At 44.8% G+C, this 72,089-nt stretch overlaps 1 protein-coding gene, 1 long non-coding RNA gene and 2 pseudogenes across 9 annotated transcripts; 2 read left to right on the forward strand and 2 right to left on the reverse strand.

The window, feature by feature from the left end:
• Positions 1-12,679: 12,679 nt before the first annotated feature.
• LOC123160820 (uncharacterized) lies at positions 12,680-20,289 on the forward strand. 2 transcript variants are annotated; one of them, XM_044578654.1, is made up of 5 exons: positions 12,680-12,935; positions 13,015-13,171; positions 16,679-16,869; positions 19,197-19,437; positions 19,691-20,289. In XM_044578654.1, exons 3-5 carry the CDS (start codon positions 16,701-16,703, stop codon positions 20,058-20,060), a joined length of 780 nt encoding a protein of 259 aa, XP_044434589.1. In that variant the 5' UTR covers positions 12,680-12,935; positions 13,015-13,171; positions 16,679-16,700; the 3' UTR covers positions 20,061-20,289. The 2 variants fall into 2 exon arrangements, with proteins under 2 accessions (XP_044434589.1, XP_044434590.1); XM_044578655.1 differs by having other exon boundaries at positions 12,681-12,935; positions 13,018-13,171.
• Positions 14,034-26,214, reverse strand: LOC123160821 (uncharacterized). Of its 7 annotated transcripts, none has more exons than XR_006480387.1 (6): positions 25,768-26,214; positions 24,480-25,671; positions 23,578-24,403; positions 14,677-14,769; positions 14,417-14,522; positions 14,034-14,230 (listed from the first exon to the last, which is right to left on the reverse strand). It is a non-coding gene; the product is annotated as an uncharacterized lncRNA (long non-coding RNA). The 7 variants fall into 7 exon arrangements; XR_006480389.1 differs by having other exon boundaries at positions 14,417-14,530; XR_006480384.1 differs by lacking the exons at positions 14,034-14,230; positions 14,417-14,522; positions 14,677-14,769 and adding an exon at positions 20,435-21,205 and having other exon boundaries at positions 22,852-24,403.
• A 14,018-nt stretch (positions 26,215-40,232) lies between these two features.
• Positions 40,233-41,091, forward strand: LOC123161989 ((-)-isopiperitenone reductase-like; annotated as a pseudogene).
• A 9,120-nt stretch (positions 41,092-50,211) lies between these two features.
• LOC123156350 (uncharacterized) lies at positions 50,212-56,760 on the reverse strand (annotated as a pseudogene).
• Positions 56,761-72,089: the final 15,329 nt, after the last annotated feature.

Below are 72,089 nucleotides of genomic sequence, written 5' to 3' on the forward strand. Positions count from 1 at the left end.
ATGGTTTGAGGGTGTTGCAGCACCTCCGCGAGGTAGGGGTTGATGACCTTATCGAAAAACTTGTCCTTGGGGGCGCTTGAAGATGTCATGGTGATCTAGATCTGTCAGAAAAACCGCTCGAAACAAAAGCAGCGGATTTTGTCGTGGTATGGTGGTCAAAACCTTCGGGAGATTATATAATGAATTTTTACCGACCAAAAGAAGTATCATGCAAGAAAGCGGAGTCCGGAGGGCACACGAGGTGTCCACGAGGCAGGGGGTGCGCCCAGGGGGTAGGGCGCACCCTCCACCCTCGTGGATGCCTCGTGTCCTTTTAGGACTACTTCTTATTTTCCTATTTTCTTAAATATTCCAAAAAGGAAAAAAATTGCTATTAGAACTGTTCTGGAGTCGGTTTACTTACCGTACCACATACCTATTCCTTTTTGGAGTCTGAAACATTCTGGAATGTGTCCCTTATGTACTCCTCCGGGGTTATGGTGTCAATAACATTGGTTTCAACATTTATGGGATTACCTGAGATATAACGTTTGATTCTTTGACCATTCACCGCCTTCGAATTTATGCCTTTGAAGTTGTTGATTTTTATGGCACTGGAATGATAGACCTCCTCGATAATGTAAGGACCTTCCCATTTAGAGAGAAGTTTTCCTGCAAAAAATCTTAAACGAGAGTTGTATAGCAAAACATAATCACCTACATTAAACTCACGCTTTGCTATCCTTTTGTCATGCCATCTTTTTACTTTTTCTTTAAACAGTTTGGCATTCTCATAGGCCTGGGTTCTCCATTCATGAAGTGAGCTAATATCAAATAGCCTCTTCTCATTGGCAAGTTTGAAATCATAATTGAGCTCTTTAATGGCCCAATATGCCTTATGTTCTAGTTCGAGAGGTAAGTGACATGCTTTTCCATAAACCATTTTATACGGAGACATACCCATAGGATTATTATATGCAGTTCTATAGGCCCATAATGCATCATCAAGTTTCTTGGACCAATTATTTCTAGATCTATTAACAGTCTTTCGCAAAATTAATTTAAATTAATAGATCTAGAATTGGTCCAAGAAACTTGATGATGCATTATGGGCCTATAGAACTGCATATAATAATCCTATGGGTATGTCTCCGTATAAAATGGTTTATGGAAAAGCATGTCACTTACCTCTTGAACTAGAACATAGGGCATATTGGGCCATTAAAGAGATCAATTATGATTTCAAACTTGCCGGTGAGACGAGGCTATTTGACATTAGCTCACTTGATGAATGGAGAACCCAGGCCTATGAGAACGCCAAACTGTTTAAAGAAAAAGTTAAAAGATGGCATGACAAAAGGATACAAAAGCGTGAGTTTAATGTAGGTGATTATGTTTTGCTATACAACTCTCGTTTAAAAAATTTTGCAGGAAAACTTCTCTCTAAATGGGAAGGTCCTTCCGTTATCGAGGAGGTCTATCATTCCAGTGCCATAAAAATCAACAATGTCGAAGGCACAAATCCAAAGGTGGTGAACGGTCAAAGAATCAAACATTATATCTCAGGTAATCCCATAAATATTGACACCATAACCCCGGAGGAGTACATTCGGGACACTTTCCAAAACGTTTCAGACTCCAAAAAGGAATAGGTATGTGGTACGGTAAGTGAACCGACTCCAAAACAGTTATAATGGTAATTTTTCTCCGTTTTGGAATATTTCAAAAATTAGGAAAATAAGAAGTAGTCTGAAAGGGACACGAGGCATCCACGAGGGTGGAGGGCGCGCCCTACCCCCCTAGGCACGCCACCCTGCCTCGTGGACACCTCGTGTGCCCTACGGACTCCGTTTTCTTGCATGGTACTTCTTTTGGTCAGTAAAAAATCATTATATAATCTCCCGAAGGTTTTGACCACCGTACCACGACGAAATCCTCTGTTTTTGTCTTGAGTTGTTTCTGCCGCAGATTAGAGCAAGATGTCTTCTCAAGAGTCAGTCGAGGAGAGTTGGATATCTCACCGGACGCCGTGGCCAAGAGCAAACAGTGACGCTGATCACTTTGGGCCACCAACGGAGGAAGAGATGGAGGCCGACTTGAAAAGGATAGATGCCATGGAGGAGGATCAAGAAGTTACCTCTCGTCTCCAAGCCAGATTTATGATGGAGGAACTCCAGAGCTCAGCAATTCCAAATTCGGTCATCCCTCCCAATGCTAGATTTCTTTCTTATGAAAATATGAAAAAGAGCGTTACTTGTTCTTCCGCAGCTATGCAACATCCATGGGTGAAATAAGCTTTAACCGTCGCGGGTAAACTCCGCAAGGAAACAATGGATCTTAAGCAGCAAGTCAATAAGCTCAAGGAAGAGAAACGTATTCTAAGGGGCATCATCGCCAAAAATATCACACGACCGCCTCCGAAGAAGGAGACATAAACACATGGGTATGGGCACTCACCTTGGCAACTGCCAAGCTTGGGGTAGGTGCCCCGGTATCATATCACCATCACACTTCTATCTTTACCTTTTTCTTAGTTCCTTTGGTTATATCTTGATCTAGTAGAATGAAGTTTAGTATGATCTAGCTTTGAGTTTTGTGTTGATCCCTATCTATGTAATCGAGTCCGTGGGCTATATATAATAAAGATTAGTTTTGAGTCGAGGGCTTTGCTATCTTGCTATGATCTTGAGGGAATAAAAGAAAAAGAAGGAATAAAAAGATCATATTGATCTTATGGAGAGTAATGACTTCACATATAAAGAGTATGATGAATAAAAGTTGTTGAGAGTTGACAAACATAGTTTTGGTCATCATTGCAACTAATAGGAAGTAATAAATAAAGAGAGGTTTTCACATATAAATATACTATCTTGGACATCTTTTATGATTGTGAGCACTCATTAAAATATGACATGCTAAAAGGTTGATGTTGGACAAGGAAGACAATGTAATGGGTTATGTTATCTTATATCCGAAATAAATTATATTGTCATGGATCATCCAACATGTTGAGCTTCCCTTTCCCCCTCATGCTAGCCAAATTCTTTGCACCAAGTAGAGATACTACTTGTGCTTCCAAACATCCTTAAACCCAGTTTTGCCATGAGAGTCCACCATATCTGCCTATGGATTGAGTAAGATCCTTCAAGTAAGTTGTCATTGTTGCAAGCAATAAAAATTGCTCTCTAAATATGTATGATCTATTAATGTGGAGAAAATAAGCTTTATACGAGTTTGTGATATGGAAGAAATAAAAGCGACGGACTGCATAATAAAGGTCCCTATCACAAGTGGCAATATAAAGTGATGTTCTTTTGCATTAAGATTTTGTGCACCCAACCATAAAAGGACATGACAACCTCTTCTTCCCTCTGCGAAGGGCCTATCTTTTATTTTTGTCTTCTACCTTATACAAGAGTCATGGTTATCTTCACCTTTCATTTTTACACTTTATCCTTTAGCAAGCACCATGTGTGTGTGTATATATATATATATATATATATATATATATATATCAAATTGGATGTGGGTTTTTATAAAGCATTATTGTTGACATGACCCTTGAGGTAAAAGGTTGGTGAAACTATAAGCCCCTATCTTTTTCTGTGTCCGATTAAAACTTCATACCCATAAGTATTGTGTGAGTGTTAGCAATTGTGAAAGACTAAATGATAGTTGAGTACGTGGAATTGTTGAAAAGCTCTTATATTGACTCTTTTTGATGTTATGATAAATTGCAATTGCTTGAATGACTGAGATTATAGTTTGCTAGTTCTCAATGAAGTTTCTGATTCATACTTTACATCGTAAATAGATTGTTACTTAAGCATAAGAAATCATATGACAATATATATGTTGTTGTTCTAAGAATGATCATGATGCCCTCATGTCCATATTTTATTTTATCGACACCTCTTTCTCTAAACATGTGGACATATTTTTCGTTATCGGCTTCCGCTTGAGGACAAGCGAGGTCTAAGCTTGGGGGAGTTGATACGTCCATTTTGCATCATGCTTTTATATCAATATTTATTGCATTATGGGCTGTTATTATACATTATGTCACAATACTTATGCCTTTTCTCTCTTATTTTACAAGGTTTACATGAAGAGGGAGAATGCCGGCAGCTGGAATTCTGGGCTGGAAAAGTTGCAAATATTAGAGACCTATTCTGCACAACTCCAAAAGTCCTGAAACTCCACGAAAGTCAGTTTTGGAATATATTAAAAATATTGGGTGAAGAAAGCACCACAGGGGGCCCACCCATAGTCCACGAGGGTGGAGGGCGCGCCCTACCCCCTGGGCGCGCCCCCTGCCTCGTGGGCCACCTAGCAGCCCCCCCGATGCCCATCTTCTGGTATATGGTGTGTTTTGCCTTGAAAAAAATAATAAGGAAGCTTTTGGGACGAAGCACTACCGTTTCGAGGCGGAACCTTGGCGGAACAAATCTAGGGCTCTGGAGGAGCTGTTCTGCCGAGGAAACATCCCTCCGGGAGGGGGAAATCGTCACCATCGTCATCACCATCGATCCTCTCATCGAAAGGGGGTCAATATCCACCAACATCTTCACCAGCACCATCTCCTCTCAAACCCTCGTTCATCTTTTGTATTCGATCTTTATCTCAAAACCTCAGATTGGTACCTGTGGGTTGCTAGTAGTGTTGATTACTCCTTGTAGTTGATGCTAGTTGGTTTATTCGGTGGATGATCTTATGTTCAGATCCCTTATGCGTATTAATACCCCTCTGATTATGAACATGAATATGAGTTGTGAGTAGTTACGTTTGTTCCTGAGGACATGGGAGAAGTCTTGTTATAAGTAGTCATGTGAATTTGGTATTCGTTCGATATTTTTATGATATGTATGTTGTGTTTCCTCTAGTGGTATTATGTGAACGTCGACTAAAAGACACTTCAGCATTATTTGGGCCTAGGGGAAGGCATTGGGAAGTAATAAGTAGATGATGGGTTGCTAGAGTGACAGAACCTTAAATCCTAGTTTATGAGTTGCTTCGTAAGGGGCTGATTTGGATCCATATGTTTCATGCGATGGTTAGGTTTACCTTAATTCTTCTTTCGTAGTTGTGGATGCTTGCGAGAGGGGTTAATCATAAGTGGGATGCTTGTCCAAGGAAGGGAAGTACCCAAGCACTGGTCCACCCACATATCAAATTATCAAAGTAACGAGCGCGAATCATATGAGCATGATTAAAACTAGCTTGACGATAATTCCCATGTGTCCTCGGGAGCGCTTTCCTTTATATAAGAGTTTGCCCAGGCTTGTCCTTTGCTACAAAAAGGATTGGGCCACCTTGCTACACCTTGTTACTTTTGTTACTTGCTACCCATTACGAATTAACTTATCACATAACTATCTGTTAGCGATAATTTCAGTGCTTGTAGAGAATACCTTACTGAAAACCGCTTGTCATTTCCTTCTGCTCCTTGTTGGGTTTGACACTCTTACTTATCGAAAGGACTACGATAGATCCCCTATACTTGTGGGTCATCACCATCCAACGGCCGTCATGCTTCTTCAACCTCTGGTCTTCTTGCTCCAGCCGCCCAAAGCAGCGCAGGTCGTGTCACCCGCTCCTGCCTCCCGTGGCTGGATGTGCTGCCATGGAGGCCTCACCGTCCCCTACTACTCCCACCGCTGGCCAGGCCATCCCTCCACTCACCCGCACCCCCTATTATTCTGTGACGATGACAGCCTCACACCGAAGCCGAACCAGTGAACCCTCGTACTCCTCTCCATGTGGGCATCCACTGCCATGTCATCACTAGCTCCGTGTAGTCCCCTTCCTAGGCCTCGCCGTCATCCACCACCCTGGTGCTCTCGACGCGGCGTGAACATGGTCAAGGAACGACTTCCATCGGACGTGGACTGTACGTGGAGAGGCTGACAGCTGGGTCCACGACCACACACAAGGAAATGCCTCCTTATTATGCGCAAAATAATGATTCCTCCACCTGACATCTGGGACCCGCCGGAAGGGCCTTTGTATTTCACAAAAAAATGTTCCCCCCGCTGACAGGTCGGACCCACCAGCTATATCTTCGCACGCAAGGAAGTGCCTCCTTATTACGCACAAAAAAATGAATACTCCCCCTGCTAGCTGGGACCCATCATAGTGGGAGGCTGACTTGTGGGCCTACTAAGTTGACGGGGACGGAGGGCTTTGTCAACTTAGTCAATATGAACGATTCTAGCTCCAGTGACCGTACGATGTCCATCCAACGGCCGTAGTGCTTCTTCAACCTCTGCTCTTCTTGCTCTAGCCGCCCAAAGCAGCGCCGGTCGTGCCGCCTGCTCCTGCCTCCCATGGCCGGCTGTGCTACCGTAGAGGCCTCACCGCCCCCTACTACTCCCACTGCTGGCCAGGCCATCCCTCCACTTACCCACACCCCCTGTTATTCTGCGACGACAACAGCCTCAATCGCAACCGAACCAGTGAACCCTCATACTCCTCTCCGCGTGGGCATCCACTGTCGCATCTTCCCCGGCTCCGCATCGTCCCCTTCCTAGGCCTCGCCGTCATCCACCGCCATGGTGCTCTCGACGCGGCGTGCTCAACATGGTCAAGGAATGACTTCCATCGAAAGAGTACTGTACGTGGAGAGGCTGACAGTTGAGTCCACGGCCGCAGCAAGGAAGTGCCTCCTTATTACGTGCAAAATAATGATTCCTCACCTGACAGCAGGGACCCACCGGACGGGCCACCGTATTTTGCAAAAAAAATGTTTCCCCCTGACTGCTGGGACCCACCAGCTACATCTTCGCACGCAAGGAAGTGCGTCCATATTACAGGTAAAAAACGATTTGCCCCCCTGACTGCTGGGACCCACCAGCTACATCTTCGCACGCAAGGAAGTTCCTAATAGTCGGGACCCACCCAGTCGAAGCGTACGTAGCGTTGTGATTCTAGTCGCGAACGTGTACATGTCGATCGGTCTGTCTGCAGGCTGCAGCGATGAACCGTGGCGTTGCAAGGAAGGAAGGGCACATGTCATAGTAGAGGCGCGCACGTGTCGTAGTAGAGGCGCGCACGTAGCATGTACACGTACGTACAACGGCCAGGGTGCAAGAAAGTAAATACGGTCACGTACGTACATACGGGCGGGGTCTCGAACGCCTACTCATGCATACGTACGGCCAGGGCTCGTGTACATGGCTGGGTCGAAACAGAGAACTACGTCGTCGTCGTGTTCATGGGGAGGCAACCAAATGCGTCGTGTTCATCGGGAGGCAACATAACGCGTGCTATTCAGCGGGAGCCAACCGGCTTGGACAGAACAGTCGATGGAAACGAGGCCTGGCGTACCGCAGAACGGAGGAAACAGCCTTGTGTTTGACCGGCCATGGTTGAAACGGGGTCCTGTTCATCGTGAGGGGTCTGGCGTATTGCAAAACAGAGGAAACAGACTTCGGTTTGACCTCCTACGGTCAAAACGGGGTCCTGTCGATCGGGAGGGGTGTGGCGTACTGAAAAATGGAGGAAACGGACTTGTGTTGGAGCGCTATGGTCGAAACGGGGGTCCTGTTCATCGGGAGGGGTGTGGCGTACCGCAAAACGGGACTCCACGGGATACTGTTCATCTCCACCGTCGACCTCCTCCAGCCTCCACCTGCGACTGTTCATCCACAGGCTTCTGTTCATCCAGCCTCCACCAAGCGCTCCTCCACCGGCTACTGTTCAACGAGCCCTCTCCACGGGGTCCTGTTCAACCACCCCTCCACGAGTTGCTGCTCATCCAACCCTCCACCGGCAACTGTTCAACCAGCCCTCCACCGGCTACTGTTCAACCAGCACTCCACGGGGTCCTGTTCATCCAGCCCTCCATGGGGTCCTGTTCATCCACCCCCAACCGGCTCGATCGATCAGGGTCTTGTTCATCTAGCAGCAACACCACGGGGTCCTGTTCATCCAACCCCCACTGGGAACTGTTCATCCAACCCCCCCCCCCAACAATGCTCACTGCTTATCAAGGGAAGGAGGCAGCAGGTACGATCGGCTTCAGTTAGCAGCAGTAGCGAACGAAGGAATCGCTCGATCGGGTTCAGTTAACAGCCATCGATCGATCGCTCGGGTTCAGTAACGCGTAGCCTGCAGTGCAATCGCTCGGGTTCAGTTAGGCGAACGCCTCGCTCGGGTTCAATTAGAGCACAACGCCTCGCACCCATGCGCGTATGTGTATGAGAGAAACACGCATCGCTCGGCCCTCGACCACCCACCGTAACCAGGAACTCCCTGATATTTTCCTCGCCCTCGCTTCTACCACGGTTTTTTCCGTTATGGACGGCCCAAAGAATGTCATGCAGCTGCATATCCGGCCCGCCCAGGACGAAAAGCCCATTTTCTGTCATGATTTTTTGTCATAGAAATAGGAGCCCACCACATCTATGATGATACCAGGTTTTGTCACAATTATCGTCATAGAAGTATCATAAGCATGACAGGAAAAAAATTTGTTCAGCCCAAAATGTCACAGATGTGTCTTTTTTTGTAGTGCCTCAGCCATGAGGGTGAACTAGTCCCTCCTCATCATGGAGAGCGTCGGAATGACGAAGATGGCCATCGGTGATGGTTCCCCCCCTCCGACAGGGTGCCGGAACAGGGCCCCGATTGGTTTTTGGTGGCTACAGAGGCTTGCGACGGCGGAACTCCCGATCTAGGTTTCTTTTCAGGGGTTTCTGTATTTATAGGAATTTTTGGCATCGATTTCACGTCAGGGGGGGTCTCACAGGGATTCCACGAGGTAGGGGGCGTGCCCTAGGGGGTGGGGCACCCTCCACCCTCGTGGTGGCCGTGTGACTCCCCTCCGGTAACTCTTCGTTCCAGTATTTTTTATATTTTCCAAAAAAAAATCTCCGTTCAATTTCAGGTCAATTGGACTCCGTTTGATAATCCTTTTCTGCGATACTCAAAAACAAGGAAAAAAATAGAAACTGGCACTGGGCTCTAGGGTAATAGGTTAGTCCCAAAAAACATATGAAATAACATATAAATGCATATAAAACATCCAAGATACGTTAATATAATAGCATAGAACAATCAAAAATTATAGATACGTTGGAGACGTATCAACATGCTAGACCAGGTTGGAGCGCATGCGATCACATGCCTCCCTCCCGCCTGCTCAATGTGGGGGAACTGCCACCCGACGTCCTGAACCTTCCTGCGTGACTGTCCGTTTTGTGAGGGAGGTGCCACATCAATGTTGTGCACTGGGTATTTAAACATCACACCACCCTTTCATTGATATTTTCAGGCCTCACCTAGGCCGGTGCAGTCTCTGGGCCCTCGCTTGGGCGGTTTTCAATGCGGCGTCCATCTGTGGGCCCGCGCGGTCTACGACATTGACTGGATGCCAGAGGGTTTTGACCGGGGGATATTTCTCTTGTTCTGTGCCATGGCAGGTTATCCCGACATGCCAGACCAGGTTGGAGCACATGCGATCACACGACTCCCTCCCGCCTGCTCGATGTGGGGGGGGCCAACCACCCGACATCCTGAACCCTCCCGCGTGACTGTCCAATTTGTGAGGGAGGTGCCACATCAATGTTGTGCACTGGGTATTTAATCATCAGGCTGCCCTTTTTCGTTGATATATCCCGACCCCATGTGAGCTGGTGCGGTCTCCAGGCCCTCCCTGGGGTGGTTTTCCACGTCGCAGCCATCCGTGGGCCCGCGCGGTCTATGATGTTGACTGGATGCCAGAGAGGTTTGACCGGGGTTTATTTCCATTGTTTTGTGTCACGATAGGTCATGCCGACATGCCAGACCAGATTGGAGCGCATGCGATCACACGACTCCCTCCCGCTTGTTCGATGTGGGGGGACTAGCACCATATGTCTTGAACGTTCCTGCGTGATTGTCCGGTTTGTGAGGGAGGTGCCACATTAATGTTGTGCACTGGGTATTTAAACATCGAGTCACCCTTTCGTTGATATATCTCGGCCCCGCGCAGGCCGGTGCGGTCTCCGGGCCATCCCTAGGCCAGTTTTCGATGCCGCGACCATCCGTGGGCCTTGGCAGTCTATGACGTTGACCAGATGCTAGAGGGGTTTGACCGAGGGGTATTTCTCTTGTTCTATGTCACGGTAGGTCATGCCAGACCAGGTTGGCGCGCATGCGATCACATGACTCCCCCCTGCTGGTTGTGGGGGGACTACCACCCTACGTCCTGAACCTTCTTGCGAAGGTTTTTGACGCCGCGAGCATCCTTGGACCCGAGCGGTTTCCAACACTTGTACCATAGTCCTCTTAGATATATGTGGGGGTAAACACACGATGTAACCTATGCCAACATAATAGCAAAGGAACGCAGGGGGAGCCGACAAATGTGTTCCGGCGCCCTGTCGGATGATGTGCGTTATTGTGACGGTGTCACGGGGAGGAGCGCCCGTAGTCAGGCCCCGGGGATGTATCTGAATCGGTGAATCTCGTTAACAAATCTCGGTGTCGTTTTCGTGTGATTGCTTTTAGTCCTTGTTAGATCGAGCGCGCGTCACAGATTTTTCTAACATTGATGAAATGGGATCGAAAGTGCGATGAAAACTAGCCTAGACAGAATGTGTGAGAAACAGGGGGAAGGAAAAGAAATGCAACAAGTAATTATAAGTCCAACTCACCACTCTAATCATTTTTTGCACTGCATATATTTTGTGCATGGTAAGCCGAGTGCATTTTTTTGGGTACTCGGCTTACGGCCACCGCCGTCACGGAGCCGTTAGCAGACAGCGCGCGGGCCACGTGGCAGTTACATTGCCGTGTCTCTCTTGTAAGCCGAGTACTTTTTTGCTGCACCTACGGCTTATCAGTAAGTAAGCCGTGAATATTGTCTAAGCCGAGTATCGTCATACTGGTTCCACGACGTACGGAGCGGTAAGCCGTGTATTGTTTTTTCGTCGTGTGGCTTATTGTGCATACTCGACTTACGTGGAAACAAGCCGTGAGTGATATGCCTATTTTGCATCATGATTTTATATCAATATTCATTGCATTATGGGTTGTTATTACACGCTATACCACATACTTATGCCTTTCCTCTCTTATTTTATAAGGTTTACATGAAGAGGGAGAATGCTGGCAGCTGGAATTCTGGACTGGAAAAAGAGCAAATATTAGAGACCTATTCTGCACAACTCCAAAAATCCTGAAACTCCACGGAAATCAGTTTTGGAATATATTAAAAATATTTGACAAAGAAAGCACCAGAGGGGCGCCACCAGCCAGCCACAAGGGTGGAGGGCGCACCCTACCCCCCTGGGCGTGCCCCCTGGCAGGCTCCCGACGTCCATATTCTGCTATATGGTGTCTTTTTCCCTGGAAAAAAAATCCAAAGGAAGCTTTCAGGCGAAGCGCCGTCGTCTCGAGGCGGAACCTGGGCAGGACCAATCTAGGGCTCCGGCGGAGCTGTTCTGCCGGGGAAACAAGCCTCCGGGAGGGGGAAATCATCGCCATAGTCATCACGAGGGGGTCAATCTCCATCAACATTTTCACCAACACCATCTCCTCTCAAACCCTAGTTCATCTGTTGTATCTGATCTTTGTCTCAAAACCTCAGATTGGTACCTGTGGGTTGCTAGTAGTGTTGATTACTCCTTGTAGTTGATGCTAGTTGGTTTATTCGGTGGAAGATCATATGTTCAGATCCTTAATGCTTATTAATACCCCTCTGATTATGAACATGAATATGCTTTGTCAGTAGTTACGTTTGTTCCTGAGGACATGGGAGAAGTCTTGTTATAAGTAATCATGTGAATTTGGTATTCGTTCGATATTTTTATGAGATGTATGTTGTCTCTCCTCTAGTGGTGTTATGTGACCATCGACTACATGACACTTCATCATGATTTGGACCTAGGGAAAGGCATTGGGAAGTAATAAGTAGATGATGGGTTGCTAGAGTGACAGAAGCTTAAACTCTAGTTTATGCATTGCTTCGTAAGGGGCTGATTTGGATCCATAAGTTTCATGCTATGGTTAGGTTTACCTTAATTCTTCTTTCATAATTGCGGATGCTTGCGAGGAGGGTTAATCATAAGTGGAGGCTTGTCCAAGGAAGGACAACACCCAAGCACCGGTTCACCCACATATCAAATTATCAAAGTAACGAACGTGAATCATATGAGCATGATGAAAACTAGCTTGACGATAATTCCCATGTATCCTCGGGAGCGCTTTGCTTTATATAAGAGTTCATCCAGGCTTGTCCTTTGCTACAAAAAGGATTGGGCCACCTTGGTGCACCTTGTTTACTTTTGTTATTTAATACCCGTTACGAATTACCTTATCACAAAACTATCTGTTACCGATAATTTCAGTGCTTGCAGAGAATACCTTACGGATTTGTTTCTGCAGGAAGTTTCCCAGGGACCTTGCTGTATTTTTTGATTTCGCTTGGGTGTTTTCTGCTTTAGGGGACAGCTGTCCCATATCTGGTTGTTTCCACAATGTTGCTTTTGCAATCCTTGCTTAATTAATCAGATATATGATTTTTCAAAAAAAATAAAGAAAAAGCAATTTGTAGGCATACCGCAGTATGCAGTACACTCGGACAATGTTTTTCAGCATTTCTATTTTCCTCTTATATGATGAAAAAAAAAGAACATTTTAGCCGAGATCAGTGGCGAATGTCACAGAATTGAACTTGGGATTTCATTTTCGAATTCCAGCGAACAGGTCCCAGGTAGAACGAAATCCCTCCCCAGACCCTATCAGTTGGGTGGATTTGACGGACCCTCCCGATCCCGTCCCCTCTCCTCCTCCTCCCCCTCCACCCGCCGCCACCCTCTCCTCCGGCCAGATCGCCCTGTCGCTCCGTCTCGATTCCTTTCGTCTGCCAAGGCAGACCCGCCTCGGTCCCTCTCCTCCGCCCAGATCTTCCCATCCCGCTCCATCTCCTTCGCCGAGGACGACATCCCTCTCCTCCGGCAAGGTCGCCGCCGGTAAGGCTTCTCCTCCGACTCTCCTTCCCACTACCTTCTATCGCGTCTCGCAACCCTAACCAGTTCACTCGATCGACAGCAGCTCCTCGCCCTCGTCAATCCCTTCTCATCCACTGCAATCTTTTGCCGGATCCGTCCACCCTTTGCCGCCTCTACTGCAGATCGATCCTGTGGCACCGCCCTGCAGATCCCGACCTCCAAGCCAAGACCTAGTTCCACCTTCGGCACCTTGCAAGGTATAAGCTCCGTCCATGGCTTGGCTTCTTAATTAAAGAAGATCTTGGATACATTAACAACTAGTACTAGCTGCTGATGCACTTGATTGAAAAGTGGCTCCATTGGCTGCTTAATTTCTGCATATGCATGATTCACACCATTATACCATAATAAGGCTGTCATAATTCTAAGGATTATCTCAAGTTTCAGTACTAGTAGAAACTTGAACCTGAGCATACAGCTTCGTGCCAGCTAGACTCATGTTTTCACAGTAATCATCCAGGCAGGTAATTCCTTGGTAAGTACTACCGGTCATTAGATTCCACCTGTGGTCTAAAACCAAATGAATACGCCAGCCAGAACCACCAGCATGACTTTCAGGATTTTTCAAGTTAAGCCGCTAGCCAACTGAACCATATTTTGAATGGTTATTTTTTGACAGTAAACTGTAGGGGAGGCCCCCAAAAGTGTATAATTTTTGCAAAGGGTAACTATGGCCAGATTGTCATAAAGAATTAAGCAAATGCTGACGTTTTGTCTGCATCTTCATCAGCCATTCAGCCCACAAGAATGGCAGGCTGCTCAAAGATTGTAACAAAATTCTAAACTTAGAATAGAAGAGTAAATTTGTAATGGCGACAACACAGAGTGCGCATTCAACACATACAACATTAAGTACATACAAATTTGGGAAATAGCCTCCAGATTTGTACTTAGGTATGGATCAGAACCGCCAAACCTAATCGTAGTCTATGCAGCACCTTGTCTCCTTCATGATCAACAAAAGAATCTGCATATGTATCATCACTAGTGATACAAAGGTGTTTTGTATTATGAGAGTCCAGGAAGATTAAGATTGGCCCCCCTTGTCATAGCTTTTTGTTCTTCTTGTTGTTGCTTAATTCCTCTTCAATTTATGTTCTTACTTCTTTTATTTTTCAAAAATCCTGAAAGCATTCTGCAAAGTCTGTAAACTAGATTTCTACCAATCTTCTTAAATCATTCTCATTTCCTAAATCTCCTTGAAAAGATGCTATGGTCTCAGAAAGCGCTTGACGAACGGCTCTAACGATAAAATCCTGCACACAAATAAAACGAAGCAATTAAAACACGGCAGCTAGCTAATAGTATGCATGTCAGAACCAATAATTCAATGCTCTTAAAAATCGTTATATAATGAGAAATATATCCATTTTCTAGCATTATTAGTAAGAAATTGCAATAAATAGTAGGATGTAATAACTAGAATACTCATCGATATTTACCTGGGTATGATCTGAGGAGTACTGCCTTTTAGTATGGCAACTCCTGGTGGGAATTGCATCAGCAAAATAAGATTTATCTCTGTCTAGATTCAGGTTCTCCCACCCCCTGCATTCCTTAAGTTAAGAATTGTAAGAAGAAATTGCGCAATTTCATACTCCTTTTAACAAGGAATCCTTAATTGCTCCTGAAATAGAGGTGCATGCATCGGATAATAATATATAATGATAAGTGAAACCCTAAACTTCGTAGGAGTCTTTACCTGTCAAAACTAGCCTGAGACCAGATCCGTCATTAGCAAATATAGGAGATAGAACACCAGGAGTGTCTAACACATATTTGGATGACTAGCAACCTGAAAACTAGAAACTTCCTATTGTTAAGATTTAAATGACACATTACAATCATATAAATAGTTCCCGAGCCATGGGATATTGATGGTAGCAGACACAAGAAGGTTATAGGTCACCAATCTTATTTGTGCTAGTAGGCTAAAAAGGACAAACTATGCTTGCCAAAGATACTACACAACAATGCATCAAACCTTAGATATAGTGTGTATGTCAGATCATGACACCATTGTAAAACAAATCAACATGTTTATTTGTCCAAAATATACCCCCACGACCACCAAGCCCGTCGAATAAAACAATAATCTCATTGAAACAAAATTTTGTAACTATGTACTTTGTGGTATGTACAATCGTCTTGAAGCAATGAACTTATTTTTCGCTTAATTCTTGAAGCATAATTGACAAATGATAATGTTAGCTCCTCAATTAACCATCGATTTCGAGTCGCGCGACTCGTCGTCGACTAGTCGATGAGTCGCAAAAAAATGTTGACTCAACTTAGTGTCGACTCATGACTCGAGTCATGACTAGTCGCAACGGCAGGCTCGACTTTTTCCGAGTGGCTACCCCAGAACGACTCATCCAAGTCGCGACTCGAAAACCATGCAATTAACCCATTGCCTCATGTTTTCCGCAAAACAAAACAAAAAACTATTGCCTTATGTTATTAGGTAGTTCTGCAGTAATATACAAATGAATTTGACATATGCAGTTGATCCAACAAACAACACTAACATGGAGTTTGTGTAAATTCAACCGTAATACAACATATGAGTCAGACTTAGGTTTATGTGACTGTGTGAGCCATGAGGCGTCTGTACTTTTCGCCTCTCACGCTTCATGTTGTGTGCTCATTAAGGCCCTAATTGGAATAAATAAATTTGTAGAACGGGCTCATTATCTTATGGGACCGTTTGGTGCAACAGTTAAGAATCGCAACTCCGTTTATTTGTTCAAGAGAGCCCACATCCGAGCATCACCTACACCTTGTCGACTCGAAGGGACCAGATCCATGCTGCTTGCCCTGTTGCATCTTTGCCTGCACTGACTGGCATGCACTGCTCCGCTGTCTTGAATCATGCAGCTTGCTTCTGATCGAACATATACTATGGCGTAAATGTGGGCCAAACTGTTCATTGTGTTCACAAGAATTTAAAATTTCTTCATAACTATAGGCAGGTTAGTAATCCAGCCAAACAAATGGTAAAATTTGAAGTGAAAACCCCAGTTTTGTTCATAATTTATACTCCCTCCGTTTTTGTATACAAGGCCACTATCTCATTTTTCAGATGCCAAGAAAACAAAGCCAACTAATAAATAGCACCATTAATTGTGTGGAAAACCGAAAATCTCTCATGTTCCGGGCTAATTATTTTTTTTGCATGTGGTGCCTCTTTCTCTATTGCTGCATGCAACATATTCATTAATAACCACCATCGTGCGAGGCAAAAATCTAATCAATTCTTCTTGGGAAGGGATAGTAGCCTTGTATAGATGCAAATTGTATTTTTGATAGTGGCATTGTATTTAAAAACGGAGGAAGTAGTATTTTTTTTATCAAACATGAAATATGGTGTGAAAATTGGATTTTTGTTGTAAAGTTCAGTTTGTAGAACCTTGGTGTCATACTTGTGATTGAAAAGGGGCGTACACAGTGCTGAAAGCTCCCACACAAGGTGTGGTCTGGGGAAGGCAATTTCTGGACGCCTTACTCCTGCATAATAATTCTGCAAGGAGGCTGGTTCGAACCCAGGACCTCCAGGCCACAAGTGGAGAGACTACCCACTGCGCCATGCCCACCCTTCTGTCATACTTGTGATTTAACTGCTAATAAATTGTTCTTTTGATGCTGCTTTAGATCAGAGTTTAATATTGTTTAATGTACTAAATATTTCATTTCTGTCTTCATAGTTGCTGAAGTTCAAATTAGGCAATGGATCTGGACACAGAGAATCGTCTAGCTTCATTACTCCTTGAAGAAGCACGGAGATTACAGTCAGAGGCTGACAGGGAAGGTGTTCATGCATATCTGCGAAAGCCCAATGTTAGGCATCGTCCAAACTCCCGGTTCCTCACAGCCACAGTTCGTGGAGTTCAACAAGGTTAGCATCATGTTTCTTTTACATTATCCTTGCCTCCTTGTGTTGATTACCTGATCAAAGCAGCTGTAATCATGCTTTTTACTGAAGAAATGTTTTTTTATGTCCTTGAAACCTTCTCATTAGGAGAATTCACCCAAAACTAATCACAACAATTGAAGGCAGTTACAAATTTGCAATCATGTAGGCACCACTTTAAATTGCTTCCTCTAACTCGGGGTGGTTAACTAAATAAGCACTAATGACTACTCCCTCCGTCCGGAAATACTTGTCCTTGAAATGGTTGTATCTAGACTTATTTTAGTTATAGATACATCCATTTTCTCCATTTTGAAGACAAGTATTTCCGGACGGAGGGAGTACTTTATAAGTATTTTTGAACCAAAAGTGTAAATCTGTGCGCGAGCACAGATGCTCGGCTTATCTCGCACGTTGTTTCTCTCCTAGATTCGTGAAGGTTCTGGTACTGTACCTTGTATAAAGATCGGTATTTATTTCCTCCTTCACTGTTGATCTGGCCCACACTGGTCGCTGAGTTATTGTGCCGGATACCCACAGATGTCTTCTGGCCCAGACGTCGTTTCACGGTGGGCCATCTGCACCTTTCTCCACCATCCTGAGCAGTCCCATTAACTCGTCCTCAGCTACCAACAAAATCCTCCTGCTGATTTCTTGCCGGGACAAGTTCATCAACTTCGTCTCTCACACCCGGATCTACAAGTGCGTCAAGAAAGATCCTTTGCCACAAATCTATATGTAATGACTTGATTATAGCCTAAATCTTGTCCCTGCTAACCTTATCAGTACATGCACTCCACCTATGTTTTTAAGGCGGTAAGGCGAGGCGAGGCGCTGGGGGGGCGCCTCACTGCCTAAGCGCTGAGGCATAAGGCGAGGCGACGCCTTAGAGACTTGTAAGCAACAGAATTAAGTAGAATTTGGTAGGCATTAAGCAACTAGGCATACAGCCATACACACCTTGCAACTGATTGTTGTAGAGCCCCCATCCTCTTTGCACTTGCTTTTCTCCCCAACAGAATTCTGCATCAACATGAAGTCATGAACAAATATGTTAGAATAATGTATCACTTACCAGTGCACATTCCACAAAAAATAGAAATAAAAGTGAGGCAGCGAACAAAAGTGGAAAGAAAGATAGCAAGTATGAGTGCAACTGCAATCTGCAATGCATGGCATATTACATAACCATTAACCAATTCAAATGACACAAGTCCAGTAGTCCACATAAGACAAACAGAATAATAGATAACTCCAGCATAGCAAAAGGGATAAAGGTGGCCAGCTCAGCTCTCTCATGTCTCTCCACTCTCAAAGTCTCAATCAAAAGTCATCATCATCAAACTCATTGGCATTGGTGTTGTCTTCACCATCTTGGGCAACATTAGTTGGCTCTTGATCGTCATTGCTCACATCATCATCATCCTCAACGTAGTCTGAATCCTCCCCCTCCGCATTGGGCATACTGTTGCTCTTGCTTGTTGTTGCTGTACTGCAGAGGAGGAGGAGCTGCTGGACAGGAGGATGAGGAGGAGCTGCTGGACAGGAGGAAGAGGAGGAGGAGCTGCTGGACAGGAGGAAGAGGAGGAGCTGCTGGAGAGGAGGAACCGTTGGAGAGGAGGGGGAGGAGCTGCTGGAGAGGAGGAGGAACCAGATCTGCTGGAGAGGAGCCACTGAAGAGAAGGAGGGGGAGGAGTGTGTGGATTGGGGGCTGTTTCTCTCTCTCTCTTTCTCCCCTCTTACCTGTTGGCGCCAACATGATTCCAGTTTCCCGCCAAAACTCTGTTTCCCGCCTAAAACAGCTCCCCTGCCTGCCTGGCAAGCTAAGGCGTCCAAAATGGACTAAGGCAACGCCTCGGACGCCTAGGCAGACGCCTCGGACGCCTTATAGCTTAAGGCGGACGCCTTAGACACCCACCTAAGGCGAGGTGGACGCCTTGCCCTCGCAGGGCGCCCTGACGCCTAAGCGTCGCCTAGGCGACGCCTTAGGGACGCCCAGCAGTCTCCAACGGAAGTAACAATGACTCGCACGCCCCACCGGACGTCTGCCGTTTTCCTGCCCCACAGAACATGACACCAGCATATGTATGCCAAACAAAAGCACATTTAATACCGCTTAGTATTTCCCAGGTAAAAGAACTGGAGCAGATCACGAGACAACAGTCAGCAGCGCAGATATAGTGACCATATGTGCTCGGAGTAGAAACCCCACGTCCCTTTTTGAACTCATATTGCTCATTATATCGTGAAATCGAATCATTTAACTTTCTCATGCGATTTTATTATTAAATTGACGATTGTCCCTCCTGCAGCAAACCGTGTTGTGGAGGTTGATGAAATGTGGCGTGCCAGGGAGAAGGAACTTGAACTTGAGTGTAAGCTGAAAAGAAGAAATAAAGAGCGTGGTGACTCCAGAGGGGAGAAACGCAAAGGTGACTCGAGAAATATGAGTTCCAGCTCAAAGATTGAGGAAGGAACTGCTTATAATAGTTCTTACTCAGACCAGGATGATGGTCTAGGGGATGATGAAGTTGAAAAGTTTCTGCATTCAAGGTTAGTTTAAATGTCTACTAGTTTCTTCATAGAACAAGCGGGCAATATATTGATTGACACCTGCCAGATAACTAAGAATTTCTCTGCTTATGTCAAACTATTGATGCAAATTATCTACGTTATTCTGTTGAGATTGCCATATCCTATTAGGTGATGTTTTTCAAGGGGGGTGTTATGTTTAACATGCGCACATTTGCATCCATTGCATATTTTCAGCTTTGTTAACAAAATATGAAATCTGGTGCCATGTTAGGGTAAAGCGAGGAAGAGGTGCGGTTGGCTCTAGGATGGACGAACCTGGTCCATACCTAAAGGCTTCATCGCATTGTCGAGACAAAGAACCTAGCCCGGATATACGTTTGGAAGAGAAATGGGAACGCCGAGTGCAAGGTCCGGAGAGGCCACTGTTTCTGAGATCCAAGTCTCCCGATGATTGTTGGCATAAGGAAACATTGGATGATAAGCCATCCAGCTCTTGTGAGCCAGAACCACACAGGAAGAAGGAAAATAAAAAGGGGAGGAGATCGTCGGAGAAAAAAGAGAGAAAGGAGAGAAAAGACAAGAAGAAAGCCAAGCATCGGCACTGCCACCACCACCATCACAAAAGCCGAAGAAGGGAGTGATGTGCCCCATTGCTGAACTACAATTTGTACTACATAAGAAAGGGTTCTGTGTTACTGAAAGATGCTGCTATTGCTTGTTCGCTGGGAACCTGTGTTGTAACTAAAACTCCGCCAGTGCGCACTGTGCCCCGTGTTTAGACATGTTATGTGTTGCTCAGAGTTGAACTTTCTTTGCCTATAACATGATTGGCATCTGATGAGATGAGAGTGATCGTTTTCGCTTCTGTGACATGATCCAAGGTCCACATCTGCAGCGAGCTAGTACTGAACCATGAATATCTGTTGGTTATAGTCCATTGCCCCTAGAGACCGAGGCTTGAACCGCTCATGTAGTGGTGACACTATACTTTTCTTGGGTCAAATTAAATTATAAAATGATATTTGGAGTTTGGACCAAGGCCTTTTTTTCTCTCTCTATATGATGTTTATTTAGGGCCTGGAAGAATCGGTTTCCAGTAAACCTTGGAAATCTCAGATCTGTTTCGATTAATTTCCATGCAAAATCATTTGAACAAATTTTGAATTCTTTAACATTTGAACCAAATTTGTTGAATTCAAGGGAATTTTCTCAACACCAGCCAATTCCGGCCAGTATATATTCTCCACCGGAGGGGCCGGTAAACCGGTAACTGGTCGGTTACGAATTTTCTTTTTACTGGAATTGAGAACCTTATTTTTTTACTACTTAGAGGTTAATTAGTAATCTAGACCTGTTATCGAAACCCTACTGCGACATGTGCTCGGCAATGCTATTTGTTTACGGAAGGCAATGCCACATTTTTAAAACAAACAGAAAAATCAACTTTTTTCTAAGAAATAGAATCCTCCAATGCATTTTTCTAGATGTTTATTTTGAAAGAGGAAATCAAGCAATGGGTGTTTGCAAAATAGGAAAAAAAAAAGAGGGACCAAAAGACTTGTGAACGTCTTTGAACATTTGCAGGTTGCTCCAACAGGCAAACGAGCACACAACCAGCATAAAGCAAACCAAAAGACTTGTGAAAAGAACAGTACTACAGCGCACCCCAGGAACAGCATTGGCCACTGCCCTTCCTATTCCAGCCGATGGTTCTGAAAACCTCACTTGAAATGCACTTGCAATTTGGCTCCCCAACTGACCGCAGCTTGGTTTTGGCCCTTTACCTCTATAAAATAGACCAGGGAGATATTATCCACCAGCAGGTTAGTTATATAGACTCGGTTGTGAGAATAAATTGCAAAAAAACCATCACAATTGTGTCGAAGTTTATCAAAAACCATCAAAACTCTAAAGTTTGAGAAAACACCGACTTTTGAAAAAACAGGAACACTAACTGCTTGGTTGACTGCGTTTTGATGCAAAACTGACAGGCAGGCTCCGCTGTCAGAGCCGACATGGCAGGGGGTCACGGGCCGCATGAACAGCCATTAGACGGCACGGCTTGATCTAGCCATTCATTCGTGCCACGGGGGCCAGGGACGACATGTTATCTCCCTATTAGAGTCCATATATTAATAGCATTGCATATTAATATCAGATAAGTTTCTATTTTCGAAGTACTATGAGACAATATGTTAATTGCTTGCTGATATTGGATAGTTCATAATTGCATTTTTCAGGATATTGATAATTTAATTGTTGCCAGTTTCAAGAGAACCATTGCTATTTTGACACTTCCAACAAAAAAAAGGAACACGATTTACGACACGCATGCATGCAGCCATATGATTGCGCTAAGATCTGAAAAGTGGTTTTATGATTAGAGCTTAGTTAGAGCATGAATGCAATTTTTGACAGAGTGCATGCCCCACCAACCGTAGCTCTCATGCTTTTTGTTTTGACTTGCAAGTTTAAATATATTACTAGGAAAATTGCCCGTGCGTTGCAACGGGAAAACAAATAGCACACGCCCTAAGCATGGCTCCAGATCCGCCCCTCCCCCAACTACAAACCGCTTAACGTTCGTCATGTCCTCTCTCTCTCTATCCCTGTGTATGTAACCTCAATGTAAGTTACTGCAATAATATTTTTATTACTACGAACAAAAATATCCCATCGTTCACATAGCTTCAGTTCACGATCAGTTTATTTAAATGCCATAGGTTTGAGGGCTTGTTCAGCATCATTGTCATACTCTTGGGCGAAGGCTTTGCATTGTGTACACTCAATTCAGTTAAAGAAGGCCCTTCATTTGTGGAATATCTGGGTTTTTTTATGCTAATACTTCTATCCATATGACCATCTGGCCATGCAAATTTAACAAATCAATTTTCAATATAGCATATTGCAGGAATCTGAACAAATATAGAGGCATATATTTGATTGTGACAAATAAACTTATAAAATAAAGTCTTTAAGGATAAACATTTTTCAACTTCCAATGTTTTTGTAATTATCAAGCATGTCTCAAAGAGCGACATAGCTTGGAAAACCATGCTAAGGATTGTCTTATTTTGGTTTATAACCTAGGTCGACATCAGTGGTAATTGAACAATATATGGACATTGGGAGTGCAATGCTTGACGATGAGTGAAAACATATGTGTGACGATGAGTGTATCTTCCATCCTATGCAAGGCCATAGTTAGTAAGTAGCATATTGCAAGTTTTAGATACATGGTTAGAAAATATTCTAAAGCGAGAAAAACAAAATTGACCCTGGAGAGAGAAAACAGTGACTCTGCCTTAGGTTTCAAACCCCCTGATAACAGTGGAATTCGTGTTTCATAGTAAAAATAACCTAGTGTAATTCCTATATGAAAAAGAAAGGAAACACGGTATCAAGACAATCAAATATATTAAGGTATCATACCATAAGTCTTTGCTGCCATTCTTCTTCTTCACGTAATTGAGGGAACTACACAGCGCATCATGTACTTCATAGCACGCTTTACATTCAAAGTCATTACTAACCGAGCAATGTCCTACAAAAACATTGGAAGTAGAACCACCAGCACCCAACAAAGAAAATTTGTTCGTGGCGGACGATTGGACAAAATAGATGCCACAGGCTACCGATCTACACAAATGGGCATTACCAAGTAAGTTCATGTTCAGGCCCTTCCCTGTGTGACATTTGACATTCAAAATCATGATCAATTCAGTTCCTCTATTAAACCAGGATCATGAGTGACACTGGATTCTACCCAATATCCCTAAGCATCAGAACAAAGAGTGAAGCATTCAGAGCTTTCAACAATTGCCACGGATGTGTGTGTGGCAACGGGAGATTTTTTTTTGACATGTATTCAAATTTAAGCAAATATGTACAAGCTTTAGTAGTAGACAAACAACCAGCCAGATTGGACATCCATAACTTTCGTTGTAATTATCAAGTGGTGCAAACAATCGATGCAAAATTAATTCCATCAATAATATGATGAACAATTGAACACATAATTTGGAAAAAGAAGAAGATAGGCACATGTCAAGTAACTAATTCAGGTTAAACATGGTATTTGACGAATTCTAGCATGATTTAAGTTTGCATGTCGAGTGTCTCTTAGCAGGAAATTCTTGGATTTTTATATGTTGGTACCTATAATTGTACGGGGGCCTTCGTGACATTTCCAATCCTGAAGACATCTCAGTTTAGGGATAATGATGACATCTTCCGGTCTTGACCTGTCTGCAAATAATCCTTAACAACTACTCCCTCCGTCCGGAAATACTTGTCATCAGAATGGATGAAAATAGATGTATCTAGAACTAAAATACATCTAGATACATCTATTTCAATGACAAGTATTTCCGGACGGAGGGAGTATAATTTAGTTTCAGTACATACCCATAAGCTTTTCAGCATGCAGACAACAATGGTACGGTTACCTAGTAAAACTCAACCAGATCACCTTGTGTGCATGCTGAATTTCTACTATACGGCTAGCTTGGTTGAGACAAATCTATATTCATTAATTAAAACAAAAAATACCAGGTGAAGGTATCCTAATTAAAGAAACAAAAGTAAGTCCCCGTAAAAGAAATAAGAAAGAACAAGAAATAAGAAAGAACCATCTCTAGGAAGGAGAGATTAGACCTATACCAAGGCATTCGTTAGCTAAACCAAAAGAAAATTTATCTCGGGAGCTTGCTTCGAATTGCTTACCTTTCCTGCTCAAATTTCCCTTTTACTTAAGAGCAAATTGATGTCTTGCACTTAAGGGTAACAAGATTGAGAACAACAACACTGAAACTATCTTGTGATTTTCTAATAGAGAAGTACACAATTAATATGGCAATGACATATACTTATAATTTATTTATAGGAAAGGCCGCAAAGGACATACATAGAGGTCTGGTCACAGAAGCATCACCCATGAGTAGTCTTTACGCTCAGACGTTTAGAGGAACACTTGTTGCACACACTGCAATCTCACAATAGGAGAGAAAAAAATGTTACATATCGGAGTGGAGTTAGGGAGAGATGTTACTGCTATATACCTGGAGATGGTATGCGCATTCTCTCAAGCTGAGATGGCTCTCGCATCCTCGAAAGCGATGGTGCCTACGTGCGCTCACGTACTCGCTGGCTATGGCAGCTCCCATGTCCTCCGAAGCGGCAACAATCCTCGTGAGCTTGTGTCCTCGCTGGCTGCGGCGGTGCCACTGCGAATCCTGGCATGCAGCAGCATCGCGGAAGAAGGATGGTACTGAAAACATTAGTGCAGAAAGCAAATCCAAGAAAAATCTGAAGGCTAATGTAGTGGAAAAAATATACGCTAGTTCTCAAGATATTAAGAATCACAATTTTTTACATAATTCTTTATATGAATCTTTATCCTCAAACTTGTTCTTATACATCTCTAGATGCACACCATTTATTAAAAATAGTGTTCATATAGCAGGTGAATTCACCAATCAAGTAGCCACCCATAAACTGATATATCCACAAATCTAATTCCATCCAGCAAACAAACACCAACTAAAGTCCATCAATTCTAGATAATTCTGACATGCTTTCCCAGTACAAAGCTCCTGCCATGATTATAGCGTCAGAAAAATTCAGTGCAGGACATATGTCATTTGGCAGGAACACAACATCAGGAATCGCACAAAAGCTTGAACTCACAAAATCATCTTTCAGACCAAAATTCAGAAAACACACCATATGCCCAATAGCAAGTTGAACCACACTAATACGGAAATATAAATACTTCAATTAACCCCCAGGGGAAGGGAACGGGGAGGGAGAAGGGGTGGAGTAAGTCCTGTTGTGAGGGCGCTCGAACTTCCAATCGAGGATAACATCGTCAAGATGGAGCTGACGGCGGACACGGCGAGCGCCGGCGCCATCACTCCCATCACGGCGGATGGAGATGCAGCGTCTACTCCTCCACCCCTCCTCTTCCCCATGCAGCTACAACTGAGGCAATGCCGCCGTCTGCCTTCTGGAGTTCCCCGCCTTCGATCTCGAGCACGCCATCCAGGACGGCGTTGGTATCGACCGCCAACCTCAATCTGGATCCGGTTGTGGCTAATGTACAGACTAATTCCCACACAAAACATTCATTAAGTTAGCATTGTCTCTTTTTGGTCTATAGTTCAGGGACAAGCACAATTGCTAGCAAGCCCCAAATTGGCGCAACCAGCAAGCAGTTGCTGGGTAGCCACCCATTTCCTCCCACCAGCTCTTCTGCACGCAACAAATATTCTCCCAATTGATCAACAAATCCCCAAACCGAGCAAGCATACACGAAATTAAGGAAACAAGCAATTGAAGGAAGCTGACCTTGTTGTCGGGGTGGGCGAGGAGGTGCCCCACGGCTCCAGCAGCAAGCACGGCATGCGCGCCATCGTCTACGCCGCAAGCAAAGTACTCCGCCGCGGCCGCTCATGGACGAGCATGGCTGGTGACGCGCCGTGACGACCGCTAACACGGCACCCAGGCGGAGGTAGAGGAGCTTCTTGGTCTGGTTCCCGAAGGTCTGGTTCTTGATCTCGCGGAGCGCGACCACCCGCTCGTGCTGCCCCTCCCCGCATCCTCCTCCTGCTGGTCCGCCGACGCCGCCGGGGCCCCCGGCCGCCAACCTGGCAGCGAGCTCCTCCGAACGCGTCCCCATGCAGAAAGGCGCAGAGGAAGACTCCGAAGGCGCGGACGCTCGCCGGCACCGGCCGGCGGCCCGCGGCCGGCGCGGCACCGGATCGACCGCCGCTCCTGGCGGCTGAGGCGAGGGAGAGAGAGATCCCGATGGGTTTCTTTTTTTTCTCACTTTAAGGACCGCGGATTTAATACCATATACTGTAGGGATTTATTTGCAAAATTCCTGATCGAAACGTTTTCTCACTTACAAAAGGACTGCGGGTTGAATACTGAAAAATACGGGGACTTTTTTGCAAACCTGCCGCGACGTACGACCAGAAGCAATCGGTGGTTTATTAGTAGGGAGAGATATCTTTTGAATTGGTAGTCCAATTTATATTTTGTTTACATATTCGTGCTCCTTGTGATGAGGGCTTTGAAATAAGAACAATTCTAAATATGTTTTGAATTTATTTAAAATTCTAAATAAGATTCAAATTTTAAGAAAAAAAAGAGAAATACAACTATACCAAAAGCTAGCATGCATGGACTCCAGTGCACCAACTAAGGATTAATACCATTAGTGCATCAATCTTAAAGCAAATGGGTGGGTAGAGTTTAGGGTTAGGTGTGCGTGTGTGTTCATAGAGGTGAGTGTATGTGTGTATGTATGAGCACCTGCGTCTGTACTGTGTTAAAAAAAATGCAATTTGTAAACTATCTAGACACTGAAAATCGGAATATTTTCACCAGAAAGAAAAACCGGAACATTAGCGGCCTTTTGGGCCATGGCCAAACTTTGCGTTCCTCTTCCGTTATGGGAAGTGGGAACAGACCTCGTCCACAGTAAGATGGATACGAAGAAGAGGAAAAGCGAAACCCTAACCTACGCGACCGCCCCTTCGTCTTCGCGCCGCCGCGAGGCGGACCATGTTGCCTCGCCGGAGGAGTGGAGGGATTGGGCGTCGCTGCCCCACGACGTCCTATACATTATCCTCAGCCGACTCCGGCAGACCGACATCCTCAGCGGCGCAGGGCTCGCGTGCCCGCCCTGGCGGCGGGTAGCCAAGGTCGAGCCCCTGCTGTGGCGGCACATCGATCTGTCTCCTAACCCTCTTTGGCTTTCGCCGCCCCCGACAGGATGGAAGGCGATGGCGCGCGCCGCCGTGGAGCGCAGCGCCGGCCGGTGCGAATCATTCAGCGGCCACGTCGACGCCGATGTCCTGGTCCACCTCGCCGACAGGCACGTAGTCCTGAGTCCTGACCTACTCCCATCTCGCGCGCTTCATCGAGTCTAATTCATTGACATAATGACATGCATGCATATATCTGTTGAAGCGGCCACGTTTCTGTAAATCTATCTGTCCTGACAACCTCTCCTAAATCCTAATTGATCGCCTGCAGCGCGCCATTGCTGAGGAACCTCTATGTCACAGGCTGGCCTTACATCCGTGACGGAAAACTCGTCACGGAGATCATCAGGAAGCTCCCTCTGCTGGAGCGCCTGGTGCTGTCGAGCGGCTGTTTCCAGAAAGAGCTACTCGAGGCCCTCTTCGACCACTGCCCACGTCTTGAGCTGCTGGATGCCCGTGAATGTCGTCCCATGTTTTGTGAGTGGGTAGAGCCTATAAAAACGAGGATACGGAGCTGCACCATCAAGGACCTCCGGATGCCGTACCTTGAGTTGCATTAGTGCACTGCTCTGTACGCTGCATTCTTTTCTAGCATTATTAAATTATAAACTCTGAATTCCGCAAATATACTCGTTACCAAAAAGGCAAAAACCCTGCTGCGCATATGCTTGGCGATTGTTACTATTTTCTGAAATCCAAGCTCCAAATTAAGGTCTGCTACTCTATCATGTTTAATCGGTTCATTTCTATTTTTATTTCATGTTTCTATGACTCGTTTTTCTCAAGCTATATTTGTCACCTTCAGTGGAAAAACTTATATCACATTCAGGGAGTACCACGGTTTTCCTGATTTAGAAAAATGAGGATCCATACAAGCAGGTTTTGAATTAACAACGTCATCAACTAGTCAGGATTACAATGACCAACAACATACAATGCACTTAATGAGATAACAGAGCTGTTGGCTATATACTAGTGTCACATCATCTAGAGCCATCACAAAAAATTACTCATACAATGGACTGGCTGTACACTAGCTATAGTATTTAATGTTTATAGGAGAGAGAGGCAAAGAAAGAGAACGGCAATAGAGCGGACGAGCTCGTTTGATCCCGCCTACGTGGACCAATGGAACACACTACTAGTTGTGCGTGTATTTAGTGCGGGCGCTACAGCCGATGATTGCAGCTTGAAACAGTACTGTACGGTGATGTATACCTGTGATGGAGCGACGACGCGGTCACGGCAGCCCATGCATAAGTCTTCCCGGTACAGGACCTGGCCCACGGTACATCACGTGTCCAGGCTAACGGCGTTCTTGCTGTTAATTCGCAGAAACTTGGGCGTGGTGTTATTTCTCATAATTACTTCTGTGGTGTCTTCTGTTTGTCTGACTTAAAACACCTGCCTTGTTTGTGTGTGGTGTTATTTCTCATAATTACTAACTGTGAAACTTGGGTGTTGTCTGCAACAACTAGCTTCCATCCACGAAAAAACACTTCTGCTGGATATCGAACTAGTTACTTGCCAGACGATTTGATCTACTAGCGTTTCCATCCAAGTTTGTGTTGATTTATCAGAAAACTATACTTTTCGTTTCTCAACTCTTGGCGGAGTCTAGACTTGGTAACTTCCTAGAACTCGGTTTTGACCACTGTTGGTCCTGACTTATCACAGTTTTGACCGTGTTGACTCAAATTCGCATAATTATTTCAAATCCGCGAATGTGTTTAAAATTCACTTATTCATTTCAAATCCGCTTACTTTTTCCATGTTCATGTAATTTTTTAAATTCATGTACTTTTATCAAATCTCTGATTGTATTCTGAAATTCATGTTTTTTTTCAAATCCGTGTACTTTTCCAAGTTCACGTAATTTGTCTAGTTCACATACTTTATTCAAATTCATGAACTTTTTGAAGTTTCAGGTAATTTCTCAAAATTCGCGTACTTTTTCCAAATCCATGTTTTTTTTGAATTCAGGTACTTTTTTCAAATCAACGTATTTTAAATTCACGTAATTTATTCTAATTCGTTTTTTTCAAATTCATGAACTTTTTAAAGTTTCGCATAATTTTTTTCAAATCCTTGATCATTTCCATATGTGCATATTTTTTTTGAAATTCATGTACTTTTTTAGTATTCACGTACTTTATTGAAAAAAATCATGAATTTGAAAAATATACAAACTTAGAAAGAGTAGGAGGATTCAGAAAAGTGCAAGCATGAAAAAAGTACGCGGATCTGAAAAATGTACGCAAATTTGAAGAAAGTGCGTGAGTTTGAATTACACGAACTTGAGAAAAGTACTTGAATTTGAAAAACATGAATTTCTACACAAATTTCAAAAAGTTCACGGATTTGGAAAAATACGTGGATTTGAAAATATATGCGAATTTGAAAGGAAATCACGGCTCTGGGAAAAAGCACACGGCCTTGACGAAAGTACATGGATTTGAGCTAGCATCGGTCGAGCCATCACTAAAGCCGATCAAAACCCAAGACTAGGGACAATTCTTTTTCAGTAGTATTTGAGAGTGCAAATTATCCGGTTTTAAAGTTGAACGATTAAATTAGACTTCACCAAAAATTGAGAGACGAGAAATATACTTTTATTGATTTTTCTGCCCCCTGTATAGAATAGTCATTTGGATGAGGGTCCGTCTACTGGTGTGACCGTGATGGAAGTCGAATATAGTCAATCAATGTGGTGTCGCCACAATCCTGTTGTACTCGATGGACGGGAATCCGCACCTAGTTTGACTAGGAGTGCGGTGTGTGCGGCCTGGTTTGCTGTTTAGTCACAGATGTGGCACGGGTTAGTACAGAACCAAGACGCCGTCGGGGGACAGCCGGGCAGACGTCCGTCCGCTGTGATCGGGTACAAACGTCACCGCTTTGGACAGATTTAAACCACCATGCATGTACGCCAGTGAGTACCGCATGCAGACCACATCCCAATACGAGGCAAGGGGTGTAGATTCCGTGACCATGCGAGCCCGTCCACGCCTATGGATATTCGGGCAAAGAAATCGCAATATGATTGGTAGGTACTCCTAGAAGTAAACGCCTGCTTTTAGCCCATGCGTTGGCTGCATGCCGGCTCTATTGCTTCCTAGGCTGCGCTATCGCCCGGCGACTCACCAAGCGCCTGCTCTCTTCTCTCTCGTGTTCTCTTTCCTCCAACTAGGATTTTAGTGACGTGGAACATCTTATAGCCAGAGCAAGTATAATAGAGATGAGTCAGCAGGTTATATGGAATAAACTAGTATATTTTTGCTTAGTTGGAGGAAAAAAGAGAGGAGAGAGAAGGTAAGCGGGCTCTTCGTGAAGAGCCAGCTCTAGCACGTGCTCCTAGGCACTTTGTGGGAATGAAAGGTGGGCCACATAATGAAAAAGTAGTACATTCTTTTGATCTACTATTATACATGTTGGCTATAAGATGGGTTGTACATGACATGACACTGGCTTATAGCCAGCAGCTGGCTATACTATTAACCATGCTCTTAAGGAACCATTGACTACAGTGACGCAGGGGGTGCCTGAGCATCCGGGATCTAAAAATCCCGCGAGGGAGCAATACGGCGTACGTCGCACCGAATTTGCCTCCCCTGCCATATCAACAGTCATCATCGTACTTACTAGTGATAACCAGTGGTTGGCGCCCCGGTATTCACACGCACGCGCGTGCGCGCACAAACACACCCACCGAGCAGGGCCTCTGCCCCAAGCCACTACGGGAGGACAACCCGTCCGTGTCCGCGCACCCCTTCTTGTAGGTTCTTCCACGCCTCATCTCTCGACCTCTAGTAAGCTAAAGCCTACCCTGTTCATTCTTCAAGATTTTTTTTTTCCGATTTTAGGTCTTTCCCCAAATAGATGATTATTCTCCTCGGACGATTCGAGAGCATTGACTGGAATCTTGAAGGTGAATGGTACTCATTTTTTCAATAGATTCCCTGTGTGATATCAGTTCAATGTCAAATTTGTGAAACCATGTTTCGATTCGTGAATGGTTTTGGAGATATGTGCGATTTTGTGAAATATGAAAGAGATGCATGTTCATTTTTTTCATAAACATGCGATTTTGGTTTATATTTTAATATCTTAAATATGTCTGTGAAACAAGTGAAAAATAATGATATAAGACATCAAATTATGAGATATGGTACTGGTTTTGTATGAAGTTGTAACTACGTGAACAAATGGAAAATAATTGAAATTCTTAATGAAATAGTCATATTTGGATGTGACTTGAAATTGATAGTCATATATGGAGAGATGATTTCTGAAATTGTGAATTGTCTTTTATGGAACTAAAATTTTGCTTGTAAAATAATTATTTAGAAAATAATTGAAATAGGTTTTTTGTTAATAATTGAAATAACTTTTTGGAATCAACTGTAAACAATTTCATGAAATTGAAATGCAATTCTTTATGCGTGTTTCACTTTAATGTGATATGAGAAAATAGATGTTCTACCATTACATTTTTTATAATAATTTAAGTAAGTGAAATCGATTTCAAATATGTTAAACTTATTTCAGTGTGTTTTCATGAAATATGCGAAATGGTTATTTCATATAGGTGAAATTGGTTGTTTTAGCGTGTGAAATTGAATATTTCAAATGTATGGACAAGAGGGAAATTAGCCTTTTGAAATAATTGAGATTTATTTTTCGAAAGACCTAATATTAATTAATTGAAAACAACTAAATTGAAATTTAAAATAATTGAACCAACTTTACGAAATGGATGAAATATGTGAAAATATATTTCAATAAGTGAAACTGATCATTTCAGCTCGTGAAATTGAATATTTCAAATATATGGAAAAGAGTGAAATTAACTATTTATAAATTATTGAGACAACTTTCTGAAATGGATGAAATCATTTTCTAAAAATAATTGGAATGTGTATTTAAAATCTGTTTTCCGAAAGATTTGAGATTACTTTTTAAAATTATTGAAATCTGCTTGAAATTAGATTTTTACAATAATATTATTTCTACTTAGTCAATGAAACCACTATTTTGAATTCTGATATCTTTAAATTATTTTAATAAAATAAAAAGTTATTGAATTGAACTAAATTAGCTGGTAAAAGTATATAATTAATTAGCTAAGGGCACCGGTTTAAATTGGAAACGCTGTAGGTGCGGGATGTTGTTAGTACTCAGGGTCAGAACAAGTCACGTTGCAGGGCCTATCACATTGCAGGGCCTGATGAGGAATACGAAGGTGGAAATTTCAGACGGAACTGAAAATACCTAAGAAGTTCATCCCCACTACTCTATTTATCTTAATATGCAACAACTCCAACTCAGCCACGCAGCCGCGTCATGTTTGTTCCTGCTACTCACGCATTCCTGAAGCTACGTCATCTTTGGTTACTTTCCTCATTGGGTGGGGTGTTACAAAATTCCGAGTATGTCACAAGTTATGTTAGATGCCGTAAAATGCCGTAATACGTGAGTAGCAGTAACTTGTGACATACTTGTGACATAATAGCATTGTTGGTGGGCGTGTGGAGGTCTGTCTCCGGCAGATCTATCTTTGGTGGATTTGCTCGGATCTCGTCGTTGTCCGTCTACGTTCGTGTGTCTTCGGTTTGGATCTTTTCTATCTACGCTATTTTTCATCGACGGCGATTGCTAATCTGGGGTGCTGGTCCTATGGGGTCTTATCACGACGACTTCCCGACTGCCTACTACAACAAGTTGTGCCTGACTCCGGCGATGGAGGGGCGATGATGGCACGCCTTTGGCTCGTTTCAGTGCTTGTAGTCGTCGCTAAGTGGTCTACAAATCTGGATGTAGTTTTTATTTCTAGTGTTTATTGTACTGTTATGATTGAAGATGAACAGATTGAAAGTTTTCTAAAAAACATTACACAAAGAAGTAAATTATTAGCTTCCTGACCCACTCAAGGAAACAAACCAAATACACAGAGAAGTAGTTGATGGTTCGATTGAGTTTTTTATTCGTGTATGGGTCTCTTTTTTTTTCCAAGCTGCGAACATGTATTAGAGCAACTCCAGCAGACCCCGCAAAACGCCCGATCCGCAAAAATTCCGGCGTGTGCGGGCTAGGCCCAACTTTCCGGCCAGAATAGAGCCCGCATACTCGCCCGGCCCGCAATTTTTTTTGCCGCATTACGCAAACCGCACGCACCGAGCAGTATAACTGCGGTTCGGCGACCCTTTTGCGGGTCCAAACCCTATCCCCCCGCCGCCGCGAGCCACCCGATTCCCCTTTCCCCTATCGCAATTTCTCGCCGCCGGGCGACCAGCCGCCCCGCCTCCAGCCGCCATGTGGGGGCGACGTGGAGCTCGTGGCGCGGTTCCGGCAGCAGATCCGGATGTGAGCGCGACCCGAAGCGCGAGCGGCTCGTCCGGGCGGACGACGCGAGGAAGTGCGGCGCCCGGAGGTGGAACAACAGCGGGATGTCGCCGCCGCCGAGCTTCAACCGCCGCGAGACGGAGGAGTACGACCACCATAGCGCGTCATTCTCCTCCGCGAGATCTTCCTACATCGGATCCTCCTCGTCCTCCGGCGCGGGCTTCCTCCCCGTGAAGAGGGAGTGGTCGGGCGACGAGGAGGAGACGGAGCCGCCGGCGCCGTTCGCCTTCATCCCGGTGAAGGAGGAGCCTGAGGAGCCCGCTCCGCTCGGCCGCCGCGGAGTCGTCGGGCCCGAGGACTACGCCGCGGACTTCGCCGCCGCCATTGCCGAGCGGAGCGTGCGCGAGGAGGCGAAGCGTCGGCGCCACGCCGAGAAGCTCGAAGCCCTCCAGTGGCAGCAGGCAGTCGCCGCCAACGTCGCCGCTAACGACAAGGTTGAGGAGTGGCGCCGCATCCTCGCGGAGCAGGCGGCGAAGTACATCGACCTGTGCAGCTCGGGCGAGAAGGATTGAGCGTCGCTAGGCCTCCACGGCGTCGTCCATTTTGCCGCGACCTCGCCGCCGTCAGATCCGACCCCCTCTAGTACTAGTTAATGTAGCATGTTGTATGATCTATGCTTAGTTTGTTGATCATGTAGTATGTATGAACTGTGTAGTATGTGATGTGATGAACTAGGTTTGTGAAACTTCTCCTGCGAAATTGTTTTTTCAAATTATAGAGGTTTAGATGCGGTATCTGATCGGCGGCGCATGTTTTCGACCCGCAAACGCGATCTTCGTGAAACCGCAAACGTGTTTTGCGGGTCGAATTTTTGCGGGGTCTGCTAGAATTGCTCTTATACCCTCCGCTCCACCATATAGTGCGTATAATTCTTTTGAGAAGTTAAACTTTATAGACTTTGACTAAGTTTGTATAGAAAAACATATACATCTAGAATACTACCTCCGTCCTGGTTTATTGGTCTCCTTTCGTCCTTCATATTTTGTGCTAAATTTTGACAATAGATTTAACAATAAAATATTAATGCGTGTCATAAAAAATTATACACTAGTGCAGAATCGGGCTATAGTCCTGGTTCGTAATGACCTTTAGTCCCGGTTCTAGAACCGGTTCTAGAACCGACACTAAAGGGTGGGGACAAAGGTCCCCCCTTTAGTCCCGGTTCAACACGACCCGGGACCAAAGGCCCACCATGTGGCACGGGACTAAAAGGATTTTTTTATTTTCAAATTTCTGAATTATTTGACGATTTAATCTCTAATCACCCCTCATCACTACTCAAGTGTGGATTACTCATTCAAATCGTCTAACTTCCTGATTGGTCACCCATCCTCTCACTACTCTTGCCTGCGCACGCTTAACTTTCAAGTCTGCACTTGTTGTTTTCCTAAAATAGTAAGCTCTCAATCCTATTAACCCTCAGGAGTTTAGCTTGAGCATGAAGTCACACGTTTCACCGTTTGATTTTGAAACTATTATTCTAAAAAACAATAATTATTTAGTAACACTAATATTTCTTGAATATGTAGTTTGACCATAGTTTTACCAGATTTGACCATAGTTTGACCGAAATTCAAAATAATAATAATAATTATTTAGTAACACTAATATTTCTTGAATAAGTAGTTTGACCATAGTTTGACCAGATTTAATAAAAATTCAAAAAAATTTGAAATTTGAGCATAACCTTTTTCCTTTCAAAATTTGAGGATTCTAAAAATTTGCAAAACGGCCTACGGCGGTCGAAATCGAATGCGGATTTTCATGCTACTTTTTGATATATTATACATTTTTATCGACATCGTATGCAAAAGATATGATCATTTTACTTTTTCATAACACTTTTTTGCAAAACATGTCGAAATTTATGTTTTTAAATTTCCCAAACTAGTAATGTAGTAACATAACTACATCTCGAAGGATTTTAATTTTTGAAGTTTTTATCATTTTTTTTTCAAAACTGAAAAAGCGATGGGGGGTAGAGTTTGAAAATCACCCCTTTAGTCCGCGTTGGAGCCATCAACCGGGACTAAAAGGGAGCCACCAACCGGTACTAAAGGGGTACCCCTTTTATCCCGGTTGGTGGCTCCAACCTGGACTAAAGGTCTAACCTATAGTCCCGGTTTGTGTCACAAACTGGGACTAAAGGGGCTTGTCAGGCCCCAGCCTAACGCCAGCCCGCCATCACCCCTTTAGTCCCGGTTTGTGACACAAACCGGGACTATAGGTCACAAATGAACCGGGACTAATGCATAGCCATTCGAAACGGGACTAATGGTACCATTAGTACCGAGCCGTAATTGAATCGGGACTAATAAGGTGAACATAAGTTTGTTTTCTACTAGTGATATCATGTGATTTTATTTGAACATAGTTTCTGATGATATTATTTTTTGCTATGTATAACTTATATTTTATTAGTTAAAATCATGGTCAAAATATGACCCAAGTACAAAGGGGACTAATAAATCAGGACGGAGGTAGTACCAAATACATATCCTTAGATACATCACAAGACCTTTCATATTGTATATATTTGGTATTGCAGAGTCTCCGAAAAGGGATGATTTATTACCTAAAAGATTTAAGCATTACAATCAGCCTATGCATAACTAACATGCACATAGCCAAACAAGGTACTCCCACACAAACCAAAAATAAAAAGGTGAAATACAAAGAAACGAGTCTGACGCCTAAAGCGGGGGGGGGGGGGGGGGGATCCTAACATCATGCTGCCACCCATATTGGGTAAAAGTATCCCTCGTCATAGCCTTCAATCATGTACACACCTCCGTAAACAGGTCTTGATTCTCCACGCGTTATAGAGAGGACCATAAATGAAGAGTCCCGGTACATCTATAGATAACCTGCAATAGAGAAATACTTTTATCGTTAAAAACCTTATCATTTCTACATAGCCAAAGCGACCAAATAACTGCAAGCGCTCCTGCCCTTATAAGATTTATAAACTTGTGATCAATCTCATGTAACCAGTTGTCAAATACATTAGCAACACTACATGGAGGATACAAGGCAAAAACTATTTGAATGACTGGCCATATAGAACGAGCCAAATTTGCATTGGAAGAATAAATATTTTATTGCCGCATCATGGTGACAAAAGACACATTACTGACTTCCATGCTTATTCTACTTAATAAGGTTATGTTTAGTAAGAATGACTCCATGACGAAGATACCATGCAAAGATTTTATTCTTAAGAGGTATCTTTATTTTACAGAACTTCATGTTATTATAAACTGGTACATCAGACTGGATTAACGCTATATGCATAGACTCCACTGAGAATTATCCATTCCCATGGAGGTTCCATCGGAATACATTAGACCCATGTGACAATTGCATCGTGGAAAATTGTTGGAGCAAGATGTTCCATGATTGGAGTCTGGATCCAACTAAATCTCTTTTGAACGTCACATTTGGCGGAAATGATTCCATTACCGTCAATGACAGTATCACCCTTGTGGCGGACAATGTTGTATAGAGCCGGATATTCCCGTAGTGCGGCATTTCCTAGCCACTTGTCCTCCTAGAATCTAATTTCCGAGACGTCCTTAATGAGAAGGATTCATAGCAGAAGAAATATTTCCTTGTAGCCATTAGACCCGCCCAAAAGTGAGAATTGACTGGCTTGTAGTATACTTGGGATACCTCCTTGGAACCCACATATTTTATCCTTAGAAAGGTTTTCCATACACCATCTTTCGTCAGTAATTTAAACAATCATTTGCCGAGGAGGGCTCCATTCTTCAACTCAATGTCATGAATGCCCAACCTGCCTTGGTCTTTGGGATGGCAAACCACACTCCATTTAGCGAGTCGATATTTCTTTCTCTTGCTATCCCCTTGTCAAAAGAATCTTGATCGGAAGTAATTCAATCTATGTAAAAATCTTTCCAGCAACTGGAAGAAGGAAATCATATATAGTACTATATTACTTAGTACTGAATTTATGAGGACCACTCTTTCAGCCAGAGATAGCAGTTTACCTTTCAAACTGTCAAGTATTTTTTTTTGCAGTCTCTCCATTTGCGAGTTTTTAATAATGATCGATATTCCCTAATATATGATCGGAAACTGGCCCAACCCGCATCCAAACAGTCCAGCGTACAAGTGGGCCTTGTCTTAAGCCTCGCAAAAGCAAAACAATTCACTTTTTATGAGAATTGATCTTAAGACCACGAGAGTTGCTCGAATGCTGATAAAATTAGTTCCAGATTTCTCGCTTTCTCGAGGTCATGATCCACGAAGATTATTGTATCATCGGTATATTGAAGTATAAAGATACCACCAGCAACTAGATGATTTACTATCCCATCAATTTGGCAATCAACCTTGGCATGCTCAATCATGACCGCTATCATATCCGCCACTATATTGAATAACATGGGCGATAACTAGTCTTTTTGCAATTCCTTCTTTGTTTGGAAATAGTGTCCAATGTCATCATTGACCTTAATGGCAACACTACCTTCACAAACAAAACTATGGATCATAGCGCGCCACTCTGCAAAAAATCCTTTCATTACGAGAGTCCGTTGAAGAAAGGGCCCTTGACTTTGTCATAAGCATTTTCAAAGTCTATTTTGAGTACCAACCCATTCAACTTTTTCCGGTGTAATTCATGGACTATTTCATGAAGGACAACAAGTCCATCTAGGTGTGTCTGCCTTACATAAAAGCTATCTATAAAGGCCGAACCACATGTTGAGCAACCGAATTTAACCTAATAGTCGCAACCTTCATGAAAGCATTAAGGAGGCAAATAGGTCTATATTGTTGTATCCTTTCAATCTCATTAACCTTAGGTAATTAAATAATCACACCGAAGTTTAAGCAAAACAATTTTAGTTGGCCAACATGTAGGTCGCTAAACAAAAGTAGGAGATCAAGTTTGACAACTTCCCAGAAGTTCTAATAGAACTCAGCGGGAAAACCATCCGGACCTAGGGCTTTGTTATGCTCCATTAGAAAAACCTCCTTTCTAATTTCCTCCTCGGAGTATGGGGCTATTGGAATGTTGCTTTCCTTATTAGAGACCTGGGGGATGTCATCTGTTGGGGACTTATCAATCGAGAAGTTTCCTTCCTCTGGGGCTTCAAACAAATTTTTATAACAATTAGTGATATTAGATTTAAGTTGCTTATGCCCCTGTGCCCTCATCCTGTTGTAGGGAATAAATAATTTTCTTCCGGTGTTTGCATTGGCGACTCCATGAATATATACGTCAACTCATTTGACTACATTCATACACACGTATAGCCAAATCGTTTGGCTATTCTATGTGTATTTGTCATTCCAAACGGTTTGACGCGACCACAAGAATAAAGTGATTTGAGAGTCGCCCCAAACCAATTAGAGCAAATCATACACTTATCACTTAGTGCAGTCAAACGATTTGACTGCACTTGTGTATGAATTAATGAATATAGTCAAACGGTTTAGCGTGAGCGTGACTCCAGTGTCAGATTCGCAAATAACTAAGTTATTTTGGAGTCAATGAGCGGATTATGTTTGGCAAAGTGTCATGTAGTAAAAATATACTTCCTCCGTCTCAAAATAAGCACTTATTTTGAGACGGAGGGAGTAATACTGTGAACAAACGTTGTGAGACCGTGCCAAATGGCAGGGCATCACTGCCCAGCCATGACATATTTTAATGGACTGGGCATCGATATTGTGAAAGGCCTAACATCACGAATCTGATGAATATTATAATGAACCGGGTATCGACCACATTGTGAAAGGCTTAAAATCATGAGTCTGATGATTGTGGGAACGCACATTGTTGTTTGAGCTAGCTCGTGTTGCAGCACTCATGGAAGGAGCCATCTCCAGCCGGCCAAACACGAGGTTAGCCCCACTACGCACTCTTAGTTCTTATCCAAGCTAGTACGACATCGTGTCTGTATTGCTCTGATTTCTCGGCCGCGATTGCTAGGGTGGCCGTCGTCACCGGCGGGAACAAGGGGATCGGCTTCGAGGTGTGCCGGCAGCTAGCCAGCGATGGAGAAGTCACGGTGGTACTGACGGCCCGGGACGAGACGAGGGGCACGGAGGCGGTCGAGAAGCTCAGAGCTCTGGGGCTGACTGACGACGACGTCGTCTTCCATCAGCTGGACATCACGGACGAGTCGAGCATCGCCAGCCTAGGCGATTTCCTAAAGACCCGTTTTGGGAAGCTGGACATCCTGGCAAGTTTTAACTCCGTTTGCTTCCTTACATGATAATAACGCGCTCGAATCGAATGCATGCATCACCCAAGGTTTTAAGCGACCGTGGATGATTAATATGCAGGTGAACAATGCTGCAATCGCTGGGTTGAGAATCCAAAAATGCTATGCTCTTATTCCAATAATCTAAACATCCCCCCCCCCCCCCCCCCCCCCACAATTTTCAGGAAGGTGGGGTGATTCCCTCAACTGACGCCCAATTATAAAGTGGCATGTTGGATCAACCCCGTAAGAGCCTGTAAAATGCCTGTACGTGTAGCTTTACTCGTTGAGTACCCCCAAGATGTGGATACCAACGAGGAAAAGGTGCGTGAGGTGGCTAATTTGTTCTGCATTTGCTCGGACATGTAACTAGGCTGAACAATTATTTCTGCAGTTCGCTGGCATGGATACCAAGCAGAGGCTTGAATGGATGATAAAAGACTGTCCGGGAGCCCATCGACGCCGCAAAGAAAGCCGTGGAGACGAACTACTACGGCACCAAGCATGTCACCCAAGCTCTGCTCCCTCTGCTGCTGCAATCTTCCTCTTCGTCACAGGGCAAAATAGTGTGCGTCTCCTCCGACTATGGACTGCTCAAGGTAACTTATTTTCTTTCCATCAATCATGCATGCAAGCTCGATATCGAATATACATATATTAAGGGATTTCGATCGATCTATGTCTGCATGCGCAGCTTATCGGCGACGAGGAGGTGCGGCGGGACCTCGACGACATCGACAACCTGACGGAGGAGAGGGTGGACGAGGTGCTCCACAAGTTCCTGAGCGACTTCGAGGCCGGCGCGCTGGAGGGGCGCGGGTGGCCCGCGGGGTTCTCGGCGTCCAAGGTGACCCTGGTCGCCACGAACGCGTTCGCGAGGATCATGGCGAGGAGGCACCCCACGCTGGCGCTGCGCGTCAACTGCGCCGATCCGGGCTACGTCAAGACGGACATGACCATGGGCTCCGGCGTCCTCACGCCCGAGGAGGGAGCGTGCAGCGTGGTCGGGGTGGCGCTGCTGCCGGACGGCGGCCCGACCGGCAAGTACTTCACCAAGGGCCGGGAGGCGTCGTTCGTGTGAGCTAGGTACCGGCTGGCGGTGCGTGCACGGTCCGGTACGTCCGTCGTGAGATCGATAGCCAGTTCGTCCACCCACTCGCAGGTGGTTTGAGATTTGTGAGAATAACGGACGGGATTTGGCATTTCCTTTTAATCAATAATAAGCTGATGCATTGGACACTTACATTGGAAAATAATAAAGAATGATGGAAGATTTGGAGTCAATTCTGCACGCAAGCATTGCTCTGTTAAATTGGCAATAGGCTCTGTAAATCATGCCAGCTGAAGCAGGCTCGCCTTTCAGTACTGGAATTCCTCCTCCACCTGCTGGTCACTGCCCTGCCAATGGTTGTGGAATGTTACACAGACTATCTCATCTTGGACCCAATTTCCTCAGACCATCATCACCAACCAGTACCGTTAGACCGGGGGTTATCCTCTTTATTTTATCCTAAATCCTAAAAAGTGGCCGCGCACCAACTAACTAGACCGGGCGGCCGATTCCCGCACGATCGCGCCAGCTATCGCGCCCGGATCCGCCAGGTGCCACCTGGTCTGGATCGGTGCCGCGCCGCGGTCGTGGGCGGTCTATCCTTATCCGCACGCGGCCAGGCCCACCTGTAAGCGTTAGAGGAGGGAGTAGTGGTGGTCGTGGGCGGCGGTTTCGAAATCAGCGCCTGAAATCCCTCGCCCGCAGCGTGCTCTCTCCCCCATTCCATCTTCGTCTTCCTCCTCGCCATCCTCTCCACCGAACGGGCGCGATACGGGGGAGTCGCGGCGGAGTGCTCAGGTCGGCGGCGGCTTGCGGGTGGTTCTCCGCGCGGGGGAGGGCGAGGGGGAGGGTGGGGAGGCGGCGGCGGGGAATGGCGAGGCCATGGCTGGCGGCGGGGAATGGCGGGTGCTAGGTGCGGAGGTGGAGCTGGCCGAGGTTGGAGGAGGAGGGTTGGTGGTGGTGGCGGGCGTAGGGCGAGGAGGGCAGCATTGGGGAGGGGGAGGCCATGGCTGGCTGGCGTAGGGGGAGGAGGGCAGCATTGGGGAGGGGGAGGCCATGGCTGGCTGGCGTAGGGGGGGGAGGGTAGCATTGGGGAGGGGGAGGCCATGGCTGGCTGGCGTAGGGGGAGGAGGGTAGCATTGGGGAGGGGGAGGCCATGGCTGGCGGCGGGGCGAGGGGAGGTGGAGCTGGCCAGGGTCAACATGTAGTTGGTCAGGGTACGCGGTAGTCGTTAGGTAGAAGGGATGCATGTCCACGGCGCCGTTTTAGGCGATTTCGCTGTTTACATGTTTCGTTCAATTTTGGAGAGTTTTGAGATCTTTTCATGATTATTAGTCATTCTGCAAGTTGTATTAGATGTGCGCAATGTTGTGTGCAATGCATTGACTGATTTTGTAGTTGGTGTTCAGTAATTTCCAGTAATTTAGGTGGTTAGTTGCACAAAATTCTGCTCAGTTGGCTGCGTCCATATAGTACTTGACTGTCCATATGCTCTGTAGTTGCAGCAGTTGTTTTGGTCAATTGGCTCACTGTTTGTACTAGTTGGCTGTCTATACGGTGTTCAGTTGCACAAGTTGCCTGCTCAGTTGGCTGCATCACCTTTACTAGTTGGCTTGGCAGTCTATATGTTATACACTTTGTGCTATTTGCTCTACTTAGTTGGTTGTTCTATTTTCCCCTCTGCTGTGTGCATCTAGGGACTCTTGTTTGTGCAATTTAAGACTAATGGTTGCCAGTTTGTTTGTGCAATTTAGCACCAATGGTCTACCCAATCCACCAGCCTTGTGGTTGCTGTGGTGGTTCATGTGTTTTCTCCTGTTTTGTGCAACTAGGACCCCTTGATTGTGCAAATTAGTACCAATGCTTGCCAATTTTCCAATTTAATTTTTCTGAATGTGCAAGTCTTTGTTGTGGATGTGGTTGTTTTCATGTGTTTCCCCTCATGTATTACTTGTCACAGTTGGCAAGTAATACCTAGGCAGAAAATAGTTAGTTGGCTTATATGCTGTCCAGTTTGCACAAGGTTTACTGCCCAGTTGGCTGCATCATTGTAGTAGTTGGTTGTCCACATGTTTTTTGGTTTTTTGCATTTTGTGTCCTGCTTATGTGTAGATGTATGCAGTTCAAAGCAAACCTTCTATGATTTCTCTAGTTTGTTTCCGCATCTTCTAACTATGTTTTCTTTTGTTGTATTTCCTCCCGCAGGGCAAAAATGGTTATAATAGGAGGAGATGCGGATGGTAATGAAGAAGATGTATTTTTTCTTTCACTTTTTCTGTGTTTTTGAGTTGGTTTCAACTTATGCACGTATGCTAATGTCCTTTTTTCATATTTTCTTTTCTTTTTTGGGTTGCTTAATCAGCGTTCTGAAAGTCAGTCGCTTCGCCGGAACTCGAAGCGTCCTGCTAATCGCCAGCCACGACCTGCGCGGAGTGTTAAGCAGGGAGAGGATGTTGAGGTAAGTGGCACGCTGATGACACAAGCCCATTTTTTGGTTTTGTTTGGGTCATATAACATTTTTTTTATTTTTTTCCCATGCTCATGTTTTTTATTTTTTCTTAGGATGCTAATCAATTCCGTGTTGTAAAGCGGACTAGACTTGCAGCACTTGGAAAAGGAGTTGAGTCATCTTCTAGGGTAAGTAAATTCTCGAATATAAGTGTTTCTCGCTTTTTAGACGCTGATGAAATTATGCAGCAGTTCTCACCACTATTTTTGTTTTTAGTTTGTCAATAACAACCTTGTAGTTGACATCTGTAGTCATCTTGATCTAAATACAGTTGATCACTGGTCATTAGTTGGCACTTAGTTGGCATTAGTTGGCATCTTGTAGTTGACAAGGTGGCTTCTTTATAGTTGACATCACTGGTCATTTTTTTGTGCAGGCGGCAGTTGCTGGAGGAGCTATCGCATCTTCCGCAACAGATGCTGAGGTATGTGTTTTTTTTCTGTTTATGAGCTATTGAACAGTTCCTTGCAAACCTTTTTTCCAGTTGCTGTTATCTTGTTGCAATATAATTTCTTATTGTTGCACATCCGCTAGAACTTTTTGTAGTTGCCAGGTATCATATATTTTCTTAGTTTTTTTAAGGTTGCACACTGGCAGTCTTCAGTTGTCCTCATGATCTTTATTAGTTGCACAAATACATCATATTAGTTGGCATGATCCATTTTATGAATATATAGCTTTTCCCAATACTGATCCAAATGATGATTGCTAGAATTTTTTTCATTCTTGTTTTTTCTCTTGTTTTTAATGTTTCCTTAATGTTTTTATATTTTCATCAACATGCCAGAGGTGAAGGAGTTGAGGTAGTTGCAGGGGAAGTTGTGGAGCGACCATCACAAGCGGGCAGGATAAGGGCATCACCAGCGCGGTTTGCAAATTTCAATGCCTCTCTAACCCCACCACAGAAGTCAGAGCTAGTTTCAAGGTTGTTCGGGGGGCTATTGAACTTATCAGACACACTTCCAGCGGACCTCACTAAGTTCATGGTGCAGTCCTACCAGCCACAGACCTCTGAAATGGTTTTCCCAGGAAGGGGAAGGATCCGTGTCGATGCTGACAGTGTTCAAAGGGTATTTGATCTCCCAAACAGGGGTCAAAAAGTCAGTTATAAAGTTGACAAGGATACAACTAGGAGATTCAGAGAGACCTTCAACATAACTGGAACTTCTCATCCCCAGATCAGCACATGGACCAAGATGATTGAGGATATGGCTGGAAGAACGGATGCCACATTCTTTATGGCCTGGCTTGTGGTTGCCTTTAGCACTTTCCTAGCACCAACCACGGCCTTGAAGCTCAGCCCAAAGTGTTACGAACTTGTGCTAGATCATGAAATGATCAAGAACACAAACATCTGCCTCTTTGTAGCAGAACACATTAATGAAGCTTTCCGGAACATGGACCAGGAGAAGCAAATTGTCTGCTGCTGCTTGTATCACTTGATGGTTAGTGAAAACGACCACTTTCCATCTGTTCTTGTTCTTTTTTGTGCAGTTATAGTTTGCTGAAATACTCATAATAATAACTGAACTTGGCTTTTCTTTTGTTGGGTCTGGTGAAGATACTATACCTTGATGCGCTTGTCCATGACATCCCAGTAAGCAACTGCGTGGTACGATGGAATGCATGGGATAGTGCTCTAATTGCCAAGGTGATCAAGAAGGATACCATCTCTCCTGGTGTGTTCGGCAAATTACAAGTGAGTTCTCTTTGTTTTTTTCCAACAGTTTCTTCTTTTTTAGGTAGCCTGTTGATGTCTGGTCACTTTTTTTTGGAAATTGCACAAAAACTGTCATCAGTTGGAACAACAATGCATTTAGTTGCACAACTTGTAGCTTTAAGTTTGGCATCTGCACACATGTTCATTTTAAATTGACACACCATCTTTTTTAAGTTGCACAGTTTTACTAATCTTGTTGCACAGATGTGTGGCATCAGTTGGTAGAAACTTTTTTTAGGTGCCATCTGGGTTGCACAGTTTTTGTGTCTTTGTTCAGTTGCATATATGTATAGTCTAATTGTCTACCCAGTTTCTTGTTGTAGTTGCACAGGTTATAATGTTTGGTTTCATTCAACACACAAAATCTGTTTTTGATAACCTCGTTGTTTTCTTTTTCTCTTTTTTTACATCAGCTTAAAGAGGAGTATAGAGGCACGGAGCAGACACCACTGTTTGGTGGAATTTTGCAAGCTGAAGCATTCGTGGCATCCAAGTTACCAATAACCTACAATCCACAGGTTAGTGTTTTTCATACAGAAATTTGTACCACTTACCAAACATTTTTCTTTTCGCCTGGGATGTATGTTCAGTTGGGCATGTATAACTTTTGTAGTTGCGAGAATACATGATTCAGTTGGATGTGATGTATGTTCAGTTGCACATATAAGCTTCTGTAGTTGCACATGTTCTTTTGGACAGTCAAAGTATTCATTTACAACCATATACATCAACTTGGCAGAATGCATGTTCTTAGTTTGTGCCACAGTGCATGTGTAGTTGGCTAGAATCATGTTTTTAGTTGGCCAGAAAGTGTGTATTAGTCGGTTTTTGTTTACCACATCATGGTCAGTTACAGACATTTTAATTTCTAATTTTTTTTCTAACTGAATCAGTACTGAATCTTTTTTTGTGTTGATGCAGAAAAAGGCAAAGATTGCGAAAGTGGTCAATGACCTGTGCAAGGCTGTAACTGAACAGGTTGGCACCTTCATTGAAGAAGTTGCCAAGATCGATGACGAGGAACTGGATATTGATCCTTACGTATAGCAGCCATCAATGCAAACCGGGGCGTCACGCCGTGCTCCAAAAAGAAAGAGACGGGGGTCAACTATACAAGAAGAAGAAGAGTTTGTTGAGGATGAGTCAGAAGAAGATGAGGAAATGGAAGTAGCGATAGATGTTGATGATGACGGGGGCACAGACGCGGATGAATCAGAGGAGGAGGACAAGGATGAGGATGACAATGAAGAAGATGCAGAGGAGGATGAGGAGGAAGAGGAGGAGGAGGAGGAGGAGGAGGAGGAGGAGGACAAACAAGAAGAGGACAAAGGAGAGGAGGAGGAGGAGGAGGAAGAAGATAGTGAGGCAGAGGAGGAGGAAGAAAAAGGTGAGGCCGAAGAGGGGGACAGGGACAAAGGCGCAACAGTTGATGGCAGTGAGAGGGGAGAAGACAAAGGCGCATCAGTTGATGGCAGTGAGAGGGAAGAAGACGACGATGAAGAAGACGAGGACGGTTATGGTGATGATGTTGGGTGATCCAATGAAGGTAGCGACAGCAGCGATGATGACGATGATGACAACGCCCCTGATTCTGGTGGTATAGGCGGCAACACATCCAGGAGGACTAGCACTTCTGCCACCCCTGCCAGCAGCAACAATTCATTGAGTAGCAGGAGCACACTACAGATGTTAATCGACAAAACTTGCTGGAAAGACAAGGATTTGCCGAAGTCAAAGAAAAATGACGAAGCAGAGTCTCAGGGTAGCATTGATATGTTCAAACTCTGCAACTTGAAGCCAGCTTTGGCAACCACCTTTCCTGTTCCAGATTTTAGCGACCAAGATATATGTGAAAAGATCAACTTTGCCATTGACAAGAGCATGTTATTATCAAGTGTTGCTGAAAAGAATCAAATTGACATGGAGGAAGCAGGAAAGGGTCTTGACTGGGTTCATTCAAAGGAAAAATACAAGGAATATTTGAAGCAGCTTCCAGACCTAAGCTCCGGCAAAAGCAAGGCAGAATCCATGGCAAACCCTTATGTGGTCCAGAACCGCAAAGCAGTTTCAATGAAGAAGAATCTGCAGTTGCCTCATACCAAGGAGAAGATGGTGAGTGCAGATGTTGAAGTAAATATGGTCAAGGAAGTTGTGCTTCAAACTGATACGCCAACTGTAGTGAGCAGAGAGCCAACCACCATCACAGGAGTTGAACAGATCAAGGGGAAGCCTCCCCTTTCAAAAGTCCCACCAAAACCACCTAAGCAGCAAAAGATTGTCAAGGTTGCCAGGGGCACAAAGGGGGAACATGCCACAAAAGGTTTGGGGTTCAGAGACGAGAGAGAACTGCGAGCCGAAGCCATTGATGCAGGGGTGCCAAGTTCTGCTAGGTTGCTGCCAACTCAGACTGGAAAGATGTCAACTGCAGATACCAATGTGCCAACTGATGTGTCAGCTAGCAGCGTGATCACAGTCAAAACCACCACAGCTGCTCAGGAAGGCACCACTGCAACTGCAAGCCCCAAGGTGCCTACTCATAGAGATGCTTCAAATGCAAACACAAAGGGAGCTGATCCTACTACCAAATTTCCACCCCCAAGAGCCAGCACACAGCAGCCAAGCAAGCCTGCATCACCAGGTACTGATTTTCAGCAATCACTAATACAAGAGGAGGTGTTCAACATTATAAGTAGGTGCAAGCCTCCAAGGCCGCCAACTACAACACTACTACGAACCAAGTCAGTGAATGATGCACCTGTGTTTGTGCCACAAGGAGATGCCCTGGTCCTTGAACCCACACGAAGATCAAAGTCCTATCATGGTGACGGGGTCTGCGATGCACCATCTTTTGACCTCGGCATAGATGGTCATGTTCCAGCACCTGCTCCAGCAGCAGAAATAGCGGAAGCCGGTGTGATTCGTATTGATGAGTGTGAGTTGGACCCAGCAGCTGTGAATGAAGGATGCGCTGCTTCTGATGCTGGCAAGGCAATAGCTCAAGAGCTAGATGTTGGATCACGAGAGAATTGCCACACCCTGATATGCGCAGAACCAGAAGCTGGCACGAGCAGTTCTACGGGACCACCTATTGCACGAAGACAGAGGAGGGTAATAAGGCCCGCAACATCTCAAAGGTCTCCATTCATTGACTACAACAAGAAGAAGTCTTTCATCTCAACTGAGGCAGTGAACAAGCTTTACGCTGCCCTCTTGTATTTGGTCAGGCATCACAAAGGAGCAAATGATGAAGCTACCAAGTAAACTAACTCCCCACAGCCTACATACATATCTTTTTCAGTTGCACAGAAAGCATAGCATGTTGCACAAAACAGCGCTTTTAGTTGCACACTGTTCTGTTTTCAATTTCATGCACATTTTTTTTGCTGTTGTGACCCTTCGAGCTAACTTGTCTTTTTACTGCTTTCAAAAACAATTCAGCCCTGAGATAATCAGGTATGGTGATTTCTACATTTCTTTAAAGGAGTTAGTTGATTCGATGAAGCCGGTTCAATGGCTGTCAAAAATTGTTATTGAGACTGGAATCTTACACATCATGGAGAGTTTACCAGAAGGGTCAAAGAAGGTTGTTATGCCACTGAGGTTTTCGGTAAGTTTTTTCAAAACCTTCTTTACCCTCACCTTTGTTCCATAGAACTTTTTTGTTGACCAATTGAGGGAGGCCTTTCATCTACTAAGGAGCTTGAGCCATGCTTTTATAATCTCTGCAGATGAATTTACAGCAAGGGATCCACAACGTGAATGAGATAAACAAGAAGTTTGATTACAAGAACCGTCTCGATAAGAAGGACTTGGTTAGTGTTGTGCCCACATGATCCATCTCTTTTTCTAGTTTGGCACCCACAACATGTTCAGTTGCACATGGCACATCTGCTAGTTGGCACATACTTGTTTCAACCCATTTTTTAATTTGACCAAGTCTTTTACTGTTTTTTCTTAGCTACATCATGTATCTGTGCCTGAAATCGTTCACGTTTGCAGGTCATGTTGGCAGTGCTCGAGTGCGCTGATGTGACCGATAAGGAGGGAGGGAGGCATTATTGGGTCTTCAATGTCAACTTGAGGGACGGACGCTTCGAAGTTCTTGATTCAAGCAGGACGCTGGATGACATTGAGCTAATGACCACCGCCTCTACCATCGCGGGGGCAGTACGCCAGCTATGGAGGAAGCATTACCCACTTCCAGATTATTGACATTGACGTACCGAAGCAGCTCGGCAAGTAAGACAATAAGCATGGCTCTCTTCTCAATTTCTTACCATCATTTTGTAGTTTTTAAATTTTTCTACATGTGAAATCTTTATTTTTTTAAGACACGATACTAGTCTGCAATCTTTATCATTTTTATGAGTTTCTAATGGATTATCTAGCCAGTTGCAGAGTGGCACATAAGCAGTTGCACAGTGACACATAAGAAGTTGCACATTAGAACATAAGCAGTTGCACAGTAGAACATAAATAGTTGCACAGTAGTACATAAGCAGTTGCATAGAGTGCATTATCTTTATTGGTTTTAATTTTATGTGACAAATTTTCTTTTCTTTCCCATCGCAGTAATGAGTGTGGGCTGTTCGCACTGCTTAACGCCACCGAGTGGAACGGTAGCCAACTGCCCAACTATGAACCCAAGGAAGTACTCAACATCGGGAAAAAGCTGACATATGATCGGGTCGCCAGTGTGCACAACACCGCCCCATGGAGGAAGTTGCTGAGATACGACAATGACTAGGTCAGTACTTTTTTTCTTTCTCTGCTCCACGGAGGAAGTTGCTGGTTTCCACAATTTTTAAGCAGATTTTGTAGTTGCACACTAGTAGCAATTCCGTTTGCAAGTCAAATATCATCACTTTTGTTGATACATTAGGAGCACTGGACATACAATTGTTCAACAACTAAATATTTAACCAGTTGCCAACAAAGGCACAAATAACAACCTTTTTTACACAGTGCATGAACTAATTCAAGGAGCATAAATTAGATAAAGAGAAATCATATGTGCTGAATGTGTCCACTTGGTCCCAACATAGCTAAAAAACATCATTCTTTTCCTTTTTTGTCTCAAAGTTACAAACGATGAAACAGAATCACAGTAGCCTGAGTGGACACACACCAACAGTGTACTCTGTAGATTGGCACTGGCTGCATTTGTTTTTCTTCTTTGGGTGTAGCTCCAGCACCGATTTGTACCGTCGATTCTTTGCCCTATCATTTGTAGTAGACCTTGGAGGATCCCTGGGCACAAAATCACCAGAAGCTTGTGCAGGGGATGCAGCCTCCAATGGGGTAGTAGGACCATCACGATCACCTGTGTAATAATCATATAAAAAATTTAGTATTTTTTGTTGTTGTGCAACCAGCACTGATGTTCTCTGCAACCACACAACCCACGCTGTGCAACTAACTGGTTGCTGTGTGCAAGTTAAGTTAAAAAAACACATGCAGTAGCACGGCCCGTCATGGTACTTGGATTGTAATCGCCTATGGGCAGAACAGGAAAAACAAGTTAGATTTTCAGCTTGATCCTCAAACAACACAGTGTGCGCAACTAGGTAGCCTGTTTTCTGTGCAACTGAGCACCATGATGTTAGCAACTGGAGTTACAGACCTAGTTTGATGGGGAGTTGGAACATGTAATTACCTGTATGATGAGCCCCCTGAGTGCTGCCTGTAGGGCCATTGGGGGGAGCACGCGGGGGAGGAGATGGCAGAGGATGTCGTGCCCTGCCAGGAGGTGGAGGAGCTCCTTGAGGGTTGGCATCACCTATATCCAGAACAGGAAAAACAAGTTACTTTTGTTATCTTTGATGCTTGAACTATCACAGCATGCGCAACTAGGCAGCCTGTTCCGTGCAACTGGCCACCATGATGTGTGCAACTGGGCACAATGATGTGTGCAACTGAAGTTACACACCTAGTTAGATCAGGAGTTGGGGCAGGTAATTACCTGGATCATGAGACCCCTGATTGCTGCCTGGAGGTGGAGGAGGTCCACGAGGGTTGCCATCATCTGATGGCCCCGTGGCAGCAGTCGTTTTTTTTTCTTTTTCTTGGACTTGTTCAGGTGGCCGATCTCGGTATGTGTTGCGCGCATATGCTTGTATACCATAGCTTGTGCTGGATCAGAACCACTCGCAAACTTTGCTAGTTTCCAAAAATCATATATCATGTTCCTCTCCCTTAACTGCTTCTTTGATTGAGGAGGCATTTCATCCGGTTGCTCATAATCAGTCCCTGACGCACTAGGTACAACAGTAGGTGTCCATCGTCTTAGAAGGTACCTTTCCGGTATGACGTCAACTCCAATATGTATGAACACCTTGAGGATGTGGCAATAGAGGATGCCGTCCTTGTCCATTTTACAGCACTCACACAAATAGGAACCCTCCTCCACCCTTGCCTGCACCAAGTAGTTTCGAGAACCATATTTGGCAACAAATTCCTGGTTCGGTCTGAGCTCAAATATATCAACACCAACTTGGAATGCATTATAACGTCCAATCAGCTCAAACTCTTCTCTGAACTTGCGGTAAAGGTCCCTAGTGTAGGTTTTGTAAGCTTACTTCTCTATTAGGAAGTTGGACCACAACTCAATCTCAAGGTGTTTTGTCCTGTAATCATTACAACCTTCCTTGCCAAGGATGTGGTTGTGGATTTTTTCATATTGCTTGCCGAAGTTCAGCATTGAGTTGTGTGGGTTCACATATCTTTTCAGGACGGCGTTGAACCCCTCACTACGCTGTGTAGACTGTAGGAACGGGAAGAACCTGTGTTTGAAGTAGCACGGCACCCAAGTTGACCTGTATTCGTACAACTTCTCAAAGTGCATGTGCGTCATAGCCTCGTACTTCACCATTAATCCAGCCCAATTCTGCTCAAACTCGTCTACAGTGAAGCTGAAGTCAACACACCTGTTGAAATCATCAGAGAGTCCTGGATTTCGGCACAGCAGCCAACCAACTTTTTCCTGAGCCTTTTTCATGATGTGCCATCGACAACAGTGGTGCACGGTGGTTGGAAAGATGCTCTGTATCGACTGGCTCATTGCACCATCCTGATCGGTGATAAAGTTGTCAGGAGGTTTGCCATCCATAGCCTCTAGGAATGCTCCAAAGACCCAATCAAAGCTCAATGTCAACTCCTGCCTCACAAATGCGCAACCCAGCATGAAAGATTGGCCATGTCGACTTATTCCTATGAAGGGCGCGAACAACATATTGTATATGTTGGTCATGTAGGTCGTGTCAAACGATATGCAATCATGGTACGCCTCTGCATAAGCTTTTCGAGCTAAGCCATCCACCCAAAATATGTTGACAACTCTGTCCTCTTCATCATATTTCACCTTATAAAAGAAGTCTGGATCGGTTTTTTGTATATCCTTGAAGTGCGCAATTGTCTCAATCAAATCACCCTCCTTTGTTTCATCTCTACAGAAACTTGTACAAAGATTTGTTATTGCCTTTGGTCCGAATGGCACCATCATCTCAGATCCATAGAACTCTGCCATTATATGCATCATACGTCCTGCATAATACAAAAAACAAAACAGTATATCCTTTTTTTAGTTGCACGAATGCGCACACCCAACTGCACAGTAATAGGACATGTGTTGGCACAGAAGATAATCGTAGGAAATGGACACCTAGTTGTACCTTTTTAAAAACACTTTTGCACTTTTTGCATACATGACATTGTGTAGTTACACAGTAAAGACAATCTAGTTGCACAACAAGCACCAAAAGTGATATACAAAACATCATGGGAAGTTGCACACCAGTTGCACAGTTAAATCATTTCAGTTGCACAGTAGTACCATAACAGTTGCACACTGGAATGCCTAGAGGAAAACTTAATTCTTTAAGGGATGGATCATGTGCTCGAATGCGCACATCCAGTTGCACAGTAATAGGACATGTGTTGGCACAGAAGATAATCGCAGGAAATGGACACCTAGCTGCACCTTTTTAAAAACACTTTTGCACTTTTTGCATACAGGACATTGTGTAGTTGCACAGTAAAAACAATCTAGTTGCACAACAAGCACCAAAAGTGATATACAAAACAACACGGGAAGTTACTGAACACCAGTTGCACAGTTAAGTCATTTCAGTTGCACAGTAGTACCATAACAGTTGCACATTGGACTGCCTAGAGGAAAACTTAATTCTTTAAGGGATATAGAAAAACACCACGCCTGTAGTCAAGTTGCAGTTATACAAGATGCGCAGAAACTCCTTTTCATCAGGTGAGATGCTTTGGTGGGATATCAAGTATTTGGACAATAAAGGTTTGTTCACGAGCGGATGATTGTGGTCACGAACAAAGTGCGTCACCTCCCATCGCCCATCTATCAGCTTCACCAACATCTTCGCTTTGCACTGAGTCTGCTTTATTGTCTCATGTTTGCGCTTCTTCTTCTTCTTACTAGTACCTGCCTCCTCTTCAGCAAATATTGGAGGTTCTTCTTCCATCTCCTCGTCAATGTCAACAGATTTTGGATCTGGAATAGGGTCCAGGACAGGAGGAGCCTCAGCTCCTCCATCATCAGCTTTGGGCTTCTTGAACTTGTTTGCAGCAAAACTATTGTTTTATCAATTCATTGGTGCGGGGTGTCCGTCTAGATGTGTTCATCTTGATAGAGAAACCCATCCGTAGTGCGTAGCTGTTGTAGTGATCTTTAGCAATTTGAAGGCTGTCAAACCTCATGCCAACATAGGGTTCCATAGGTTGAGAACCGGCCTCATCCTCTCCTTCTTCTTCTTGCACAACTCCATCAACAGCCCCAGCTCCTAACTCAGTCCTGGTTGGACCAGGAACATTTGCCTCGGTTCCTATGTCATCTAGAGTATGGCTCTCTGACTGCAAAGACACCACTACAGGGGCACCACGGCTTGACGGCTGGCCTGCCACATTGTCATAGCCAATAGGGCTTCCACCACGACTTGCCTGCGTGTAGTAAACAAATCGCCCATTTTCTGAGCAATTTCCTTGTGGTATGTTGGGTTGCTACTGATCCATATCATGAGGAAGCTCATTCAGATCAGGAGGCAACTCATTGAGATCAAGCATTTTTTTCCTTTTTTTCGATGCTGCCACACACTCACTGCACATATAAAAAAGAAGAAAGTGATGATCAGTTGTTAATCATAGAAAAGAGTGTTTCAAACAACCTAAAAACTTAGTAAATAGGCAGTTGCACACCATTTTATGACAATCTTAGTTCCAAAAGCAACATGTCTATAGCAGAATCTTTTATTATAACATGCATGCATTTTTTTTGTTTCTGCACGGAGTTATTATGTTAGTTGCACATTTTGCAGTAAATAGTTGGCAAGAACTTGACTTCTTTTTACTTAAGAGTTTTCTAACTTTTTCCTCTGCTTTTGTTGCAATGATCCGCATGTTTTCCGTTTTCAAGGAGCTTATTCAGATTTTTCTGCACATAATTGGGAAACAATTTGATGCTACTTTTGCAGATGCAAAATCCAGGTGAAAGAAGAGAAGAAGAATTTGATGACAGACTATAGATATATGTTTTTCGTCATCGTTTCTGTTTCTACTTGTAGTATATTTGAACATATTTTTACACTATAGCTTGCAATAGGTGTGCTACCGGAATATATGTGTGGGACAAGCATATATGCGTGACTACTTTAATGTGGTTTTATGGCTTCAATAACCTTTGTTTATTTATCTGTTGCACATATTGCTGCAGAAGTTGCTGTACTGCAGTTTTTTGGTTTTGGCTAGAATAGATCTTTGAGTTGGCCAGGATGCATATATCAGTTGGCCAGCATGCAAGTTTTAGTTGGACAGGCAAGGTGTTCAGTTTTGTTAGAATATATGTTTTCAATTTCCCAGGATGCATATATCAGTTGGCCAGCATGCATGTTCTGTTGTACAGTCCATGTATTCAGTTGATTAGAATAGATGTTTCATTTTCCTAGGATGCATACATCAGTTGGCCAGCATGCATGTTCAGTTGCACAACCAATGTGTTCAGTTGGCCAAAATAGATGTTTGAATTTTCATGGATCCATATATCAGCTTGGACAGGATGCATGTTTCTGTTGCACAGTCAATGTGTTTAGCTAGCTAGAATAGACGTTTCAGTTGGCCAGGATGCATATATCAGTTGGCCAGCATGCGTGTTCCGTTGCATAGACAATGTGTTCAGCTGGCTAGAATAGACGTTTTAGTTGGCCAGGATGCATATATCCAGTTGGCAAGCATGCATGTTCAGTTGGCTAGAATCATGTATTAGTTGGCCAGAAAAATATGTCTTAGTTGATTTGTTGAACACATGAAAGGGGGCAGGGGAAACTTGCTTGGCATGCATGTTTAGAAAAACATGTTCAGTTTCGATCTAGGAACCCTAAGTTAGTGTGCAGATGCACTCATGGGGGGGGGGGGGGCGGGGTGGGTGGGGCTGGTGTGTTTCAGATCTACTCTTTTTTGAAGCAGATTCTCCATGGATTTGCTGATGGATCCATGGAGGAGGGTGTTTTTATAGATGCAGTACAAGAAAGGGAGAACTGAAGAGGGGTAGAGAGGAAGTATTTGCCTGATGTTCGTTGCTTGGTATGGGTCTGATCACCCCTGCCTTTTTAGATCATTTTGTTGAAGCTTCTTTCTGCTCCCATGGCGGCTATACATGAGGAGGAAGAAGGAGCTTTGGATCCTTTTCTTCCGTGCAGGTCAAGAAAGAAGGAGAAGGCAGCATGGGGCGTGGGAGGCGTCGGGTAGGTACGTTGGGCATGGGGACGGGGCGTGGGGACGAGCGGGCGTGGGAGGCGTGTGATGCGGGGCCTATCGGGCTGGCCGCTCAATCGGGTTTGGTGGCAGCCTGTGCCCTTCCTTTTCTGTACGCAGGAGGGGGGCATGGCTTACCGTTTTGGAGCGGCCGCTCGATGGCACTAGTGGGCAGCCGGCCGCTCACTAGACGCGTCCTTATTTTATTTTAAAAAAGAACCTTCTAGGCAGGCAGAGCTGATGTTCTGAGCATGAGGGTCAGAAATTATCCATCCGTGCTACAAGCTTAGTGTCCTCGAGATACACCTTTGGCAAGCAAAACAACTCCATATACAAGTTCAATGCATGACAAAATTGGAGGACACTAGACAGACACAATAAATTCTACCGTAAGAGCATTTACAGCTGTAATGGGCTAATTCGGCCCCACAAACGCCGGCGGGCCCGCCCGGGCGCATCCGCGGGCACTGGTCGGGCACGCCTCATATTTGCCACTCTGTATCCGCGTATCTCATATCATTAACAAACTTTGCAACATCAAAAAGATCATCATAATTTGTCACGGACAAAGTTCTTAAACTTCTACAACTAAAAACGACATAAAACATATGAGGAGGGGGGCAGGATCACCACTTCCTCACCGGGCCTTTGCCCTTCCGGTCGTCAGCGCAGCTGTAGGCGTCCACGACTGCTGGAGGGGCTTGGTCGTCCGAGGAGGAGGTGCAGCTGTCGCAGTCGCCGCCGCCGTCGTCGGAGTAGGAGAGGACGATGAGCCCCTTCACCCGACGAACCACGCTGTCCCGCCCCCGCTTCAATTTGGTGACCTGAGCCTGCTCCACCACTACCTCCTTCGCCTTGTGCTCCGACTGCTCAATAGCCATCGTGAGGCGGCGAGCATTTGTCTATGCCATCGTGAGGGACCGGCGGTAGACCCATGCGAGGAGCCACTCATTCTTGTCGGGCTCCGCCTGCATCCCACGACGGCGGCGCGCGGACTGCTCCGCCGCGTCCCTCTCCCGTGCCTGCTACCTCTTGTTGTGCGACGCGTGCCTCCGATTCTGGAGTGCGCGTCTGGGCTGGTGGAGCAGGCACTAGCAACCGCCGCTGCTAGCGTGGAGGATCGGCCGGCGGGGGAAGGAGTCGGCGTGGGCGCGGTGTGGACTGCACTGTCCTAGCAGAGCTGTGTGCGGGCTGGGAGGGTCCAGCTCCGACGTCCACCTGGTGGTGATGCAGGAGCTGCAGCGACGGTCCAAATCCGGAGCTGCCGCTGGTGTCCACCTCGGAGATGGTCACCGCACAGGACTTGCAGATGGTGGCGAGGCGCACCGACTCGAGCGGGCTAATGCAGCGGAGGATCCTCTCCGTGAGATGGAAAGGGAGGCCGCCGATGGTTCCGCTTGCGGCATCTCCACCATCAACGGGTTCGTGTTAGAGAAGGTCTTGCTTGTTAGGGTGGCCGTGGGTTTGATCGGCTCCATGTGGGAGATATGGGAGAGAGATGAGAGGAATGTGGGTGCACGCAGGCGACAACACAGTGTGGAGACGAGGCCGGGCTTGAGGCAACGTTGGCCGGAGCGAGAGAAGAGAAGCCAGCCAGGTTTGGAGACAGACTCTTATTGGAAGCTCGTGTAAGGCTTCAACGCTCCGCCCGAATGGCTGGCCGGGCCGTTTATATTATTTTTTGTCTGTTTTTTCTTTACAGGTTTATTTCGGGGTTTTCTTTTTCATTTTTGATTTTTCAAAAGTTTGAAAAGATATTTGCAAATTTTTATCATGCTTTTTAAACAACGTTCACTTTTTATAAAAACTTTTTATAAAATGTACCCGTTTATAAAAAAGTAAATTTGAAAACAAGTTTGTGCTTTCAAAATATTGTATTCACTTTTTTAGTCAATGATTTTTCAAAAAATATTTGAGTAGTTAAAAAAAAGTCCATCCTTTAAAAGTATGTTCAGAAATTCAACAAATTTGAAAAACTCTCACGTTTGCAGAAAAAGTTCAAATTTTTAAGAAAATATTGGTGTTTCCAACAATGTTCATTGTTCAAAAAATGTTCATATTTTTAAAACTTTAAAATTTACAACAATATATGTTTTTCTGTTTTCTTCAAAAACCAAATAAAAAAAGGCCACTACCGTAAGCTGAACCGTTACAGTAGCCAGCTCACTAGAAGAACCATGTCACTATACGCTTAATGGGCCGACGTAGTTGGAGGGAGCCTGTGCGAAACATAACTAATTTGATACATGGAGCGTCACATTGGGGCTCCCAAGTTTATTTTGGGCGCTTCTATCACTCAACACATGGGTCAGGCCAAACCACACGACATCTTGTGCGCTCGCTCAAAGTTGAGGCACGGATGACGTGGTAGCGTGCATAGTGTGCGAACCCGGCTTTATAGAGATGATAAACTACTCATATCATCAAAGAATTCCTTATTTTTTTTAGAGTTTATTCGGAAAAAAAACCCAAAGTTAGGCGTACTTAACTTGGAGCAATTTTAGGATGGGTGACCGACTAAGAAGTTGGTTCAAGGTGCACACGAGTGAAGACAAAATGCACAGAAAGACTACTATTCATCTGCGGGCCAGTATAGATCCTAGCAGTAGCAACGGTCAGTAACCGGCGGGTGTGTCTGAGGCGTTATAAGTTGTTACCAGAGCCGATCCTTGCGGTTACACGGATGTTTGCGGGTCAGGTGCGCGGTCATGTTGTTCAGGCCGGGTCAGCCATTAGTCCCGGTTCAGTCCAGAACCGGGACCCATGGGGGCATTGGTCCCGGTTCGTGAGCCCAAGGGGCCGGCCGGGCCACGTGGGCCATTGGTCCCGGTTCGTTTGGACCTTTTGGTCCCGGTTGGTGGGACGAACCGGACCAATGCGCCTGACTCCTGGCCCACCACCATTGGTCCCGGTTGGTGGCTTGAACCGGGACAACAGACTGCCCTTTAGTCCCGGTTCGTGTCACGAACCGGGACCATTGAGGTGCCTATATATACCCCTCGCCCGCGAGTAGAGCACTTCACTGCTCTGTTTTTCTCTGGCCGGGGAGGGGAGGGCTTTGTGGTGCTCTAGCTCACCTCTATGCACATGAGGTGTTTGATGAAATGCCCGAGACACACTAGTTAAGCTTTCTTCTCTCAAAGCACGACCTCCGAACTCTGTTTTTCCCGAGATTTGTCTAGGTTTATATTAGCGGCCCGTCAAGCCCCGTCCCCGTCTTCACTGTCGTCGATCGCCCGTGCCGATCTAGTCGCCGACACCACCGTTGCGAGCCTCTTGTTCTTATGTTCTTTCTGAAAGAAAAAAATTCTTGCTTTAGATAGATACTTGTCTAATTTTCTTACTATTTTATTGCTCATTACTATATAGTGCAATGGTTTGGTATCTGCCCCTGTCGGCCCTCGTCCTGTCTATGAGTCGAATGTGGTATATATTATCTTTATAACTATTGCTTTATTTATTATTTATGAAAATTATGCCGACCAACGTGACATAGATTTTTTTATCTAGGAGGTATGTGAACCGGAAATTCCAACCGACCCTATTGTCGAGAGGGTTAAATTTAGTTGAAGAAGAAAATAATTTCTTGAAGGAAAAAATAAAAATAAAATTGAGGAGGAGAAGATGATATTGGAGTTGCATGTTGCGGATGTCGTCGATGATCACAAGATTAAGATGGATGCAATGCGCTTGAAGATTAGAAAGATTAGAAAATATGCCATTCATACCGAGGCTTGGTATCATTATGCCGTTGGATCAATTGTTACCTTGGTTGCGATTATGATCGCATTTGTTTTCGCATTGAAATGTTTTACATAGTTTCAATGTATGGTTTAATTAATTTAGATGCTCTGGAGAGCTTTATGTTGTTAAATGAGAACTATATATGTACTTTGGTTTTAATGTGATGATGAACTTCTATTAATTCGTCACTTAATTATCTATTCATGATGTTATGTAATGGTTTTTGACACACTTAATTATATATAATGCACGCAGATGAACCGGCAATGGATGTATGGTGACAGACACACCTCCGAGTACATTAAGGGTGTGCATGATTTTCTCAAAGTGACTGAGGCAAACAAGCAGAATGGTTTTATGTGTTGTCCATGCCCTAAATGTGGGAATACGAAGTCTTACTCTGACCGGAAAATCCTTCACACCCACCTGCTTTACAATGGTTTCATGCCACACTATAATGTTTGGATGAGGCACGGAGAAATAAGGGTTATGATGGAAGACGGCGAAGAAGAAGAGGACGATGACAACTATGTGCCCCCTGAATACGGTGATGCTGCAACGGGGGAAGCTGCAGAAGATCAAGAGGACCAGATGATGTTCCCAATGATGTTGCAACGGGGGAAGCTGCTGAAGATCAAGAGGAACCAGACGATGTGCCCGATGATGATGATCTCCGTCGGGTCATTGTCAATGCAAGGACGCAATGCTAAAGTCAAAAAGAGAAGCTGAAGTTCGATCGCATGTTAGAGGATCACAAAAAAGGGTTGTACCCCAATTGCGAAGATGGAAATACAAAGCTCGGTACTTTATTGGAATTGCTGCAGTGGAACGCAGAGAATGCTGTGCCTGACAAAGGATTTGAGAAGCTACTGAAAATATTGAAGAAGAAGCTTCCAAAGGATAACGAATTGCCCGACAGCACATACGCAGCAAAGAATGTCGTATGCCCTCTAGGATTGGAGGTGCAGAAGATACATGCATGCCCTAATGACTGCATCCTCTACCGCATGCCCGGTATGCGGTGCATTACGGTATAAGATCAGACGAGATGACCCTGGTGATGTTGACGGCGAGCCCCCAGGAAGAGGGTTCCTGCGAAGGTGATGTGGTATGCTCCTATAATACCACGGTTGAAACGTCTGTTCAGAAACGGAGAGCATGCCAAGTTGATGTGATGGTACAGTGAGGATCGTAAGAAAGACGGGAAGTTGAGAGCACCCGCTGATGGGTCGCAGTGGAGAAAAATCGAGAGAAAGTACTGGGATGTTTGCAAGTGACCCAAGGAACGTATGGTTTGCTTTAAGCGCGGATGGCATTAATCCTTTCGGGGAGCAGAGCAGCAATCGCAGCACCTGGCCCGTGACTCTATGTATGTATAACCTTCCTCCTTGGATGTGCATGAAGCGGAAGTTCATTATGATGCCAGTTCTCATCCAAGGCCCTAAGCAACCCAGCAACGACATTGATGTGTACCTAAGGCCATTAGTTGAAGAACTTTTACAGCTGTGGAATGGAAACGGCGTACGTATGTGGGATGAGCACAAACAGGAGGAATTTGACCTAAAGGCGTTGCTGTTCGTGACCATCAACGATTGGCCCGTTCTTAGTAACCTTTCAGGACAGACAAACAAGGGATACCACTCATGCACGCACTGTTTAGCTGACACCGAAAGTATATACCCGGGAAGCTGCAGGAAGAATGTGTACCTGGGCCATCGTTGATTTCTTCCGACCAACCATCAATGTCGAAAGAAAGGCAAGCATTTCAAAGGCGAGGCAGATCACCGGAAGAAGCCCGCCATGCGTACCGGTGATCACGTACTTGCTATGGTCAATGATTTACACGTAATCTTTGGAAAGGGTCCCGACGGACTAGCTATTCCGAGTGACGCTGAGGGATACGCACCCATGTGGAAGAAGAAATCTATATTTTGGGACCTACCCTACTGGAAAGACCTAGAGGTCCGCTCTTCGATTGACGTGATGCACGTGACGAAGAACCTTTGCGTGAACCTGCTAGGCTTCTTGGGTGTGTATGGGAAGACAAAAGATACAGTTGAGGCACGGGAGGACCTGCAATGTTTGCACGAAAAAGACGGCATGCCTCCGAAGCAGTATGAAGGTCCTGCCAGCTACGCTCTTACCAAAGAAGAGAAGGAAATCTTCTTTGAATGCCTGCTTAGTATGAAGGTCCCGACTGGCTTCTCGTCGAATATAAAGGGAATAATAAATATGGCAGAGAAAAAGTTTCAGAACCTAAAGTCTCATGACTGCCACGTGATTATGACGCAACTGCTTCCGGTTGCATTGAGGGGGCTTCTACCGGAAAACGTAAGATTAGCCATTGTGAAGCTATGTGCATTCCTCAATGCAATATCTCAGAAGGTGATCAATCCAGAAACCGTACCAAGGCTGAGGAGTGATGTGGTGCAATGTCTTGTCAGTTTCGAGCTGGTGTTCCCACCATCCTTCTTCAATATCACGACGTACGTCCTAGTTCATCTAGTCGACGAGATTGTCATTCTGGGGCCCATATTTCTACACAATATGTTCCCCTTTGAGAGGTTCATGGGAGTCCTAAAGAAATATGTCCGTAACCGCGCTAGGCCAGAAGGAAGCATCTCCATGGGCCATCAAACAGAGGATGTTATTGGGTTTTGTGTTGACTTCATTCCTGGCCTTAAGAAGATAGGTCTCCCTAAATCACGGTATGAGGGGAGGCTGACTGGAAAAGGCACGCTTGGAGGGGACTCAATAATATGCAGGGACGGATACTCTTGGTCTCAAGCACACTACAAAGTTCTACAGAACTCTACCTTGGTGACCCCGTATGTCGATGAACACAAGAACAGTCTGCGCTCCAAACACCCGGAGAAGTGCGATGACTGGATTACATGTGAACACATCAGGACTTTTAGCAGTTGGTTGGAAACACGTCTCAGAGGTGACAAGACTGTTTGTGATGAGCTGTACTTGTTGTCCAGGGGACCATCTTTGACTGTATTGATTTACGAAGGATACGAGATAAATGGGAATACAGTTTACACGATTGAACAAGATCAAAAGAGCACCAACCAAAACAGCGATGTCCGCTTTGATGCGGCAACCGAGAGGGGAAAGGACACATATTATGGTTACATAGTGGACATATGGTAACTTGACTACGGACATGATTTTAAGGTCCCTTTGTTTAAGTGCAAATGGGTCAATCTGTGAGGAGGTGGGGTACAAGTAGACCCACAGTACGGAATGACAACAGTGGATCTGAAAAATCTTGGGTACACTGGCGAACCGTTCGTCCTAGCCAATGTTGTGGCACAGGTTATCTATGTGAAGGACATGTCTACCAAACCGAGAAAAAGAAAAGATAAGAAAGCGAATACATCATACGATGAGCCAAAGTGCCACATAGTTCTTTCAGGAAAAAGGGACATCATGGGAGTGGAGGGCAAGACAAACATGTCTGAAGATTATGAAAAGTTTCATGAAATTCCTCCCTTCAAAGTCAAGGCTGACCCAAGCATCCTGATAAACGGCGCAATAAGCAAATGACACAAGCGAAGAAAAAGTGAAGACTTTCTTCCGTAACTATTATGATGATACCATGCCAACTTTGTAACAGACGAGTATGATACCATTGTCCGTTTTGTACATGCACATGCTATGTGGGTGAAATTATGATACCATGCCAACTTTCAACTTTTTCAGAGTTCATTTGAAATGCTTTAATGTCTTATGGTTCGGCCCTCGTAATACTATTAATCCCGATTTGCTCCTTGTTAACTATGTTCTCACCAAGAACACTCAAGAGGGCAGCCACGTGGGCCATTGGTCCCGGTTCGTCTAGACCTTTTGGTCCCGGTTTCACGCACGAACCGGGACCAATGCGCCTCGCCCCTGGCCCATGATCATTAGTCCCAGTTTGTGCCGCAAACCGGGATTAAAGGGTTGGTCCTCGTTGCGGTCAGAGTTTAGTCCCACCTCGCCAACCGAAGGGCGCTCACACCGGTTTATAATCGCCTCCCTCTCTGCCTTGTTGAGCTCCTCCCAAAGTGAAAATAGATGCCCTTATACAGGGAATTTGACCTAAATTCATACTGAATTTCTCTGAAATTCATAGAAATTTATTATGAATTTAGGCTGAATTTTCTCCATAGGCGCATCTATGCTCATTTTTTTAGTAAAGTTAATCACAAACTTGTGATTCACACAAATTTCAAAGAATTCAAATTTTAACTATTCAAATTTGAAAACTAATGGCACTAAGAGAAAGTTTATAGTTTTTCTAAAACCAATGGCACTAACAGAAAGTTTATAATTTTGCAGACCTAAAAGCAAAAAGAATTAAAAAATAAAGCAAAAAACAAAAGAAAATAAATAATGCAAAAAACAAAACAAAAAAACCGGAAAAAAATATTTTTATAGTAAAGTTAATCACAAACTTGTGATTCACACAATTTCTAAGAATTCAAATTTGAAAACTAATGGCAATAACAGAAAGTTTATAATTTTTCTAAAACTAATGGCACTAACACAAGGTTTATAATTTTTCTGACCTAAAAGCAAAAAGAATTAAAAAATAAAGCAAAAAAACAAAAGAAAATAAATAATGCAAAAAACAAAACAAAAAATGAAAAAAACTATTTTTATAGTAAAGTTAATCACAAACTTGTGATTCACACAAATTGCAAAGAACTCAAATTTTAACTATTCAAATTTGAAAACTAATGGCACTAACAGAAAGTTTATAAGTATTCTGACCTAAAAGCAAAAAGAATTAAAAAATAAAGCAAAAAACAAAAGAAGATAAATAATGCAAAAAAAAAAACAAAAAAACTGAAAAAAAAACAAAAAAACTACCACCTATTGGGCCACCACGGCCTTAATACGACTAGAAACCCAACCTGGGCCAGGATTCAGGCCCTCAGAAGGCCAAATAGGCCCACAGACAGCATAGTGTGACATTAGGCCCGTAAGCCTGCATTTGAGAGGTGCTCGAGAGGGCAGCCGCAGTGGGGCTTATAAACCACTCCGAGCCCCTCTCAACTAGCGAGGTGTGACTAAACTTTTGGCCACGGGCAGCGCAAGGCCTTTGGTCCCGGTTGGTGGCACCAACCGGGACTAAAGGGGGGCATTGGTCCTGGTTCGTGGCACCAACCGGGACCAATGCCATCCTTTAGTCCTGATTGGTGCCACTAACCGGGACCAAAGGCCGCCGCTTCTCGCCCTTTGGGCTGCTGAAAACTGGCCTTTGGTCCCGGTTGGTGGCACCAACCGGGACTAAAGGGGGCATTGGTCCCGGTTGGTGCCATGAACCGGGACCAATGGCTTTGCTATATAAGAAAACACTTAGCGTTTTTCAGTCATCTCTGCAGTTGACCACGCCGCCGCCGCCAGGCTGCCCGATTCACACACCACCAACGCTGTCGCCGCCCGCGCCCCGCGCCGTCATCACCACCCCGCACCGCCCCGACGCCGTCACCGCACGCCACCCCGCGCCGTCGCGGTCACCTCCCCGCGCCGCCCCGCGTCGCGCCCCGACGCTGCCGCCGCCCCGACGCCATCCCCTGCCCCATGCGCCACCGCCTCTGCCTCAGGCCGGCCCCGCCCCGCGTCACGCCCCGACGCCGTCGCCGCCCCGCGTCGCCCCGACGCCATCGCCGCCCCGACGCCGTCCCCTGCCCCGCGCGCCACCATCTCTGCCTCAGGCCGGCCCCGACCTCGCCGTCGCCGACGCCGCCCATAGTGAGCCCCCGCGCCCTGCCCTGCCCCCTGCCGCCACCGCCGCCCATAGCTGGTGATGCTTTTTTTCTTTGCATATATGTTGATGATATATGTATGTATATTTTACTTTCCTTGCAAAAAAATATATGTATGTATGTATGCTTTTTTTATGTATGTATGCTTTTTTTGCTAGCTAGGAAAGTTTGTATGCTTTTTTTTGTATATATGTATGTATGTATGTTTTTTTGTATGTATATATGTATGTATGTATGCTTTTTTGTATGCATATATGTTGATGAAAAAGTTTTATATATATGCAAAAGTTACATTTTTAGAAAAGTTTTATATATCTAGCTAGGAAAGGAAGAAGAAGAAAAAGAATGAGAGGAAAAAGGAAAATAAGAAGAGGAAGAAAGGAGAAGAAGAGGATAAATAAATAAGGAGAGGAAAAAAGAAGAAAAAGAAGAGGAGAAGAAGAAATGAATATAGGAGAAGAAGAAAAAATAGATTCTTCTTCTCCCTCTATTCCTTTCTTCTTCTCCTCTTTTTTTCTTCTTCTTTTTTTCTTCGATCTTCTCCTCTATTCCTTTCTTCTTCTCCTCTTTTTATTTCTTCTTCGTTTTCTTATGTTTTATCGGGTCTGTCGTCGTCGATACACCCGTCCTGATAACTTCAACACGAGGGGGGTCGATATAACCCCCTCCCTTATAATATTATTTTCCCATATACGTATGTCGTCGTTGTCGATATAACCCCCTCCCGATAACTTCAAAACGTGGGGGAGGGGGGTCGATATAGCCCCTCCCCGATAACGTTATTTTCCAGTGTATGTATGTCGTCGTTGTCGATATTACCCCCTCTCGACTATGATAATTGTACCAAAACTCTCGAGAACACCCAAACCCTAGAAAAAATGATGTCAGTCTCCTACCCCCTCCCGCCGCGCCCCTACCCGACAAACTCTCACGAGGCCACCCCCTCTCGCTCGACCAAAACTCTCGAGGACACCCAAACCCTAGATAAAAAATGATGTCGGTCTCCTACCCCTCCCGCTGCGCCCCTACCCTTGAAGCGGTGCCGAGGCCACCCCAAACCCGGAATAAGCTCGGTCTACGTTTGCCACTAATATATCCACCTGCTGTCATGTTTGTGTAATAATTGCCATGTTGTAATATTTGCAGAAACAATGGAGCACATACGAGACGAGGAAGCAGAAGAGGTGTTGGGGGACATAATCTTAGCCGGAGGTGATATCTTGTCGTATCTTAACGATAATGATGGTCTGGAAGAACAGGGTGAAGAAGTAGGCTACGATGATCGAAGAATGGAGGAGCAAAGACATGATTACGATGGCTCCGGTGACCCAATGTCGGTGCAAGAAGGAGACCGTGATGACGGCTCCAGTGACCGAACCGAGTCCGGCCAGGTATATATATTAGTTAAGCCTGTGCTGACAAGCTAATTGATGCATTCATTCTTTTGGTATATGTACACATATTAATTAACTCTCGTCTTTCTTCTTTTTTTTAGCCCTCCGGATTGAGCACAACTTCGCTAAAGAGACGAGGCCCAAAGAAAAAGTTGCGCTCGGATGAAAGGTTTGAGATCATAGCAATCGCGCGCGACGGCGAACCGATTGAACCCATCCGGACAAAGGAAGCATTTGCTGCTCAGTGTGGTGCTCTTGTTAGGGACAAGATCCCGATCAGCATCCACCAATGGTATAAGCCTAAGAACGAAGACCCTGAGGTGTCTTATGTCAATGATATGCAGAAAGATGATCTTTGGACTGACCTGAAGGCAAATTTCACCCTACCGCCAGAGGAGGATCCGGAGAAGCCAGTTAAAGAGCAATTAATCAAGTCTCATGCTCTTAAGAAGATGGCAGGCCTATTCAGGAGGTGGCAGAATGAGATGAAAAGGTTTGTCGACAAAGAAGAGACACCAGAATTCATCGGCAAATATGAGAAGATCAGAGATCACTGGCCCGCATTTGTGACCCACAAGACATCAGAAAAGAGTAAGAAGATGTCGGCGACAGACAAGCAAAATGCTGCGAAGAAGAAGCTTCACCATGGCACGGGGTCAGGTGGCTACCTCAAAGCCCGGCCTAAGTGGGCCAAGGCTGAGAATGATCTGCTTGATAAAGGGATCGAACCAGAGACAATGAACTGGCTAGACTGTTGCCGGACTTGGTTCTTCGGGGATGGCGGAACCTTGGACCCTGTATCAGGGAAGTGCCTTTGTACGGACGAGCAAATGAAAATACTAGTCAAGAGGCTCCAACACTATATCGATGCAGCGCAGGAAGGGACGTCCATTCCAGACAGAGAGAACGACGAGCTCACAATGGCCCTCGGGAATCCTGAGCACCCTGGACGGACACGAGGCACGCCAGGCTCCGTTCCATGGAAGGTTGGGTTTCCGGACGCAGGCGGTTATAAATGCCAGGAGAGGAGGAAGAAAGTGCAGCAGACCGAACTGCAGGCGCTGCATGCAAGGGTACAAGCGATAGAGGAACGAGAAGCAAATTGTAGCAAACGAACTGCCGAAGCTTCCCCCGAAGCTACCCCGCCATCTCAGCGGAGAAGTAGCGTGGCTTCCACCGAGCTGCTTCAGCCGGAGCATGTCTTGACGGCTCCTGCTAGCTACCCCGTGGATGCTATCACGGAGTCTCAAAATTGCCACCTTATGACGCAATGGCAGAATTTAAAAGTCAAGGCGGCTGTCGGCTCTGTTCGACCTTCTGAACCCGGCGCAACTTTTCACTGTTGTCCGATTCTAGAAGGATATGCTAGGGTGACGGTGGACGAAATAACAGAGGGATTTGAGGACCTCCAGCTTGACCACCCTACCAGTGAAGGGGAGACTCGGCTGGGTTCTACTCTGAAGACTCCATGCCCATGGCGGAAGGAGTTCATCAACCTTCCGAACTGGATGCCTCCGCCTCCTCCTCCTCCTCCGGCGAGTCAGGGCACTCCGCCTCCTCCACCACCTCCTCCTCCGGCGAGTGACGATGAGGGCACTCAGCCTCCTTCTCCGGCGCGTGGCAGCACTCCGCCTCCTTCTCCACCTGCGCCGGCGCGCCCGAGCAGCCAGCAGCCTCCTCCTTCTCCGCCTCGCCAGCAAGGGCGGAAGTAGGGCTGGAAAAAAGCTCGAAGCTTGCGAGCTAAACAAGTAGCTCGTGACTTGGCTCGAATTGACTCGAACTCGAAGAATAACGAGTCGAGCCGAACTTTAGTTTAAGATCGTTTATAGACCAAGTTAAACGAGCCAATCTCGCGAGTACTCGTGTAACTCGTTAGGCTCGATACAATAGAACAGCCACTCCCAATACACAGAAAGATCGGCCACTAAACTGCGTACGTCCCAAGCGCACAACCTAAGGCTGAGCAGTTGAAGGCCTAGCTTCCTAGGAGACTCACGCGTTACAAGAAAATTACAATTGTATAGTGATATATATGTTTAATATATACACAATCATTTTTATCATATTTGAGGGTTTTATGTTTATATTTTAAACGAACTTAACAACCTAAACGAGCCAGCTCGCGAGTTATACGAGTCGAGCCAATCTTGGGTTTGAGCTCGTTATAGTAACGAGTTGAGTCGAGCTAGCTCGTTAACGAAACGAGCTCTAGTGAGTCGAGCCGAGCTGGCTCGACTCGACTCGAATTCCAGCCCTAGGCGGAAGAGACCCGCTGCCGCCCCAGCTGCTCCGGCGCGTCGTAGTCCTTCTCCTCCGCCTCATAAGCAAGCACGAAAGAAGACAACCGCAGCCGCTTCGTCTGCTCCGGCGTCTAGCAGTACAGCCAGAGGCGGGAGGCAATACAGATACGGTCTCCTCTCAAGCCTCTAGAGAAGTAACCGTACGAGAGGACCGAGGAGGAAAACGCGAAGATCGTGCGGACCGAAGCGAAGGACTTCTTTGAAGGGTTGAAAGCAAAGAGACATCCACCTCCGGAGGAGAAGGTAGATCCGGTGAAAGCAAAGCGCACTATCGATGCCCTGAGGAAACCACCAAAGTCTCCACCGAGAACCAACTATGAGCGCATTACTGAACATGCATATCTCGAAGCGGAGCGGTCGGGAAGTACTGTCAGTGATCAAAGGTTAAAAGAACGAGCAGCTGGGAAAAAAATTGCCCAGCTCGGCAAACAAGCAAAGAAATCGTGCCCCCCGCTCAATGTGTCTAGCGACATCGTCGCTAATGCTCCGGGGATGGTTCCCGGTTATAGCAATCTTAGAGATTACCTGCCCGACGATGTACATTTTGATTTCTTGGAGGTGGACGAACACATATACGTGTACGGGAAGCCTCTCGTCAAAGATGAAAAATCTCTAACAACGATGATGCGAAGATTCCATAATTGGTACATGAAAACCTGCAGAGAGTCTGGGGGGACGAATACTTTGTATCTGAGAATTAAAGAGGAGCACGACCTCGTTGGAACTGATCTGTTGCCTGTTCCATTTGAGGAGTTCTTCGAGTTCTTCAATCAAAAGGCCCTCGATAAATTAACGGTCTTTTGCTACTGTTTGTAAGTACTATTTCTGTCATTAAGTCTCTATATATAGCTCAGCTCTTTAATTGCATGTATTTATAATTAATTATCCTCACTATATTATGCAGATTGAAGATCGTCGAGTGCAAATAACAAGAAATGTATGATATTGGGTTCATTAACACAAATATCATAGATGAATTTCTGGTTACAAAGAACGCCGAAGAGGCCGAGGCCAACTTGCTACAATCGTTGATCAAAAATCAAAACAAAGATTTAATACTCTTTCCTTACAACTTCGAGTGAGTGTTACTGTCGTGTGCATATTTGGTTTCCCTTTACTCGAGCGAGGTTATAGTAATGTAATTGATGAGTTATGCATGCGTGCGCAGCTTTCACTATGTTCTTCTGGAGATTAAGCTTGAGCGGGGACTAGTAACCGTCTTAGACTCAAGACGAAAAGATCCCGAAGCCTATGCGGACATGACTAAAATGCTCAACAAGTAAGTTCAATCGATCATTATTGCACCATATCGACAACTTTTTGTTCAATTCCTGATATCTCAAGTAATAATAATTATTTTCTTTGTCTTGCAGGGTTTGGAAACAGTTCACCGCAGAAGCTCCGGAACTGCCGAAGGAGCTGCGATATACATACCCGAAAGTAAGTACTACTAGCTAGCTAGTTGCACGCATGTCCCGTTGATTCTATAGCTATACTTTCATCAATGCCATTTATAATGCTTCATTATCAGTTTGATTGACCTCTATTTCTCGTAAAGTGCTTGTGGCAGGAACAAGGGAATGATTACTGTGGATACTACATGTGCGAGTTCATCTACAACGCGACTTTAAAAAATAAGCGGGCTACTCTAAAAGACAATATGAAGTGCATAAGCAATAATATTCACAATTTTATTTTATTACACCATCATTTCTGTTGAGTTTCATTCAGAAATATGTATTAACCCCCTTCTTCAAATTAGACATGGCAGATGCAGAATGAACTCCTACCACAAGATCGCGTGAAAGCAATTCAAGAGGAATTAGCAGGATTCTTTCTTGACCACGTCATCAATAAAGCCGGAGAATACCATGTGGAAGTTGATTTCAAATGCTAGGGGATTGTAAGAGATCTTACATATTGTATATGTATGTAGCCAGTAGCATCGGATAGATAATACGAAAACTTGTTGTTCGACCAATCTCTCAGAGAAGGAGAGGTCGATCGATCACTTCTCTCGGTATGTATGACGAACTTCTGTACTTAATGGTTTCCTTAATTTTCTTACTAGTTAGCGCGTCGAGGGCCTCTCTATGTATAGTACGTAGCGTCGACCAAGCATGAACATAAGAGAGGACACTTCTCTCTATTATTTAGCTAGCTAACACAATATATGAAACACCTAAGTTAACCCCCCAAAACCCCCAACCCCCCCCCCCTAAAAAAACAAAAACCCCAGCCCCTGAAATGCTGACGCGTGGATGCCTTTTGGTCCCGGTTGGTGCCACCAACCGGGACCAAAGGCCCTCCTGCCTGGGCTCGACGTACCGGCCACGTGGAGGCCCATATGTCCCGGTTCATGTTAGAACCGGGACTAAAGGTCTAGGGCATTAGTAACGACCCTTTAGTCCCGGTTCAAGAACCGGGACAAAAGGTCCTCACCAACCGGGACAATAGGCCCTTTTTCTACTAGTGACCATGGCACATGTGTCGGACTGGACGCGCAGACGTGTGCCAAGAGGGGACGTTCCTGCCTCGATTCTTTTGAGTGGTGGTGTACGTGAGAGTTTGGCTTAATAGAGATGGTGGACTATTTATATCACCAAGAAATTCCTTCTTTTTTGCGAGCTCATTTGGAAAGAACTCCAAAGTTAAGCGTGCTCAACTTAGAACAATTTCAATATGTGGTACCACATGCGCATGAGTGAGGACAAAGTGCGCAGAAAAGACTAGTGTTGATCTGTGGGGCTAGTCTAGATCCCACCGGGAGTAACGACCAGTAACCGGCGGTGCCTCCAGAGCATTACAATTTTCTATTCGACGCTTAGACTAGCCATAGTGGGAGCAACTTAGCTAGTAACAGAACACACACCAAGACAAGTTTGCTTTTTGGCAAGTAGTTAATAAAGAGTGATGTGTTTGTGGTAAAATAAGATCAAGTTTAATAAAGAGTGATGTGTTTGTGGAAAAATAAGATCAAGTACAATAACATGGTGTAGGCGAGTTGTAAGAT

This window comes from Triticum aestivum, chromosome 7B, assembly GCF_018294505.1.
Source record: "Triticum aestivum cultivar Chinese Spring chromosome 7B, IWGSC CS RefSeq v2.1, whole genome shotgun sequence".
Lineage (NCBI taxonomy): Eukaryota > Viridiplantae > Streptophyta > Magnoliopsida > Poales > Poaceae > Triticum > Triticum aestivum.

Excerpts from the sequence above, each read along its gene's own strand:
- LOC123160820 (XM_044578654.1), top strand. The coding sequence starts at position 16,701 with ATGGATCTGGACACAGAGAATCGTCTAGCTTCATTACTCCTTGAAGAA. Across the intron at positions 16,870-19,196 it reads AGTTCGTGGAGTTCAACAAG|CAAACCGTGTTGTGGAGGTT; the intron begins GTTAGCATCATG and ends TCCCTCCTGCAG. Across the intron at positions 19,438-19,690 it reads GAAAAGTTTCTGCATTCAAG|GGTAAAGCGAGGAAGAGGTG; the intron begins GTTAGTTTAAAT and ends GTGCCATGTTAG.